General features: G+C 42.0%; 2 protein-coding genes and 1 long non-coding RNA gene across 3 annotated transcripts in view; 1 reads left to right on the top strand and 2 right to left on the bottom strand.

The window, feature by feature from the left end:
- Positions 1 to 2025: 2025 nt before the first annotated feature.
- Positions 2026 to 33374, bottom strand: LOC109621926 (WD repeat domain phosphoinositide-interacting protein 2). The gene is made up of 5 exons (XM_020076119.3): positions 32881 to 33374; positions 20158 to 20326; positions 19176 to 20090; positions 18962 to 19089; positions 2026 to 18639 (listed from the first exon to the last, which is right to left on the bottom strand). Exons 2-5 carry the CDS (start codon positions 20223 to 20225, stop codon positions 18461 to 18463), a joined length of 1290 nt encoding a protein of 429 aa, XP_019931678.2. The 5' UTR covers positions 20226 to 20326; positions 32881 to 33374; the 3' UTR covers positions 2026 to 18460.
- Positions 33375 to 37829: 4455 nt separating this feature from the next.
- LOC109406031 (protein Asterix) lies at positions 37830 to 45094 on the bottom strand. Its single transcript, XM_019679096.3, has 4 exons — positions 44949 to 45094; positions 44606 to 44732; positions 44283 to 44502; positions 37830 to 44150 (listed from the first exon to the last, which is right to left on the bottom strand). Exons 2-3 carry the CDS (start codon positions 44724 to 44726, stop codon positions 44294 to 44296), a joined length of 330 nt encoding a protein of 109 aa, XP_019534641.1. The 5' UTR covers positions 44727 to 44732; positions 44949 to 45094; the 3' UTR covers positions 37830 to 44150; positions 44283 to 44293.
- A 10345-nt stretch (positions 45095 to 55439) lies between these two features.
- Positions 55440 to 60948, top strand: part of LOC134287322 (uncharacterized) — a 9497-nt gene continuing 3988 nt past the window's right edge. Inside the window, exon 1 of the long non-coding RNA XR_009997217.1 lies at positions 55440 to 55750. This is a non-coding gene — a long non-coding RNA (uncharacterized LOC134287322). The remainder of the gene's footprint in view (positions 55751 to 60948) is intronic.

The raw sequence follows: 60948 nt of genomic DNA, 5'->3' as shown, positions 1-60948 counted from the left end.
TTTGGAAAAGCTGCCTCTTCTTGCAAGTGAGCAAAGCCAGGATAAACAAGCGCGACTTGGTTCGATGCTTATTACAAGTTTTATTTTTGTGCTAAATGTGCTATTTTAACTTGTAAACATGTTCCTAAGTTTAATGTACATTTATAGTGCTCTGGAGTAAAAGAGCACCATGGGATCTGAGCAATCTCATTTTGATGGTCTACATTTAGGTCATTTCGGGCAAAATCAACTATCAAATAAGTGAAATGTTTCCTAACAGGGACATCAAAATGTTAACATCTCGTATTAAAATCCAAATCAAGATGCCCCGTTAGGATTAGAAATTCCTAGACAAAATTCAAGCTATGAAACTAATGCTGCGAACGAAAGGCAACCTGCCAGAGAAAATACGATTACAGGATTGCCTGATGGACCAAGAACAATAATGAAAGCTCGTCATCCTGTCATCGGAAATTGTTATCCATTAGGGTAACAGGGCAAAATGTATGTTCTGTGTTGTATATGTCCATATGTGATGTTCTATTTTATTACGCATTTGTAGTGTTCCACTATAATATGTTATATTTTAATATGCATTTGTAGTGCTCCATTATTTTTTCGTAATATGCTTCGGTCTTCAGATTTGTGCCTCTAAAGTTTGTATGCAAATTTGCAATGGGATTTCTTGATGTTTCACCTTAAGGCGAAACTGGATCCATTTCCTCACTTTTTGGTTTTTGATTTTTTATAAAATAACGAAGCAATATTTTCAAAATCGGTTTTCGTGCACATGTAGAGTATGGATCAAGGTATCTCCTGAATTTTTTTCAGATGGAAAATGTTTTTAGTTTTTGCAGAAACCATTTTTAAACAAAATATCACAAAAAATGGTTTCTGCAAAAACGAAAAACTTTTTCGACCTGGGAAAAATTCAGGAGATACCTTGTTCCATACTCTACATGTGCACGAAAACCGATTTTGAAAATATTGCTTCGTTATTTTATGAAAAATCAAAAACCAAAATAATGAGGAAATGCTTCCAGTTTCGCCTTAAGCAAACAAGATTATCTAAACATGTTGATAGACTCGGGTATTATTCGGATGTCAATTAGCTAGAACACTTAACTGATTTTTATACATTTTTAATCATTTAAATAATCATATATGAAGTACAACTTACTTTCGCTACTACTTAAAACATGTTTTCCCTTGCACTCTCATTATTTCCGTTTCAATCTTCTCACTTTACTTGGGCTCACGCTTCGTCCGGGGCTGAACAAGCCGTCACACTCTCTGGCACAAATATGTCGTCTTCTGATCTCTCTTCTATCTACCACCCACCTCTCCTATCATCATCGAGGGGCTTTCACCGCCCACACGTTCTCTCGCCCTATGCCGGAGGGTCCCTACTACAGATAAGCAGTTCTTACACAAAATTAAATAAAACCCTAAGCACAATCAATAATTCTAGGCAATATGTATATATAAGGGAAGGGACTGAACGAATCTCAGTCGTTGCTTCATCATTTCGACCGTTCTTCTTTTTTTTATTTTTTAAGAAAGTGTAGAGAATATAAACGATCTGCACACGAGTCTTGGGTCTAAATATTTTAGATAAAACAACTCCAATATTGGTGTGCCTAAGCGTCACTCTAGATACTCTAGTTATTCTGTTTTTATTGAACTTCAACTTTCAGCTGTGACACGAATGCACGAATGTATTCTCGACAAGTTACTTACATGTTTTGCCCGTTTATCATAAAGTTTTGAATAATTTTCATTCGTCGCCTAGATGCATGTGCCGATGATGAAGGGCCTCTACACAGTATCACAAAGTAAGAATTTGAAATTTTCAATGACGATCATCACCTTTTTCTATTTGTTGCTTTTGTCCAACACTCGCAGATACTGATTTCGCCTACAACTTTTGAATGTCGATAAGAATAAATTTCAATAGTTTCAGTTCAACCAATCAAATTGTAGAAATGTTTTTTTGTTGTCGATCAAAATGCAAAGAATTAAGATAACCATGGAAGAAAACCTAAGAAGTTGGGGAACTAATGTACATATTGTGTTTAGACAATTTATTAGATAACTTTATTGTTTAACTCAAGATATTATATGACCAGCCGAAATATTTTGAGCATCCCTTAAACCTGATATTCCAACTGACATTTGCAGCGCTATAAGCGTTAGTCGTTTGAATAAACGAGAAGCTTGTCAAATATAAACCATAAGCTAATTCACGGCTCCAAACAAACACCATACAGCTACCAAACTCGGTTTTCAGAAATCAATCACTTGTCACTGGGGCTACCTTTACTGCACTCAATTCCAATTCCGGGAGTTTTCCCGAAGGATGTGAAAACTTGAGCAAATCGCTTAAAGAACATTCTTTCAGCTAGAAGCTGTGACGCAGAAGCTGTTGGCGCCCCAGTCAAACAGTGATCGTATAAGAAGTTGAATAAGATGTTAAAGTGGAGGCGATATGCGTACATTTTACATGCGCCTAAATGGAGGCATGCACGCATATGGCCTCCACTTAAGCATCCTATGCAACATCTTATACGATTACTGGTTGTCTGGGGCAACCACACAGCTTGTTCAATGTAAACATTATTGCGTTTGACGTTTTACAAGCTTTTGCAGCAAGATGAAGTTGGTTAAGGTTTCTTGTGGCACTATTATAAAGCCTTGTCTAGAGTAAAACAAAACGGGCTATTTCCTATGCTATTTATATACATATAACAGTGTGGCAGCGAGGACATCATCGGGACCAGTGGATACGGAGATCAGGAGTTCGATTCCAAGTAGCGGCAAGTACTTTGATTATGCAATTTTAAAAACGATAGTATCAGTTCCACATATCTTGCGTGACGGTATGCATAACCTAATTATATTTAATCGATTAATTTGGGAATGCCGTATAACTATTATTTAACAACTGTGAAAATGCTAAAAAAAGCGCCTTCTCAAGATGTTATTCAGTATGTGGTTACATAGGAGCCGAGAAAAGAGCTATGATTTGGTGGAATAGAAGCTGCTCGCACAGCATATACTTGTGGATTAAGTTCGCCAGATTCATTGGTATAATAGGGCTTGCACAAAAGCTTCCGTCCATATGTACAACACAGTAACTCAGCATCAAGCCGTATTGAGGACGCTTTGTTGACGTTTGCATTCACAATAAGTGTTAGTTGGGATATCTAATATCTCATTTTGACACCAGAACGTACAGAACAGAACACGTGTTTGGTGTTCAAATTAAAACCGCAGACAAACAGACGTATCCCAGCATACACAAAGTCTTATATGATGTTGAATAGGATGCTAAAGCGGAGGCCATATGCGTAAATGCTTCCACTTAACCGCGTGTAAAAGGTGCGTATATCGCCTTCACTTTTGCATCCTATTCAAGATCATATGCGATCGTGTGTTACTGGGATTACTTGGAACAAATTTCAATTAAAATGTTCGTCACGCGAACATTATCGCCCAACGCAAAATACCATGTGTTTCCCAAACCGTTAAGGTGACGGTAGTGAGTAAACGTCAAACACGAGCAAAAACGAAGTGAGCGCAGTAATCGTGCGATTTGTGAACTACATATTGTTTGAGTTAACCGTTAAAAGTGAAACAATGAGAAGGGAGTAGAGTGAGACGCCTGTTTATCTGTGATAAAATTTTAATTACGAAATGGAATCTACGTGCTCCGATGGGAATCGAACTAACGACTCCCGGCAAGCTGAACAGATTTTTCTATGAGAATTCCATATTTGTTGTTGTTGTCAACTGAAAATTACAATACTGACATTAACCCTAAAAGGGATACCTGGGGTCCATTGGACCCCAGGCGTCTTTCAGAGCTCGTCTTTGATGGAACACACTCAGCGAGGTGACGAAACTGAGGCCATGAAGGTATCCCTTTTTGGGGTAATGTACACAACAGAAACGCGCGTTTAATGAATAAATTGATGCTTACATTGCAAAAAGAAATCCAGGACCCCGGTGAGAATCGAACCGACGACTTCCATTTCGCTAGAAGGGTGCATCTATTCCTCCAAGCTTCGGAGCCCCTTGACTTCGTCTGATGGCATAGAACTGAACTCCAAGTCCACTATCGTGCATGGTTTGCCTCTCTTCATGATCCTAACCTAATCTCTTTCGTATGGAATTAGAATTAGCTTATGCACATCTCTGTTGTGTACATGAATGTCAAAGTGATTCAATGGATGTTTCTAAATATTAGGTTCCGTAGACTGGAGGAATAGATGAGCCCATCTAGCGAATTGGGCTTCGTGGGTTCGATTCTCAAAAACGACCGTCTGGCAAATAGGGTGCCGTGTGTTCGACACCCGTTAGAGCTATTGATTTTCTTATGAACTTCAAACTTAAAATGGGAAAAGGTTCTATTTAAATTCTACTTTGCTTTTGTTAGAGGAACCTGTACATGAGGTCTGGTGCTATGGGTCGTTCATAAACCACGTAGACTTTTTGGGTGGAGGGGGGGGGTCTGGCCAAAGTCTACGCTTCATACAAATTTCTTAATTTTTGTATGGACAAAAGTCTACGAGGGGGGAGGGGGTGGGGGGTCTGAGATGACCAAATTTTGGTCTACGTGGTTTATGAACAGCCCCTATGCTACTGAAATTAACTGTACCTGCTGACATTCTTTGAAAAAATCCTCGGAGAAGTATCTAGAAGCATAGTTGAAGCTATCATTGGAGAAGCTCTTTCTGAAATTATTCCTAGAGAAAATCTTAGAGGCATTTATGAAAGAATCGCTTTAAAATAACAAAAAACATTAAATAAAACTGGATGAGCCCCTACAGCAACTCTTGGATGCAGTTATGGAAAAATATTGACATAATTGCTGGAACCAATCCTGAAGGAATCACCGGCGAAACATCTATAGTGACTTTTTCCGGATTCTCTGGAGGAATCTCTGGAGAAATCCCTAAAAAAGCACTAGAAGGAAAACTGCAAACATCCCTGCCTGAATCAGGGTGTCACAAGTTGACTTAACTGGAATCTGGATATCCGAGCAAAGTCTAACAACAAAATGATAGCAAATCGAAAACTCGATTTGTATTCAGCAGCAAATTGATATCACATTTTGATGTCAGTTTGTCTTGACTAAATTTGATTTCAAATTTTGATTTTGTTTAGCTGTCACTTCAAACTATTATAAATATTAAGTTTTTATGTTATTTGGCTTGTGTGAGTGTCTATTCTCGGTTGGATCGATGATTATTTCGCTCTCGGTTAATCATCAATTTTCATAGTGTCATCTGTGCTAATTAACTGCTATAGTTAGTGCAAAGTGAAATTCGTGCTGATTTCTACGGAAATTCAGTCCAATTTGAAGCGAATTTGTGATATATCAACCGAAATAACTCGTAAAAAAATAAACGGGTATAAACCTCATGTGATTGCCTTCTCCATTGTTTAATACATGAAGCCTCAGTGATTTCCCGAGGCATGGCAGTGTGAATACGTATTTGCTGTGCCAATTGTATTCCTCGAAAGGCAATTCTAGTGCTCACACAGACTGTTGGAAGAAGAGTGGAAGTAGACTAGAAAAGTGAATTGGATTGGCGAACAAATTTGTTCGAGCTACAAGCTATTTTGTTAAGTGCTAGTTTAGTGAAGAACATTACTAGTGACATGGCATCTAGTGAAGAGAATGCCTTCGATGATGAGCTGCAAAGCGATTCATTAATAAATGTGCGCACTCCAACCCCATCTATTTTGAACTCCCCGAAAGAAGACACCAATGACTCTGATGATGAAGATGATGGTGTTAATGTCACCATCAGGCCACTCCGGCCGCCACCGCTTATGGTGGAGAAAAGTGATGGTACTGCTACTAGCAGTGGGAAAGCAAGTAAGTCTGGGGATGGTGATAAAGCTGATAAAGTGAAACGTCGTACTATGTGCGGGGCAGCGCGTCGTCGGTTGCAAAGGTTGATGAAGGACGGACTGGATTACGCCGCAGCCCGTGAGCAGGCATTATTGCCTCAAGCCAGCACCCCCGAAAGATCGAGGCAATCTGATCTCGATCGTACGAACAGCAGCGAAGGTAAGCCAGTCCCAAAAAAGATATGCGACAATCGAGGTTCTGGAAGCGAAATCGGATCCGCAAGCTCATCTCGCCAGGTAAATATGGATGTAGTCATCGATTCGAATGAATCAAAAGTGCCTAGGAATGTGGAGACGAAAAACAGGGTCCCCAATGGCCCTGAACAGTCACGCTATCCTAAGTTTGTGCATGGGTCGGGACGAGAAGCCCTCCCTGCTCCTACATTCTCCGATATTGCTAACCGGGTAAGGCTAGGAATCATGCCCAGGAATTATCCCGTGATTGAGCTGACAACTAATCAACAGGAAGTGGTTCAAGAAGCCCTCTTATTGAAAGTTGTTCAGCAACGCCGGGAACATTTCAAGCCCAAGTTTGTTTGTTGTAGACTTAGGCCAGGGTATCTAGTGCTCACATGCCAGGGTAAAGAAACTGCTGATTGGGTTAAGAACAAGTTCACGTCGTTGGTGCTTTGGGAAGGTGCTGATTTGGTCGTAGTGGATGAGGATAAAATCCCACGCCCTGAAGTGCTGATCGCTTTCTTCCCATGGAGTGCCAAGTACGGAAACGACATGATTATGTCTCTTTTAGAGAGTCAAAATGACGATTTATTTGCCGATACATGGCGCATTCTCTACCGTCGCGTAAAGGGAGAGCACGTTGAGCTCACCTTCACAGTTGACGATTGCTCTCTGCGGAAGTTTAAGGATCGTAAATTTGTTCTTAATTTCAGATATGGGCAGATTCAAATAACAAAGCAACGCCCTGTTCAATCTGCTAAAAAGGAGGAAGTTCCCACTATACCGAATGCTGTCCCTGACGAAATGGCTATGGATTGTGAAGTAGTTCATGAAGACCCAATCGTTCCAGGGACAAGTGCAGTTGGGAACCGGTCATTTGCCAACTCGAAAAATATCACGCTAAGTTCTGAAAAAGAGGAAGGACTCACTGGAGCTAATAATGATTTAGACGACCAGGGGCAACACAATGCCCATGGTAATCATAAATCAGGTGCTGATGATTCAGGCAGCCAGGGGCAGTATAATACCCATGGTCTAAAAAAATCAAAAGCTAGAAAGCCTTGTGGATCCAATCCAATATCGTCCATTCAAAATCGTCTCCAGCGTAGGGAATAAAGTGCCCCGGGAATGTGTAAGTAAGTTCAATAAATGAATTCCACATAAAACTGTATCAATGAGTGCGTTTAAAATCATTCAAATAAACCTTCATCACGCCAAGGGTGCTTCTTCTGTGCTCAGTAGAAGATTTACTAAAGAAGATCTAGACGTGGGACTAATTCAGGAGCCCTGGGTAAATAACGGTAGGGTAATGGGATGCTCTTTACCGAACTGTAAACTCGTGTATCATGAAAATCAGTGTAAACCTAGAACTGCAATCTTAGTAAATAGGAGAACGAAATTTGTCCCAATTACTGAGTTCATTTCAAGAGATATTGTTGCTATCAAGTTGGAGGTCCCGACAATCCGGGGAAAAACTGAGGTATGCATTGCTTCAGCATATTTCCCAGGAGACGTTGATGATGTGCCTCCATCTAGTGTTGTAAGTTTCATTAATTATTGTAAGAGAATAAACGCTCAATTTTTGATTGGATGCGATGCGAATGCCCATCATACCATTTGGGGCAGTACCGATATTAATAAGAGGGGTGAGGATCTTTTGAACTACATTTCGTCTAATAGCATAGACATTTGCAATAAGGGAGATTCTCCCACTTTTATTAACACAATTCGACAGGAGGTTCTAGATCTTACGATCTGCAGTGACCTGCTGTCGGAAAAAATTGTGAACTGGCATGTTTCTGATGAGGAATCATTGTCAGATCACAAACATATCAGGTTTGATTATAAAGCCGGATTAAATTTAATTGAAAGTTTTAGAAACCCAAGAAAAACAAACTGGGACCTCTATCGCTTTTACTTAACGCATGAAAATGCATATAAATGGGAGCAGATCATATCTGTTTCACAATTGGAAAGTGCCTCTGATGAGGTTATTGATAAAATGATCTCATCATATCATGCTAGCTGCACAAAGCTAGCAAAACTGAGGAAAGAATCTAGAAGATTGTTCAATAGAGCAAAGGCTACTTCTGATTGGGTTCAATACAAAAAAGCCCTAACAGAATATAACAGAGAACTGAGGCTAGCCAAACGAAAGGATTGGAGACGGGTGTGTGAAGACATCAATAACGCTCCTGCAGCTGCAAGGCTCCACAAAGTCCTTTCAAAAGACCATTCTAATGGTCTTGGAAGCCTCAAAAAGGAAGATGGCAGTTTTACTATCGATTCTTCTGAAGCTTTGAAAGAGATGATAAAGACTCATTTTCCGGGGTCGATTCCTTACCCGGCTGAAGATCAGGACTTAGACAAGGTAAACCATGTATGGTCGACAAATGCCTATCAGAAAGCCTGTGAAATCTTCACGCCATCGAGGGTCGAATGGGCACTGAGTTCTTTTCAACCTTTCAAATCTGCTGGGATAGATGGAATCTTTCCAGCTTTACTTCAACAAGGGAAAGGAGCGATTGGTCCGCTCCTAACCGAAATATTTAGAGCCAGTATCACTTTAGCTTACATACCTAAGGCATGGCGTAAGGTTCGTGTTGTTTTTATCCCAAAAGCTGGCAAAAGGGATAAAACAACACCTAAAGCCTTCAGACCTATTAGCCTTTCCTGTGTTCTGTTAAAGGTCATGGAGAAAATAGTGGATGACTTTATCAAGTCTACCAGCTTAGTAGAAATGCCTCTTAGCAAGTATCAATTTGCTTATCAAACAGGTAAATCCACAATAACAGCGCTACAGTCGCTAGTCAGCAAAGTTGAGAAATCGCTTCAAGCCAAGGAAATAGCCGTGGTTGCTTTTCTCGATATTGAAGGAGCATTCGATAACGCATCCTACAGCTCAATGCGTTCAGCAATGGAAGCAAGGGGCTTGGATAAATGCATTATCGAATGGATAATATCGATGCTTAAAGATCGAGAAATCTCTTCCGTTCTTGGAGGTGCGCAACTATCAGTCAGATCTGTGAAGGGCTGTCCTCAAGGAGGAGTACTATCGCCCTTATTGTGGTCTTTGGTAGTGGACGAACTCCTTAAAAAGCTTATTAATCAAGGTTTTGAGGTTATTGGATACGCAGATGATGTAGCTATTCTGGTACGTGGAAAATATGACGACACGATATCCAGCCGGCTACAATCTGCGTTGAATGTTACCCTCAAATGGTGCCGAGAGGAGGGATTGAACGTAAACCCTTCAAAAACTGTAATAGTACCTTTTACTCGAAGGTTGAAACTAAATCTTATTGAGCCTTCTTTAAATGGAGTTCAAATTCAGTTCTCGGATGAAGTTAAACATCTTGGGGTAACTTTGGACAAAAGACTGAATTGGAATTCATATTTAAACAATGTTTTAACTAAGGGTACGAATGCCCTTTGGGTCTGCAGCAAAGCCCTAGGAAAAACCTGGGGTCTTAGACCAAACATCATTCACTGGATTTATGTTGCGATAGTCCGGCCTAAGATTACTTATGCTTCACTTGTTTGGTGGCCCAAAACAAACGAGGTAACCTCTCAAGGGAAGCTAGGTAAGCTACAAAGACTTGCTTGTATATCGATTACAGGAGCAATGAAAAACACTCCATCAGTTGCTTTGGATGCCCTTCTCAATATACTGCCTTTGCATCAATTTGTTAAACTACAAGCGGCAAAAAGTGCCCTGCAGTTTATCCGTTACAATAATGTACTAGATGGGGATCTTGTGGGACATTTGAGGATCATCAAAGACTTCAAATTAAACATGGACATAAAAACAGTAGAAGATTGGATGATAACAAAGACCAACTATGATGTTCCCTTCAAAGTGGTGAAACCATGTCGCTATGTTTGGGATGCTGGTGGGCCAAGTTTACGTCCAGGTTCTATTGTATTTTATACTGATGGGTCCAAGATGGGTGAAAATACAGGAGCCGGTGTTTTCGGCCCTGGTATCAGTAAGGGTATACCAATGGGATGCAGTCCCACTGTATTTCAAGCAGAAGTTCAAGCCATTCTAGAGTGTGCCAACATTTGTCTGAAAAGAAATTATAGGTTTGCTAAGATCTGTATATTTTCGGACAGTCAGGCGGCTCTAAATGCGCTAAAGGCTTTTACTTGTCAATCAAAGCTAGTGTGGGAATGCATTATTTCTCAGAAGCAATTGGCCAGTAGGAACGAGGTAACTTTATACTGGGTGCCCGGTCATTGTGGAATTCTGGGAAATGAAAACGCCGACAATTTAGCCAGACAGGGTGCAGCATCAAGCTTTGTAGGCCCTGAACCTTTCTGTGGAGTTCCTGAGTGTGCTCTTCGGATGAAACTAAAAACTTGGGAAATGTCCACGGTAGAATCTAATTGGAATGCCACGGATACATCCAAGCAAGCGAAAAGGTTTATAAAACCCAGTGCAGAAAAAGCCAGGTCCTTATTAAACCTAAACAAAAAAGATCTCAGGGTAATTACTGGTCTGATGACTGGTCACTGCCCGAGTAAATATCATCTAAGTAAGATTGGAAAAATCCAATCCTCCGAGTGTCGTTTCTGTCAAACGGAAAACGAAACTGCTGAACATTTACTCTGCAACTGTGGAGTACTATCCAATCAGAGATTGGCGGTTTTTGGTAAAGGGTTTTTAGAGCCCTTGGTAATTTGGCGAAGTAATCCCAACAGGGTAATAAACTTCATAAAACGAGTTGTGCCTAGTTGGGATCAGGTGTTACATCAACCATTGTCCATCACAGCTCAATTGTGACAGGATATTTGACTAGCACCAAATTAAATATGGGTCATACCACAATATTCCTAAATAATGGACGCAGTGGTTAAAAGGCTCTACAGATGAGGAAAAAAAAAAAAAAATGTTATTTCAAAACTTCTAGGCAACTTTGTATTGATAGCAAAAACAGTTATCAATTTTCTATCACTGATAGCAGGAATTGTTATCAACTTGCTGTTACGGGAATATTTTTCTGCTCTCATTTTTGATGTTTTAACCGTTAAAACGACCAAAACGGCAACAACCCGAGTTATCATAATTTGCAATATCACAACATCAAAATTTGTTTTCAATTTGCTGTCAGACTTTGCTCGGGTAACCGTGCAAGAGAAACAAGAAATACTTCCTTGAGAATCTTCCAGGATTCCTGAATTCCAAGCCATTTCTTCTGGAGTTGAAAAAAAGACACTACACGGGGATCCTATAGGGTAGAAGTTTCAATTTTGGCCAGCCCGGAGTTTTGGCCATAGTGCGGTATTCGGCCTGTTACAATCTAAATCGAAATGAATTTATTTTTTACTAGTAGATTCTAATATAATATGATGATTACAGCTGTAAAAAACCATACATTTTGATTAAAAACTGGAAGAAAAAAATAATCTTCCTTAAAAAATTAGCTCACATATATCTATTTTGGCCAGGGTGCTTCTAATTTGGCCACTCCCATAAGAAATACAGGTGATTGGCCAAAATTGAAATCAAAGCTGAGAATATGGCCAAAACTGCGGCAATGCTTCTATTTTGAAGAGTGCCACTTTTAATACAAAAATCAAGTATTAGCTTGATTTCTGTATTTTTCTAATAAAGTATAGATCGAAACCTTTCATTTGACACATTGGTAGTTTACATTGGATTATTGGTTATTTTTATAAAAATTATTTCCCTTAGACGGCCAAAACCGGTGCCCGCACCCGAGAACTTTTTTCCCAGAATTTCTTCCAAAAGTTTTTCCCCCGGTAGTGTTCTTTCGTGGGATTTTCCCCGTAGTTCCTCCTGCGTTTCGCTCAAAGACTGTATCGTGGGATTTATTTTGGAATTTATCCTAAAACAAGAGTTTCTCTTCTCAGGATATATCTTTGTTTCGGGATTCCTCTTGAAGATTTTTCTCAATTCCTTCCGGTGATCTTTTTGGGAGTTCCACAGGAGATCTTCCCGGGAATTCTACAGGAGTTATCCCTGGGATTTCTACTAGACTACCCTCCAAGAAAACTTTCATGAATTTTCTGCAGACGTTCCTCCCGGGATTTCGTCCGAAGTTTTTTCCAGTAACTTCTTCAAAAAAAAATCTATGAGATTTCTTCTAGAGTTTCTACTCGGAATTCTACAGAACATTCAGCCGGAATATTTTTTAAGGTTCTCGATGGATTTCTGTAGTTTTATCTAAGATTCCACTCGGAGTATCTTCCTTCCAGTGTTGGTCCTGGGATGCCTCTCAGAGTTTTTCTGAACTCATCTTGGACTTTCTTCTAAGATTTTTTTCCGGAGTGACTTTAATTTTGGGGTTTTTTGCAGGGGATATTACTGGAGTTCCTTCCGTGTTTTTTTTTCATAGATTTCCCAGGGTTTTCCTCGTAGTAGTTTGCAGAATTTCTTGCAGTGAATCAGATTATTTCTCTACAGATTTTCTCGGGGTTATTCCCTGAGCTCTTCCTGGAATCCCTACCGGAAATGATTCCGAGATTCTGATTGCTCCTTTTGAGATTTTTAATAGTTGCTCACGAAGATTTTGCATTGTTTTCTCATAAATTTTTCTCGGAATGTCACCTGGGATAACCTACGAAACTCCTTGTAAGAAAATCCAGGAAAAGTGTCGCAAGGAATCCAGGTGAAATCTTGCGAGAAATTACGCAAAGACCTGTTTGAGAAATCTCGAGAGGATCTTCGGAGGAAATCCTGATAAAAATTGGGACATTTCGAAAAATAGTTGTGGGAGTAATCTTGCGATGAAATATTAGGGAAATTTCTAAAGGAGCTACCGGAAAAATCTCGCGAATAAACTTCAAAAAAAAAATATCGAAAAATTGTCTGGCAGAAATCTTTGGCAGAACTACAAGGATCTCGCAAAAATCCCTACAGAAACTTTTGGAAAGCTATCCCGAAAAACCACTAAGACAAATTTCTGGAGGAACTTTGCATCAATTTCGGAAAAATATTCTGGAGGAATCCAGCCAGAAACCTTAGGGTATATGGGGAAAAATATCCTGGGAGGTACTCCTGCAGAGACCCAGTGAAAAACTTCTGCAGCAATCCTGGGAGAAACTCTGGTACAAATCCCAGGAACAATTCTCAGAAATTCCGGAGAACACTGAAAAAAATCTCGGAAGCAACTATGTATGGGATCAAATGCGTGAAAAACCTCTGGATGGAAACAAGGAAGTTGAAGAAACTGGAACTCCAGGAAAAAACCTTCGTGGATAAACTTGCAGGAAGAGTTCTGCGAGATACCGCGAAATTTTTTTTTTTAATTTTTTGTTTAAATTGAAATAAAAGGTATTGCAGTAGAAATCCAATAAGGAATCCTGGAAAGAATTTATGGAAGAATCACTGGATTGAAACAAGAGTGTATTCTTAGAAGAATTGTTGTAAGTCATTTTTAGGCATTTCTGGGACAAATTGAGAAATCCTTTAAGGTGAAACCTCAACGAATCTCATTGCAATTTTGCATTCAAACTTTAATCTGACGAACAAAGCATCAAACCAAGCCACCTGGCTTTGCTCACTTGCAAAAAAGAGGCAGCTTTTCCAAATCGAGAGCATTTGTTTACGAATTTTCAAGATTAGTGCTCTTGAAAGCGTGAGTAGGGGACCAAGTCAGCCATTGTGGCAGCCATGTTTGTATTCTCTGAAGTTTCTCCTTAAGGAATTATTTTTTATATACCGTGACATCAATTCCATTCACTCCATGCAAACCAAAAAGCGATTGAAATTAGTTGATGTTATGGTACTTGGAAAAAAATAATGGTCGAAGAATCCCTGTAGGATTTTATAAAGACATTCTGAAAATTTTCTGTTTTGGAGATATTTCTTACATGGTTGATAGTAGCATTCCTGGAATAATATCTATGTAAATTCTTATACTAAAGGCATTCCTGTCATGATCTCTGGAGGAATTTTTCAAAAAAGCGATTTGAGAACCCCTTGAGAAATCCAATACATAAAAGAATCCATGTAAGCAGTTTTAGAAGTATCATTAAGAAATCCATGAAAGAATATGAAAAAAAAACTCTTGGGTACTCCTCAAATAGCTATAAAAAAACTTGAGAAATCTCTGGAGAAATCCAGGGAATAATCTCCGGAGAAACACCTGAATGAATTATCGGAAGAATCTCTGAAGGAATTGTTGGAGCAATCTCTGGGACAATATCTGAAGACAGGGTTGATGTTCATAAATTTTGTTTCTCAGTTCATCCGGAAATTTTTAGAATTAGTGCCGGGGGTTCTCCGGATTCAAACCGGCATTTTCCTAAGATACAAATCATTCTTTCCGGGATTTGAATTCTACTTTTCTTGAAATTTTCACAAGGATCTTACAGAATCTATTCCCACAATAAAGGCTTTCCTAGTATTGCTGCCAGAGTCCCTTGCGGGATTTTTCCAGGAGTATCTCTCAGAATATTTCTGCGGAACAAATGAGTTCTTCCCTAGGTTTCTTCCAGAGCTTTGTACAGGAGTTATTCCTGGAATTTCTACTATCGCTCCCCAAAAGATTTTTTTCAGGAGTTTTTAAAGAATTTTCTGCAGGATTTATTCCAGAGGTTTTTTTTCACTAATGTCTTATGCGTAATGTATGTATGAGTCCCTCATGGATTTTTTATGTAATGCTTCCTGAAATCTTCTATAGTTTCTCCTAGTATTTCTACAGGAGTTTCTCCCAGGTAGTTCTTTCTAGATTTCTCTTGAAGTTTCACCCGAGATTTCACTCAGAGTTTCTCCCGAGACTTCTCTTAGAAGATTCCTTCTGAAGTTGCTACCGGGATGTCTCTCAGAGTTTTTCAGCATATATCCTGGATTTTCCCCGAAGATTTATTCGGAATTTCTTCTAGAGTTCCTTTTTGGGAGTTCTGCAGGAGATTTTACTGATAGAATACCGAACCACTTGAGCAGTGGTTGGTATTTCGGGCACTTTGCCTCTATAATACAAATCAAACCAACTTGAAGTTTTGTAAACAGCTGGATACTTACGTACGGGAATTTATGTATTTTCGGCCGTTTTGTTCTTTTCGTCATGGTTTTTTGAACCTATTGAACTCAAAATAAGCCTCATATCTTTCCCATTCAAGTTGAATTATACGACCAAGTTTCAGGAAATTTGGCCGACGAAAATAACAAACCTGCCGATAAAACCCTTTTCACCCTATCTAACCGCTTATAAAACATCATGTCAATTGGTTCAAAATTGAAAGTTACAGCGCAAAGTGCGCAAAATAGAAGCCCTGCCGAGATGATTCTACTTCCTTATTTCTCATCGAATTCTTCCCGCCATTTCTCAGAGGGAGTAATCCTGGAACGAAATATTAGAGAAATTTCAGGAGGAAATCTGAAATCCACAAAGAGAACTTCAGCAGAAATCTTGCAAAAATCCCGGGAGAAATTCCTGAAGAAACTTTGGGATACATTTTGGAAGGAACTTTCGAAGGAATCCAGTGAGAAACTGTGAAAGCGGGAAAACCACTTTGGAAGAAACCTCTGCTGGTACTCCTTTAGTGACCCCATGAAAAACTTCTAAAGAAATTCTGGGAGGAACTCCGGTAGGAATCCCAGGAACAACTCTCAGAAATCCCGAAATGAGCACCGAAAAAATCTCAGAACGAAGTCCGGGCGGAAATTCTGAAAAATCTTTGGACGAAATCTTGGAAGAAACTCGTGAAGAAATTCAGAAAAAAAAAAAACTCTGGCAAACCTGCAGGAGCAAAAACCGATAATGAATTCAAGGAAAAACTCCGCGAGAAATCGCGGGAAGAATTCTGTGAGAAACGAAACGAAAGAATTTAGAAAAGGAAGGATTTCAAGAAAGAATCTTGGATAGAATTTTGGAGAGAAATCCCAAGAGCAATTAGAGAATGAATTCTAGATAGATTTTCAAACTCCTAAACAAATATTTAAAGGAATTTCTCCGATAGCCAGGTTTTTATTCGCAGTGTCGATATTCCAACGTAGATTCCAATTTTCCGTAGAATCGCAATCATGGAAATTGAATGCATCGCAATCCTAACATAACAACCCTACCAATAGCAAACTATGGGGATAACTTCTCCAAATTTCATAAGTAGTCTTCTTATTTATGGCTCGACGTTCCTACTGGGACTTGGCCTGCCTGGCTTCAATTTAGTGTTCTTTGAGCACTTCCACAGTTATTGATTGAAGGGCTATCTTTGCCTGCCATTGCATGAATTTGTATATTGTGAGGCAAGTACAATGATACACTATGCCCAGGGAGTCGAGAAAATTTTCCCGACCGGAACGGGAATCGAACCCGCCGTCTCTGAATTAACGATCCATAGCCCTAACCACTTCGCTATCTGGAGACCCCATAAGTAGTGCTACCGGGATTATTCCAGTGATTTTTTCTGAAATTCCTGCAGGAACCCCTCAAAGAAATCCTATTTGGATTCCTCATAGGATTCTTCATGGAATTGATCCTATGATTCTTTCAAAAGTTTTTCCAGACACTCCAGAATTCTTCTAGGGACTACTCGGTATTTCTCCACGGATTCCTCCTGGTCTTCGTCCAGGTAAATCTGTTTGAAATTCCTTCAGAGATTCATACTAGGATTCATTAAGGAATTCCAAATGGGGAATCTTTCATGTAATTTCCGCTGGGATTTCTCATGAGATCCTTTCCGGAAATCCTCTTGGTATTCCTGCTTTGATCCAGGAATTTATGTCGAGATTCCTGCATAAATTTTTGAAGGGATTTTTGCGGTTACTTCAGCAATTCTTCCTGAGATTTCTACAGAAATTCCACTAAGAAATCCTGCTGGGATTCCTCCCTTCAACAATTTCTCTTGTGATTCCTTCAGGAATTCTTCCAGAAATTTCTCTGGGGACTCCTCTAGGGATTCCTCCAGGTCCAGACACTTCTCCAAGGATAATCCCTTCAGGAATTTCTGTATGTAATCTTACTGCAATTCCTGCTAGGTTTACTCCAGAAATTCGTGCTGGGATTTCTAGATAAATTCCAGCTGCGATTCCTCAAGCAATACTCCTGCTGGGTTTGTTCCAGTAATTCCTATTGAGATCTCTCAAGAAACTACTGCAGGAATTTCGCCAGGGAGTTCCTCTTGGGATTCCATATGAGACTTCTCGAGGAATTTCTCTGAAGATTCTTTCAGAGATTGCTTCAGAGATTTCTCCAAGCACACTTCCAGGAATACTTCTATGGATTCCTCTAGGATTTCTTATAAGGATTCTCCAGACATTTCTCTAAAGATTTCTTCACGAATTCTTCCAGGATTTTCTGTTTGCAGGGATTCCACCATGAATTCCTCCTAAGATTTCTTCAGTAATTCTTGCTGTGATTCCTTAGGAATTTCTCATAAAATTCGTTCTATAATTCTTCCGGAAATTTTACGAAAATATTCTGAAAGAAGACTTTGAGATCTCTGCAAAACAAAACTTAGAGAAGGCTCTGGAGAAGTACTAGGAAAAATCTACAATTGCAGCTTTGAAGAAACCTCTGAAAGAATCTCTGGAACACTTCAAAAGGAATTCTTTAAGGAATACCTGGAGGAATTCATAGAGGTATTCTGGAGAAATACCTGGAGATGTCCCTGGAAGAGTTCTCGGTGATATCCTTAGGAAAATCTGTGGAATCATACCTGCTGGATTCCCAGGCTAAAAATCTCGAAGAAGTGCTTTTTCCGAAGTGATTCAAAATCTATTGTTGCATTCTCAAAAGAAAAACATGCAGACATTGAAATAAAATCAACGTTGAGTCTCAGTAAGGGAGAAGCAAAGCTTCTCTCGATGATTTCTACTATTCCTTCACAAAAACATGAATATTAATTAATGTTTCACTGCTGTGATGACACTTTGAATGCCTTTAAGAGAAAATGTTTTGAATGGTAGAAGATGTGAACCTTAATTCGTTAAATGATATGATACATTCTTGGTATTTCAATTTTAAGTATGTTAAACTAAGCCATGTTTATCTAGATTATGAGCATTTTGATCGACTTTTTTTGAATTATTGGTCTTTAAAAAGATAGATTCAAAGATTCAATTACAGGCAGGTCTTGATGCCAAATGTTCCCAAAAATAAGGACCGAAAGTGTTCGAACAGGAAAAGTTACTATTTATTTCCTCATAAATTCATGTTGGGTATAAAATTATGCTCCCAAAGCATAGATTCGCCAAGGGGGGCTACAACATAAAATAAACTTTAAAAATATGTTACACTCTGGGCTACATCCGGGGAATTACTTTGCTAAGCGAAGATCAGTACCATAACAGTATCTGTTGTATAGAATCCTGCATAGAAAAGCCGTCACACACTTACAACCTACTACAGACACGTGTTTGAATTCGCTGCCCATCCGTCCGTCCGTCCGATGTCGTCGTCTTCGTCCTAACTTATTGCTGTTGGTCGTCCTCGCTTGATCCCCCGACGGAAGCCGGCTGGCCACCGCCAGCGACTGACCCACTTTTGACGGCGGCCGCATAGCTGGTACCACTGCTGCCACCGCCGACGCTACCGCCGCCGCTGCCGCCTCCCAGTGCAGAAGCGTTCGGAACTCCGATAGGCAGAGATTCTACCAAGAGAAAAGATACGGGATAACGGGCAAACAACGATATGGAAGGGGGGGGGGGCGCGGTACGAACCGGATGATGAAAGGAGGAGTAACCGAAAGAAATAAAAAGGCGGAAATCAGTAGCAAGGAAGCGAAGAGATAGGAACAGTGGTGCCAATTGTCAGGGGAAGAGATAGGACAGGATGCGCGCTATGTGTGTTTGGTGACTGACTGTTGATAGGTAGTAGTGGTAGTGGTGATGGCGATTTGCGGACCTCGCGGGGTTCGATGGTGTGGTGAATTGTTCAGTAGTTGTTGACTTCGAGAGGAACGCTTTCATTACCTGGCCGGGTGGTGGTGCTGGCGGGTTCGACGGTTCGGAGATCGTGCTTCTTGATGAGCTGACACTCACCGCCCTCCAAGGGAAGCTGGTACACGTACAGGTAGCCGTCTTGCGACGCTACCAAAAGTCTGAAAACGCAAGAGAACAATTAGCCAAAACATTTAGGTTTGGAGAAAGATGTCCTAAAAGTCACCCAAAAAGTTGTAGCCCCTACCTTAACGATTTCTGGATTGTAGCGATAACACAGGAATGTCTAAGTCCGGCCACCGGAAGCACAGCTGAAGCGAACGCCCTGCCCTGCGTAAACACGTCCGTCACCTGCGAGGGCAGCGCCAGCGGCAGATAACTGGTAACCGCCCGGCTAATGTAGCCCATCCAGTGATCCCGGTTGCCCTGGTCGTCGTTGCTCTCCGGGGACGTCCGTTCCAGCTTGAAGATGTGAACCGTTTCCGTGTTGGAGCTACAGCAAAGATACTTCGAGCAGGTGCTAAACGTTAGCGAGGCAATCGAGACGCATCGTTTCACACCCCGGCGGAACTCGAACAGCTTGGAACCGTCGTTCACCGAGAACACCCGGATCACCGTACCCTTCTCACTGGCCGTGGCAATTTCCATGCCCGTCTGGCTGAACGCGATCGCGGCCAGGGGCGAATCGTGAGCGGAGATCATCGTTTTGGCATGCAGGTTGACGGCGTCGAATATCTGGACCTCGCCGACCGTGGCACTTCCCGGATATGCCAGATAGCAGTGGTCGGAATCGGAGGCCAGGGCGCACAGTCCGGACTTGTTCGGTGGGGTGTCCCGGATGGTGTGAACCACCTTCATGTCCCGGATGTTGTGAATGTACAAGCTCTCGTCCAGGCATACCACCAATCGAGATCGGTTCAGCTTCACGGCCAGAATGGTGTTCGAGTAGGAGTAGTTGCAGATTTCCGTGCCCTTCTTGAAGTGGCAAACCTTGAGCTTCCGGGGGGCTGACAGGGAAACGACGGCAACCAGAGAGCTGGTAAAGAGACGTTCAACCAGGCAAATTTCCTCACCATAGCAAGAGTAGATCTGCTCCAGGTTGTCATCCACCGTATTCAACGCGAAAAGACTGTAGCCATTTTTGGATCCGACGGAAAGAGAACTGGAAAAAGAACAATTGCAAATAACCAGGCGAATCGCAATGGTAAATCAGTTAAAAGTAAACTCACGTGCAGTCCTGATTGAAATTGACAAAGAATCCACCTTCGTCAATGTCGGCCCGGGACGACAGGCTCATTCTAGAGGCTTATCGTTAGTCTTGGTGGTGTAGATCTCTATAAACTATATTACAGCCAACTGGAGTAGTATTCTTTAATGTATTCTTTATAACCGTGATATCTGTAAAAACGTAAAAAAGAAAATGTATGCGTTATTATAACATTCAATTTATTTATTTTTAATAGGATCATAGGGCATTCACGTTATTGTATATCACTAAATGTGAGAGCACCTTTTTCCAACATAGCATCCCTTATCATTACATCCTGTGGAGGTGGAGACCACCACAGCACTTCTCCGACATTATCTTTTTTTTTTTTTAGTTTTTTTTTTGTGTATTTTAACTTAGATGCTAATTCTACACTCACCGACATTATCGTCAGTATCTGTCGTGGAGCTAACATTCGCTCCGACAACTTCCGTGGTTTGATCAAAGTGCGCCCGAAACATTCCGTCATCAACAATGTACGATACCGGTGACCAGACCGCCACAATACAACCTAAGAGCGACTAAAGCAACCCCATGTCTCTTTTGCATACGCGCAGAATATCGAGGCAACGTTGCCAGACTAGGGTGAGCTCGATCTGACCCCTCTAGTCTAGAGGACTGCTGGAGGGTAGTATAAGAAACAACCATCAGCGAAGCAGCAGAGAACACCATCCGGAGCACATGGAACGGACTCAACAAAAGGAGTGTAGAGAGATTTTGAAGGAGAACAACGCAGTGCGGGCGGTCATGCTGCAGCATGAGACCTGGCAGACCCACCTCTTTAGGGAGAAGAAACGCCACCTGGAAGAAGCTGAGTGCGAGGAAACGAGATTGCTGTGCCGTTCTCATGAGGAATCACGAAGTCCCAGCAGGTTCTCAATGCATTCCCCAATGACTTCGTGCCACGAGGCAGCGATAAAAATGACTTTGTCAGCCAGTACTGAAAATTGCATTTCGACATATCTAAATTTAATCACCCACAGCACATTCCACAAGCTGAACCTGAAAATATGGCATATGCTATAGATCAGTTCTACAACAAAGTCACGGAAACACTGCTCTTCTTTTAATATTTAAGGTCAATGTCATTGACTATCTTCGAAAAATGCCAATGGTATTCATGGTGAATATCAATTGTCATTTTTCGAAGGTAGTCGATGACATTTACTCTAAATTTTGAAGATAGAGTGGGTTTTCCGTGACTATCTTGTAGAACTGGTCTAGCCGCACATTTTTTCATATACCATATTTTCAGGTTCAGCGTTTCAAATGAGCTGCAGGTGATTGAAGCTAGATATGGTGAAATGGCATTATCAGCACTGATGTCGCTTTTTAGATCTTTCTCGAAAAAAATGTAAGTTTTTTACATCATTGTCATTAAATCTTTTTTTTTTCCTACCCCGGTGTTGGGGCAATTTAGCCACTGTGTCCAATTACTGAACTTTTGTGGCAATTTCCTTTTTGTTATTCGCATCCTGCAAGCCAATCACCATTTATGAGGTGATCAGCTACTGTCATGACGCGAATTTTCCCAAAACCTTTCCAGGATCTGCAGACCAGATTTCACTGGGTTGCAAGCAACCACTATTTAGAAATCTTTGCCTGCGCGTGTATAAAGCACCACAACTGCAAAACAGATGTTCCCAGGTTTCGCGTTCCATGTTACAGAAACGACAGGTATCACTCTGAATCTGATCAATATTTTTCAAGTGATACCGACTCTGGTAGTGTCCAGTTACTAGGCCAGTGTATGCACAAAGGGCTCTCTTATTGAGCCCTAAAAGCTTTTTGGTTTTGAAAGCATTTGGTTTAATAAATCGTTTTGACTGATTATAGTTTTTGACGTCCATCCAATTGGACATCACCCTTTGTTCAGCCCAGCATTTCAGTTCCATTTTGATTGTACAGTTAGATATACCACAGAAAGATTCTGGGCCTATAAACTGCGATCTAGAACCCTGTTTAGCTAGTTCACCTGTCATTTCATTCTCTTCAATGCCACAGTGACCTGGAACCCAGTATAAGCTCACTGAGTTTCCTTGGCACAACGTTCGCAATGAAAGAATGCATTCCCAGACAAGCTTTGAAGTTGAAGTTTGAATTTATAAGCACACAATGCTTTGAGTGCCGCTTGACTGTCTGAGATAATACAGATATTGGCATACCTGTATTTTCTGGCAAGGCAAATATTTACGCATTTTAAAATAGCAAGAATCTCCGCTTGAAACACCGTAGGATAGTGTCCCATCGCCACTTACGTTTTAATTCCAGGACCGTAGATTCCTGCTCCCGATTGAATTCCAGTTTTTGAGCCATCTGTGAAGAATATAATGGACCCTGGACGAACAGTGGGACCTCAGATTTCTCAATCCGTGCGAGTAGTTTCACACAATTTGAAGGGAATTTCATAGTTCTCCACAGGTTTCATCCCGTCCTGAATCATATTCATAACTGGGCGATTTTCAAAGTACTGAGAAATGCTCAAGTGTCCAACAAGGTCACCTGGCATAAACTTCTCAACTCGTTCTGCTTCTAATTGCACGTATTCATGCAACGGCAGCAAATCAAGAATTGCGTCTAACGCTTTGGATGGAGTGCTGCGCATCGCTCCCGTTATAGCAATAGACGCGAGCCGTTGAATCTTTGTAAGCTTTGCTTGTGTGGTTGCCTCTTTTATTTTTGGCCACCATACAAATGAAGCATACGTCACTTTTGGGCGGATTATAGCAGTATAAATCCACATTATCACTTTAGGTTTCAATCTCCATTTTCTTCCAATCGTATGGAGCATAACCAAAATGCACTTGTTGCCTTTCCGATCATGGACTCAATATGAGCATTCCAAATAAATTTAGCATCCAAATTTACTCCCAGGTATTTAACCTGTTCACTAGGGTGGATTTGGACTGCAAAACGGTGAGTCGATAAGGAGAGCGTCCAACATAGCTCTGGTCCTCACAAGTTCCTACCTCATGCTTCCACGGGTCAAGCGATGACAAAGACCGCCAGCTAAGAGTTGTGTGCTTAGCTGGTAGTGCAGCCTGGGCACTGTTGTCCTTCTGACTTCAGCTAGATTGAGGAGGTACAACCCGAGCGTCTGTTCTGGCATCCAGCGACTGAGTAAGAAACGCTGCACCACGCCCAGCTAGATCCAAGGTGGTAGCCCCATCAGCGTAGTCGTCCCAGTGTTGGTTGGGACGTTGAACAAAACTTCTACGCGCAGTTAGAGCAAACATACGATGCTTGCTCGCCGCGTGACGTAGAAATCGTTATCGGCAACATGAACGCGCAGGTAGGAAGGGAGGAAATGTACAGACCGGTAATCGGGCGAAACAGCCTGCACGCCGTATCGAATGATAACGGCCAGCGATGCGTAAACGACGGGTTCGATTCCCGGTCGGTCCAGGATCTTTTCGTAACGGAAATTTCCTTGACTTCCTTGGGCATAGAGTTTCTTCGTGCCTGACACACGATATACACATGCAAAATGGTCATTGGCAGAGGAAGCTCTCAGTTAAAAACTGTGGAAGTGCTCATTGAACACTAAGCTGAGAAGCAGGCTTTGTCCCAGTGAGGACGTTACGCCAAGAAGAGGAGAGGACGATGCGTAAACTTTGCAGCCTCCCGTGGTATGGTAGTCCGAAGCACCTTCTTCCCCCGCAAAGATATCCACAAAGCCACCTGGAGATCACCCGACCATCAAACAGAAAACCAAATTGACCACGTTCTAATCGACGGTAAATTCTTCTCGGATATAACTATTGGGCAGAGAATAAGAAACACGTCTTGTCTCGTGTGTGGACGGTACTAAAGTAATGATTTATTTCTTATGTCTAATTCTAGTTACAGGTCATAGGTTGCTTCGATACGTTCTTCAACACTCCTCCTCAACCTAGTGACTCTGGATTCCCATAGCGGCTCGCTGTAGCTCGATCTTCGGTTTTGCGAGCGGCTTCGTCAAACAATCCGCCAGTTGTTTCTCGGTACTGACGTAGACAACATCGACGTCGCCGCGTTGAATAGCCTCCCTGATGAAGCAATGACGGATGTCAATATGCTTAGTCCTTGGATAGTATCCACCGTTTTTGGCGACTGCGATAGTGCTTTGGTTGTCGCAATTGATCTGGACCGCTTCATCGACATCAAACGTTGCACGCAGGCGCTTCTACCAAAGCGCTTCTTGCACGGCTGCCGAGAGCGCCATGTACTCGGCTTCACAAGTCGAAAGCGCTACAGTCTGTTGACGTTTGCAGCACCAGGAAATCGCACCACCCTGGGCGATGAAAACGAATCCTGTAATGGACTTCCGGTCCTCACTGCTCGTAGCCCAATCCGCGTCAGCGTACCCTGTAATCATCGAGTCGGCGTCCTTCCTGTACGTTAGTCGAAACTTCGAGGTGCCTCTCAGGTATCTCAGCAGATGTTTGACGGCGTTCCAATGCTTTTCTCCGGGGTTTTCATTGAACCGGCACAAAACGTTGACAGCGTGGCATATGTCCGGACGTGTGCACTGCGCCAGGTACATCAGACATCCTACGGCCTCCTTGTACGGAACACGCTTCATTCGTTCGGCCTCTTCATCGTCGGTTGGTTGCATATCCTTCGTAAGCTTGTCGTTTGGGTTTAACGGTGTCGCAACCGGGTTGCTCTTGGCCATTTGGAACCGCTCCAGGATGGTCTCCACATACGCTTCTTGGTCGATGGAAATCTTACCTTGGCTTCTCGTGATACGCATCCCCAAAACGTGCTTGGCTGGACCGATGTCTTTCATCAGGAACTCCCGTGCCAGATCATCCTTCAGCTGCTTCCGCCATCGACGACAGTTCGTAAAGATGAGCACATCATCGACGTAGATCGCCACAAACATAATTTTGCTGCCGGCGATCTTGTAGTATACGCAGGGGTCGTAGTCCGTTGAAACCAGTCCAAACTTCTTCAGTGCGGTATCCAGCTTTTGGTTCCACACGCGGCTCGATTGCTTCAATCCGTAGAGAGCCTTGTTCAGCTTGCAGACCTTGGTCCTGTTCTGAGTGTCTTCGAAGTAAGGCGGTTGTTCCATATATATCTCCTCCGAGAGTTCTCCTTGGAGGAAGGCTGTAACCGCATCCATTTGATCGATGTCGAGATTCAAACGGGCTGCCGTCGCAAAGAGGTATCGCAGGGAACTATGACGTACAACAGGGGAGTATGTTTCTTCATAGTCTACCCCCTTTCGCTGCGAGTATCCTTTGATTACCAGCCTAGCCTTGTGACGAGCTGGTCTTCCTTCCGCGTCGAGTTTGGTTTTGTAAACCCATTTGCAACGAATGGCCTTCCTTCCTGCCGGGAGATCCGTGAGAGTCCAGGTTCCATTTCGCATCTGCGCCTCATACTCCTCCTGCATCGCGGACTTCCATAGCTGGGCGTCGTCTCGCGATAATGCGTCTTCGGGAGTAGCGGGATCATCGGAAATGTGCTGCGGGGAATCATAACCGGTGGAACTGCCTTCAGGGATGGTATTACAATACTTGCCTTGGGGAAAGCGTCCCCTATCGCTGAGCATCAACCCTTGTTGAACATCATCAACTGGCCTTTGATTGGAGTACGACGGGGACGCAGAGTGCTGAGCAGATTCCGAACTGTTGGCCAAACTACCGGTGACCTCACCAGTCGCGTCGTCGCTCGTTCGGCATGGACCATCTGAAAACGTCGAAGCGGGTAGACCTTTGCATCGAATACTATATTGTTTATACTTGCCGGGGATGAAGCGCTCCCTACCGCTTCGCCTCGACGCCTCGTGTGACACGGGCGGATTTGAAACTGTTCGCGATGGGAGCGCAGTGGGGTTCGTCACAATGTTGTCAGCAGGGATCGTCACAGAGTCGTCTGCGCTATCGTAGTTGTCCTCGGAGCTGCTATCGTCATCTTGTTCGGGTGGATTCGTACGGTTCACTTCCAGCACTTCACGGGTTTCATCTGGCACATCGCAATCCTCGAAATCCAACCGGACCATCGTTGGTTGTCGTCGCTTCGCTCTCAGGTTCACTTCATCATCACGCTTCTGGACCGCTAACTCTTGACACGCCGCTGACCTTCCTTCGTCAATGAACGTCACATCTCTTGATTTGAACACGGTTCTGGTTTTCTTGTTGTAGAGCCGGTATGCCTTGCTTTCCTCATCGAAGCCGATCAGGATACATTCTTCTGCCTTCGCATCCCATTTGCGCCGCCGTTGCTTCGGAATATGCGACATCGTTGTTGTCCCGAAAATCCTCAGGTTGGACAGATCCGGTTTGTGTCCCGACCAGGCTTCTTCGGGAGTCGTGCGAATTCCTTTCGACGGTGAACGGTTGATGATGTACACAGCGGTAGCAGTCGCTTCCGCCCAAAATCTCTTCGGCAGGTTGGCTTCATGCAACATGCAACGGGCTCTCTCCACTATCGTCCGGTTGGCCCGTTCTGCCATCCCATTCTGCTCGGGTGTATACTCCACAGTTGTCTGATGGCAGATTCCTAGACGTTCCAGGAGCTTCTCGAATCCACGGTTCTTGAATTCCTTTCCGTTGTCGGTCCTCAAGATCTTCAACTTCTTGCCAGTCTGTCGCTCGGCCATGGTGTAGAAATTCTTGAACGCTTCGGTTACCTCTTCTTCCGATTTTGTGCGCAAGAAGTACACGAAAATCCTGCGGGTTTTGTCGTCGATGAATGTAATGTAATAGCGACTGCCTCCGATGGAAACCTCCTCCATGGGGCCGCATATATCGGAGTGGACCAGTTCGAGAATCTCCGTGGCCCTTCTTCCTTCCTTGCTGAACGGCAACCGAGTCTGCCGTCCCAACGCGCAAACCTTGCAGTCACCAGTTTCCGATTCGACGAAATCCACGCCTGATGCTAATCCGTTCTTCAATTGTTTCAGGCCCTTGATGGACAGATGTCCCGTTCGCTTGTGCCACAAATCGATCGACTTCGTTGGTTGACACGCCAGTGCCTTCGAGGGTTGCTGATCCAGCTTGAAAAGCCCATTCGATCGATGTTCGGTGGCGATTCTCCGTCCCTCTGGGTTGATCACCTCACAACCTTGCTGCCTGAAAATGACCGTGTGACCTCTATCGACGATTTTACTCACCTTCATCACACCCTTGTTCGCAGCGAAAATTTGTCCATCGGCGTTGTGTACGTCGCTTAGCAACGACTCGTTCCTCGTGAGATGACGACAGGACCCCGAATCGAAATACCAGTCTTCGGCTTCATCCATCGCAGCAACCGATAAAATGGTGCAAAAAGCGTCGTCCTTTTTGACACTTTTCTTCGCAGGTTCCTTGGAGGGACAAAATCGAGCGATATGTCCAAATCTTCCACAGCTACGGCATTTCGGACCCTTCGTCGAAAACTTTTCCACACCGCTTGGCTTGCTTCTTCCCGGACCTCTGGACACGAACGCCGGATCGACACTCGTTGTCGACTGCTGAACCTCCTGGAGTAGCTTCGTTTTCACTACGTCTCCGGTTATCGCAGCTCCAGAGTTCTCCAATGCCATGACCATGGGCTTGTAGGACTCGGGCAGTCCAGCGAGAAGCAGCATTCCCAGCCACTCTTCGTCTATCTTCAAGCCGACGCCATTCAGTTGGTGAGCCGTACCAACCATCCTCGTCACATACGCTTCCATCGACCCACAGCTGTCCAGGTTGGTCGTTATCAGCTTATGGAGAAGTCCCCATTTCCGCGTGAGGCCGCTGTCTTCGAATACCTTCTCCAGCTTCTTCCAAGCTTCCCTGGCAGTCTTGGTGTCTTGAACGTGGACATACAGCGTCGGATCCAGCCCAAGAATGATTTTTCCACGGGCTTTCCGGTCCTTGGCGGCGTTCACTTCAGGCAAATTCCCAACTTCGTCCGGAGTAGGTTCCACGGCTTCCCACAGCTCTTCGACTTCCAAAAACGTACGAAGCGCAAACTTCCAGGTGTGCCAGTTTTCACGACCGACGAGCCGCTCGATCGCTGGCAGTCCGGGGGAAGCGAGTCCGTTACCACCTCCGTTCATCTTTTTTTGCTTCTTTTGGAAAAATCTTGAGATCCGGAACTTTCTTATTTTCTTCTGCGTACCACTGCTGGCCCATAACCTATTGGGCAGAGAATAAGAAACACGTCTTGTCTCGTGTGTGGACGGTACTAAAGTAATGATTTATTTCTTATGTCTAATTCTACACTGAAATAAATTTTGTTGTGGAAACTACCGATTCCATAGTAAAATTACTAACCGAACCTATGATTCTCAACCGACAACAAAATCTGTTAAGGTAACTGAAATATGCTTGACATTACAATGCATTGTAGTAAATTCAACTAAAAGCATGGTCGTCTCAACAACAAAACATTGTTAATTTTTCCAGGACACGCATTTTACAACACAGTATGGCTAAAAATACAATGCTCATTTGTTAAATTAAGATTATTTTTGGTAATGTTAACTGCACTGCTAGTTAAGTTGACAGTGTTTTAGTGGAATTAACTGGAAATTGTTGTCGGTTGAGAATCATAGGTACGGTTAGTAATTTTACTATGGAATCGGTAGTTTCTACAACAAAATTTATTTCAGTGTAGTTACAGGTCATAGGTTGCTTCGATACGTTCTTCAACAATAACCAATGTCCGCACATACCGCAGTACGAATATAGATTCGGATCACTACTTAGTCGCTGTATGCATGCGCTTAAAACTTTCGACAGTTATCACCACGCGTCGAAGTCGAACGCCGCGGCTCAACATCGAGCAACTTCGTAACGTAGAAGTGGCTCAAGACTACGCGCAGCAGTTAGCAGTGGCCCTACCAACGGAAGAGCAGCTTGGCGCAGCTACACTTGAAGATGGCTGGAGGCAGTGGCGTCTCGTAACCTCACTTTTTACCTGTTCAACGACCCTAAAAGTTGCATTTGCGGAGAATTCAGGATCCGAATCAAATTGAAAATGGGCGGAAACGATTATTCTCGTCGTTTTCTACAAATTACACGTCAATTTATTGCGAAAAATCAAGAATTTTCATTCGTTGAGCAGGTAGAGTTGAGGTTAAGGAATCGCCACTGGCTGGAGGGACATCCGATCCGCCATAGGTAGTACCTCGGCTACAGCACTAGGCTTCGCGAATCCGAATCACAGAAACGACTGGTACGACGGCGAATGTGAACAGTTGAAAAACGAGAAGAATGCAGCATGGGCGAGAATGCTGCAACACCGTACGAGAGCGAATGAGGCACGTTACAAACAGGCGCGGAACAGGCAGAACTCAGTCTTCCGGATGAAGAAGCGCCAGCAGGAAGAACGAGATCGCGAAGCGATGGAAGAGCTGTACCGCGCTAAGGACACACGAAAGTTCTACGAGAAGCTGAACCGCTCGCACAGAGGCTTTGTGCCACAAGCCGACATGTGCCGAGATAATCACGGGAATATTCTCACGAGCGAGCGTGAGGTGGTCGAGAGGTGGCGGCAGCATTACGATGAGCACCTCAATGGTGACGTTGCATGTACCGAAAGTGGCGTGGTAACAGATCTAGGTGTATGTGTACAGGACGAAAAACTTCCGGCCCCTGACCTCCAAGAGATCGAGGAGGAGGTTGGCCGGTTGAAAAACAACAAAGCCGCTGGAGCAGATCAACTACCAAGCGAGCTTCTAAAATACGTTGGAGAAGCACTGATGAGAGCACTACACTGGGTCATTACCAAGATTTGGGAGGAGGAAATACAGTGATAGACATTCGTTTAGCCAAGACCAAAAAAAGTGTCAGGAAACTCATACAAAAGATTTTGTGATAAAACTTTTTTATCGTAGTGATAGTATATCTAGTACTGTCTAATAAAAATGTGATACATTAAACTTACATATACACTGAAACAAAACCGAGTGTAAAAACCCTTCAAATGTCATTTTTTGCCTAGACATTCGTTTAGCCGAGGTAAATGAAAAATTGGTTTTTAATAGATTTTTTTGCAATTTCTTGAGTATATTTCGAGGATGTACTCCAAGGCATTTAGTTTATGACGTGTTAGCTAGATAATTGACCTTAAAAGTATATTTATTTATGGAAATTCAGAGAAATATTGTAAAAGAATGGATGACCAGCATGAATATACAAAAGTTTGGGGCATTGATTGAAAAATTATTCACTCTCATTGGAAATACAAAATAAAATGGTTTTTAGCCATTTTTCTTATGCGATACATTCCATATAATCTCCATATAAACGGCCGCGGGGCAAGATGGGTCACCTTCAATTTTGAACGTATTTTTGGAGCATTCAAAAGTTATTTATTTTTTATTACAAAACTATCTCATAAATGACTTCAATCAAGCGGAATAAACGCTCAAAATCATAACATAAATTTATGATATTTTTTTAGTAAAAACATCGATTTTCAAGTCGCCTCAGGACCACTCAAATCGTAAAGTTTTTTATATTCCAAATAAATTTATAAAATGTTTACTAGTAGCTCTTGTTTACTCAGTATGGATATGGAGCATATTTGAATGCGGAACAAATCTTATATTTTGACGTTTTTCTTTGAGAAAATGTTAATTACTTAAAAGGTGACCCATCTTGCCCCGCACTTTTTTCACGGCACAAAATCGATCACTTCTTAAAACTGCTTGTTTAACATCATATTTTGTATTTAATGAACTTTTTATCGACTTTTAGCATAGCTAACTAGTGTATTAAAGAGTAGCGGACGAATGCAAACCAATCCGATTTGTATTTACGAAGTTATGGTGATCCATCCTTATGCGACCCATCTTGCCCCACCCCACCCTATATAAAAAATCTAGACCAAAAACGAGCGAGATTGCATCAATATCGAGACAAGAAGACATCGACATGTAGAGATAGATGTAGAACAACGAGACATGAAGAGTCTTCTGTATATTCTCTATAAAGTCTTTATTTAATATATATTTAAACATGTAAAGCATTCCACTAGGTATGTAGAAAACTTCATTTTGCTTTTCAGTTAAATATGCTGTTTGGCATCAATAGATTTCTTTTTTAATTTCCCATGAAAAGCACCAAAATCAAGAGAGACGACAAATTTGCAGTTTCAAAGAGGTAAATCTCTTAACGAGTGGCCACTAAATAACGGGAATGCTTTTAGCAGCTAATTAAAAACAATAGAAGCGTCCATAGAGTAAACATTTTTTAGACAAAACCATCGTCTATCTATCCACAAAGTCAGCGTATTTTTTATTTTGTGTCAACTTATTCTGTTCTGCAGAAAACGACATTGAAACAGGAAGCACTACCAAAACGCCTTGGACGGCTCTACTGATTGCTCAAAACAACCGTAAAATAAGTTAATAGTAAACCATTATAAAACTAGAACCCGCCCGGTTTTGAATGAATTCCACATTTCGGCATCCCAAGAAACAGATCCTGAAGGAAATAGAGGAAAACTAGCAAAACCAATAAGCATGATATCATTTCACATAATAAAATCTTCTTTTGTGACATGGGCTGGATAAATCAATAGAATGCCTTGTTAAATAACAAATATTTACATCAAATCACATTTACACATTGAACAACATGTAAATGGTTCGTTATAAAAAAAATAGCACAAAAAAAGTTCAACAATGAACCGCAGTGCACAAATTACATCGACACGTTTTGGTGATACAGAAAAATAACATTTTTTGGAAATTTCTATAAATGTCATTTACGGGAAAAGGCTACAACCAAAGCAAAAAAAAAACAAGTCAGTATCCCCATTTTTTCTTATTACTGTTTGAGTGTGTAGATGCTAAAGGTAGCTGAGAAACCATTTATTTTGACCAACGATTTCACAGACGCAGAAAATGCGTGAAAGTAAACTCTGAAAAGTCGTACAAAGCAGTTGCTCCAACATCACTGCAAAAAAATACTGTACAAATTACTACGTTCAACTTTCTTAAATTTTATATTTTCCATGGACGTTCATTGTTAAACCTTTGATAGTTAAATTCAGATTGCCATTTTTAAAGATCATATATTTTTAAGAGCACATTCAAAGCATTCCCGTTATTTAGTGACCACCCGTTACAATAGAGATAATAAACTTAACTCTTACTTTTGACTCTATTTTTCTTACAAACGACTATGCAAATGAAGTTGAAGCCTTGTTAGAACTCAAAATAAACTGTTCTCAAGTTTGGTGAAGCGATAAGTGTTGTTACATATGTAACTCGTAGTTTATTACATTGGCATGAAGACCGAGGACCCGATTTGCAATGCAAATATTAATACAAATTAGTGTTTGTTGCAATTCTTTTTTGTTTGTACCTAATTCGTTAAAATTTCCTCTTCCTTAACTTCAACTTTGAAGGCCACCCGAGCCGTGAGAGATTAACATCGAACCGCGTACGTGCGCGGATCTATGTTATGATCGCTGGATAGATAGATGAAACAAACAAGAATCGCTGCAGGATAAGGAAGAGAGGTGACACTCCTCTCAGGTTTTGGAACTGGTCCGTAATACAACTGAGGTGATGTTTATTCAGCGCTCTTCTTTTGTTCTCACCACACTGGCCAATCTCTTGCATTTTTACAAAGCGTAGATAGGTCTTCAAGAGGTAAATGATTGTTTTGAATGTTTTCGCTTTTGATTACGCATAAAAATGCACCGCAGCCCCAACCAGATCCCCTCATAGGAACGGGACGATGAGAAAGACACTTTTTGCCCCTTGTACCTTCAGTTGCAGCAGCTGCGGGGGTTGTGCTTCCTCCTTCTTCTTCGGGTTCCACTCCGTTTATCGGTAGCGACGTCGTCAATTTTAATTTTTGCACAAAAAACACTGATAGCAGCAGCACAATCGAAACAATGTTCACTACCCAAACAGCTGATGAAATGAAACGTTCTTTTCTGCGTACGGCTCAAAATGGTTTCTTCCGGAGGACGACGACGACGAAGAACGAGAACGTAAACTTACTGGTCTTCCCCGAGGGATCTACACTTGCCTACCGGACCGTTTCGTGCACTATCTCGAGCGAATCAACTTCACGCGGCAGAATCGAGTCTAGTTTGTTCAGTTTTTTCACTTTTAAGCACTGATTTAGTGACTAATTCAGCCAATACTTCCTTTTTTGCGACGGTAGGAAAAACAACGACGGCTAAGCTGAGGCTGCGAGCTGCCTTCTTTATTTTTTGCGATGAGAAGTTTGTGTGTTTGTCTTCTTCTCGCGATCGCACCACCAGAATCTTCTTCCTCTCCCTTTCGCTTTGTTTTCCTTTTTTTGACACTGATCGGACTTGATTGTGACATTTTTTGTAGGGGGTTTCGTGTACTAGTCCGATTCGTCATTTGGTCTACTGTGGTAATTAGGCTCCGATTTGTTTTGGACAATGAGACCTACCTACAAAAATCTGACCAACTTTTTAGATTTTTTAAAATACAGTAGACGTTCGCTCGGTGCAAACGCTTTAACTGCAATGCTTTTAAAGTGCAAGTCCGCTAAGTGCAACAATTTTGCAGTTATCGCACCGCTATCCGTCAAAATGAAAATTTCATTTAATGTCAACAGCGATGCGATGTTTTTCTCATGCACTTTTGCTGCAATGCGATGTTTTCCGTATGCACATTTACTGCATTCTGCAGCAACTGACAGTTCTTTGACGTCTGTCAGTTGTTGCAGTTATCGAATTTCATTCGGTAAGTGAAACGAAAACATGTTGCAGTTATCGAACGTCTACTGTAATAATTATTTATGCAACGAGTAGCAAAATGAAGATTTTTACAGCACGAGCCGTACATTTATCAAACTGGGCTTTATCAGTTGGATAATTATGACAAGTGCTGTAAAAATCGAGTTTTGCAACGAGTTGCATAAGTAGACGTTCGCTCGGTGCAATGCTTTTTAACTGCAAGTCCGCTCAGTGCAACAATTTTGCAGTTATCGCACCGCTATCTTTGCCGCTATCCGTCAAAATGAAATGTCAACAGCCATGCTGTTTTTCGCATGCACTTTTGTTGCAATGTAATGCTTTTTGTATGTACATTGGTTGCATTCTGCAGTAACTGAGAGTTATATGACGTCTGTCAGTTGTTGCAGTTATCGAATTTCATTCGGTAAGTGAAACGTAAACATGTTGCACTTATCGAACGTCTACCACCGACGAACCGACGTGACAGTGGCGATTCAAAACTGTCCCCCCCAAATTTAACGGTCGACCAGCGAAACGAGCGATCGCTTCTGTCAAATCAGCGCAGACGCGAACCGTTTCCTATATGAACACACGGGAGTTTGGTGTCGAGCTATGCAATCATCGCGAGCCGTTAAAAAGGTGGCGATAGTGTTCGGCTATTTTTCATCATGGCGTCGCGGACAATAAATTTGAATATATTTGTTCTAGCTGTCACGTCGGTTCGTCGGTGCGTCTACTGTATAAGAATAAAGTTCTGAAAGAAAATCTAAAAAAAATATAATATTTAGTAACTCAAAAAATAGTGCTCGTGTTCTCTATCATACATACATACATATTGCTTCTTTCACTGAAAATTGACATGACAACATGACGTTTCTTCCAGCGAAGGCTTGCGCGTTACAGGAAATCGCTGAATTTCACACTAACATAGCAGAAAATCTGTCAACAATAGCTCAATACACATGCGTTTTCAGCGAAAAGCTCTATTTGCGTGACAACAATCCATTCCCATGACTAACGGGCGACCGCCGTCAAATATCAGGATTGCCAACTGCCCGGCGACTGCTGTCAGCTCTCTTTGTCGCCGAATCTGGCGCTGGGTCTTCGGCGCGGAAACCCAAAGGTAGGAATAAAATTTTGGGGTTTGCGCGCAATACATACATTTATTTGTTCAACATCACATTTAAAAGACAAGACATAATCAACAATAGTAAGCCACAATACTCGGTTAGTAGCTGCCGCTCTCCATCCTCCATCGCGCCCAATGCTCGCCAGGTCACGCTTCACCTAGTCCGCCCATCGTGCTCTCTGCGCTCCACGCCTTCTTGTGCCAACCAGATCAGCGGCAAACACCAGCTTTGCAGGGTTGTTGTCCGGCATTCTTGCAACATGCCCTGCCCACCGAATCTATCCGGCTTTGGCCACCTTCTGGATGCTGGGTTCGCCGTAAAGTGCAGTGAGTCGGTGGTACATCCTTCTACGCCACACACCGTTCTCCTGCACCCCGCCGAAGATCGTCCTAAGCACGCGTCGCTCGAAGACTCCGAGTGCTTGCAGGTACTCCTCGAGCATGGTCCATGTCTCGTGTTCGTACTGGACCACCGGTCTTATTAGCGTTTTGTACATGGTGCATTTGGTGCGTGGGTGAATCTTCTGCGACCGTAGTTTCTTCTGGAGCCCTTAATAGGCCAGACTTCCGCTGATGATGCCCCTCCTAATTTCACAGCTCACGTTATTGTCAGCCGTCAGTAAGGATCCGAGGTAGACGAATTCCTCCACCACCTCGAAAGTATCCTCGTCTATCGTAACATTATTACCCAGACGGATTCGGTCGTGTTCGATTCCGCCTACCAGCATGTACTTTATTTTTAAGGCATTCACCACTAGTTCGACATTTGCTGCTTCGCGTTTCAGGCGTCCACAAAGCACACAAATTGACCGGATTTTGTGAAACTCGTTCCCCGGTTGTTGAGCCCGGCTCGTCGCATCACACCTTCCAGAGCGATGTTGAAGGGTAGGCATGAGAGTCCACCACCTTGTCGCAGTCCCCTGCGAGATTCGTATGAACTGGATAGTTCACCTGAAACCCTTACGCAGTTTTGCACACCGTCCATCGTTGCTTTAATCAGTCTAGTCAGCTTCCCAGGAAAGCCGTTTTCATCCATGATTCTCCATGGCTCTACGCGATCGATACTGTCGTAACGATGCTGCCTTGAAGTCGATGAACAAGTGATGCGTTGGGACCTGGTATTCACTGCATTACTGGAGGATTTGCCGTACGGTGAAGATCTGGTCCGTTGTCGACCGGCCGTCGATGAAGTCGGCTTAATAACTTCCCACGAACTCATTCTTTTAAGGTGCCAGACGACGGAAGATGATCTGGGATAGCACTTTCTAGGCAGCATTCAAAATAGTGATCGCCCTGCAGTTGTCACATTCCAAATGGTCGCCTTTCTTGTGAATGGGGCAGATTATCCCATTCTTTCCACTCATCCGGTAGCTGTCCGGTTTTCCAGATCCTGACTATCCGCCGGTGCAGACAGGTGGCCAACTTTTCTGGACCCATCTTGATGAGTTGAGCTGCGATTCCATTTTTATCAGCTGCTTTGTTGGTTTCGAGATGGTGAATGGCATCCTTAACTTCCCTCAGCATGGGAGTTGGCTCATTTCCGTCCTCCGCTGCACTAGCGTCGTCGTTTCCTCCGTTGCCGTGGTCTCCCGTGCCTATGTTCTCCACGCCATTCAGGTGCTGACCGAAGTGCTGCTTCCACCTTTCAATCACCTCACGTCCGTCCGTCAAGAGGCCTCCGTCTTTATCCCTGCATATTTCGGCTCGCTTCACGAAGCCGTTGCGGGATGCGTTGAGCTTCTGATGGAACTTCCGTATATCTTGGGAACGGCACAGCAGATCTATTTCTTCGCACTCAGCTTCTTCCATGCGACGCTTCTCTCCCGAAAGAGACGGGTCTGCTGTTTTCGCTTCTGTTTGTAACGTTCCACGTGCTGTCGGGTCCCCTGCTGCAGCATTACCGCCCTCGCTGCGTTCTTCTCCTCCAAAACCGTTCTGCACTCTTCCTTCGATTCCGTTCCACGTACCCGATGGTGCTCTCGGCTGCGTCGTTGATGGCTGCTTTCACTGTACTCCAGCAGTCCTCTAGAGGGGCATTATCGAGCTCGCCCACGTCTGGCAACGCGACCTCGAGATTCTGCGCGTATGCTGAGGTGACATCCGGTTGTTTCAGTCGCTCTAGGTTGCATCGTGGCGGCCGCCGGTACCGTACATTGTTGACGACGGAGAGCTTTGGGCGCAGTTTGACCATCACCAGATAGTGGTCGGAGTCGATGTTGGCGCCACGACAGGTCCTGACGTCGATAATGTCAAAATCTATCTAAATCTCTAACATATGCATTTTTTTTTTTGCTAGGTTTCTAGCTGCACTCTGAATAGAGTTGAAACCTCTACACTAGACCCGAAGATAGAAAAGAGTACGTAATCTTTCAGAAGCAGTTTGCCAGCCGTACGCGGAAAATGATATCCATTAAGACACTGTTGCAACTGACTCAGAAAGTTACGGTAGAAGATTGGAAAGTTTTCAATTGGTCAATCAGTCAGGATTTGCCTATGTAGTGCTATGGTCACACGGTTTGTGTTTGTCTCCTTGTTTAATTTTGTGGTTGTACCGATGCGTTCCCGTTCCTGTCTAAAGCCTGAAACACATAGCGTCCGTTCCGTCGAGGTTTGCGTTTTTTTGACAGTTTTACCATGGGAAATGTGTTAAACTACTGTCACGCACACGCAAACGTATGCATTGTGTGGGGCACTTAACCGTAAACTGCCGCTCTTTGAATGCCCTTATTCGCACGCACGCATAAACCGCCCGCGATGTATAGATCTGTCAGATAACCAAAGTGACTCTTGATTCAGGTATAGTTGTTCCCATCGGTACATCCCTCCTCCAATTTGGATATAACATCTACAATAGCCAAGACAATAGCTTTCATTTAATTCTTATTTATTAGTGAATATCTTGTCTTTAAAATGTTCAGCGATTACTGATACACGTGAAAATCTCTGTATCTTCCTGGAGCGTTTCTTTTCCTTCGGGGGCGACTATCCTCTTCTTGCTGTACCACTTCGAAGCTCGTCTGCTCTTGTTCGCAATGAGACCCGTTACTGATAGGTTCCCGGCAGTCGTCGACAACGTCCAATGGAAGTGGTTGTAGACCTGATTGTATATCAACGTCGCTGGAGTCGTGAGAGGATAGTTTCTTCAAATGAGTTCGGTTTCTCTTGTACTCCTTTCCGGTTTCTCTAGACCTGACCTCAAGTTCACTACCGTTCGCATCGATTACTTCAAACTCTTCTGGTCGGAAGTTTGGTTGGGTTGATCCTAGTTTCAAATTACGCATTAACACGGTGTCACCAGCCACAAGATCGTTTTCTTTGGCATGTCTGTTTGTATTGGCATATTGCTTTTTACGTTCCTTGGTCAACGCATCACGTTCTTCTGCTCCTTCAAAGAATACTCTCTTCGGATCCTGAATCGTCGGTAGATAGCTAATCAGCTCTCGGTTAAACATCATTTTTGCTGGAGACAGGCCGGTAGTTTCCTGAGGGGTCGAATGATAGAACAAGAGATATTCGTAGAGATCCCGCTTCCAATCGGTCTCCTGTGCCACACTGATTTTAATCCTCTTTTTCAAATTACGGTTTTGTCTTTCGACAGCACCGTTGCGTTCCGGCCAGTACGGAGTTGTTAGGTTCAGATGTATATTGTAGGAGTTGCAAAACTTTGCGAGTTCTGCGGCACGGAACTGAGGGCCATTATCAGTTGTTATCGATTGAGGGATGCCAAATTTGCTGAACATTTTCAGCAGTGCCATCACCACCATCGACGAAGTTGGATGCTTCATTGGTTCTACCATTGTGTATCGAGTTGTGTAGCAAACTACTACGAGCAATGAGTAATCCTGGGGCAGTCCTTCGATGAAATCCATTGCAACATCCTGCCACGGGAGAGTCGGTAGTCTTCTTGCCATTGGGCACGGTGGATCAGGTTTCGCCATCATCGTGCATTCCTTACACGCTTTCAAGGTCTTTTCTACGAGGTCATCTAGCCCTGAAACGTAATCAACATTTATAGAGGTAATTATTGGCAAACACATCCTTTTAACTCTTACCTGGAAACCACAATCTCGATCTTAAATGTGCTTTCATCGCTGTCGATCCTTGATGACCAAGATGCGCTATCTCTGTGACTCTTCGTTGAAGAGCCGCAGGAATGACGATTCGGTCTCCACGTAGAATCAACTCACCGTACTGGGACAGTTCCTCTTTGATTCCAAGTGTTTTGAACTGAGCTGGAACGTCCGTCCAATCCCCTGTTGTCAAAGCTTCACGGATTTTGTTCAAAATCGTATCCTCTGCACTGGCTCGTTCCAGTTCAGTTTTGCTGATTCTACATGGCTGCATGTAAGGTGTTATCCAGCTCACAACATCTGTTTCGTGAGCACCATGGGGCTGGGGTGAACAAAGCCTTGAGAAAGCATCGGCAACGTTTTTGTCGCCCGGTTCATAACGTGTATCGAAATCAAAATTCTGGAGACGTAATATCCATCTCTCCATTCGAGCAGATGGTCTCGAACGGACGCGGTCAAGCAAATACACAAGCGGCTTACAATCCGTAATGAGGGTGAAACGTGTTCCGTAGAGATAGATATACAATTTTACAATAGCCCAGATAATTCCGAGACACTCTTTCTCGGTTTGACAGTATTTGGTTTCACAAGGTGTGAGGCTTCGAGAAATACACACAACCGGACGAATTTCATCATTTTCTGCTTGTGCTAAAACTGCGCCCAGGCCGCTCGGACCGGCATCGGTTATCAAATACGTTTTATCACGAGGATCGTAATACTTGAGCGTCCTTTGATCTGCTATCGACCTGTAAGAAACGAAACGAGTTATTCTATGTGTGTTAAGGAGTGTATCGGAAAGTAGTTGAAAATGTTCAGGATGCTCTATCTCGAAGCTGGGTTGGTCTTATCATTTCGGTTCTTCTATGAAATCTTCACAATATAGTTAAGTTTAGAACAGCTTGGAAAAATTTGGAAAATGTTTAGTATAATTGAAAATATGGTTAAATGAATAAACCTCACAAAATAAAAATCTGCACAAAATGCAATTTTGCTAGGATTTTTCAACATTTCAATAATCTGTAGCGAACAAAATTTGTACGATAAAAAATCTGGAAAATATTGATGCTTGTTAACAGTTATGTACACATAACATATCATTCAACACCGACTTCCAAAATTCATATTTTCGATAGAAAAATCTCCTATATCTACAAAATGGTCCACTCCAAAAAACGCCTATTTTTTGGTCAAACTTTGAAGTTCTGCTTTTAATATCTTAAAAGGTTATAAAATTATATTTTTTGCTCTAACTTACTCGTCCATAAATTTAAAAACATACCCTATTTAAAAACATGCGAATTTTTCATTTTATGTATTTTTTATTTGCGTAAACATGGTTTGGAGGAGCATGGAAAAAAGGGGTTCCTCAAAAATGGCCTTTTTTCATTTTTAAGAATTGCGCTTAAATGCAGTGGAGATTTTTCTTGAATAAAATAATTTGCCTATATCATGAGGATTCTGGAGCTTATTATATTTGCACAAAAAAGTTAACAATTTTCGAACATTATCGAACTTTTTTCGCAATTTCAATTTTTTAGAAGGTGTGCAAAAATTTAAAAACATACGTTCAGTAATCTAGGTTAAAAACCCAGTTAAAAGAACATTTTTAGAAAATCATAAAAGCCATTTCTTTTTTCAAGGATTTGTTCAGTATCTCCAAAAATAAAATTACTTAAAAGTTATATTAAACTATTTTTGAAAGTATTGTAAACATTTTCAACTACTTTACGATACACTCCTTAGTCTAATGTTTCCCTACTAACGTTTTCAGATCGTCAAGTTCCTTTTGATGGCATGGCTTCCAACAAAACGCGGTTCCCTTATGCAGTAGTTGCCTCATGTGATGGGTACGCATTGAAAGGTTCTCAATGAACTTTCCAAAGAACTGTGCAGTACCCAGAAGTGAACGCAGCTCACTAGTTGTTTGTGGAGCGCGCATGTCCAGAAATGCCTTAATCTTCGTTTCAGTGAGACTTACTCCCTTCTTCGAAACCTTGAACCCAAGAAATTCAACGCTTGATGCTCTCAATACGGACTTCTTTTCGTTTACCTTTAGGTTGAAGGTTTTCAGCCGTTCCATTACCAATGCAAGAATGCGATCGTGTTCTTCGACTGAATCAGCAAAGATCAATATATCATCGAGGTATATTATGACCCCTTTGATCCCGCCAATAAGGTTTGCTATTGTCTTTTGGAATAGCTCCGGAGCGCTTTTTATTCCAAAAACGAGTCGTGTGAAACGATACAGTCCACTTCTCGAAACAAATGTAGTTATATCACGGCTTTCTGTTTCAAGCTCAAGATGGTAAAATGCGGACTCCAAATCAAGCGTTGACAGCATTTCAGCTTTGTGGATAGACGATAAAGCTTCTTCTATGTTGGGCATCGGATATTTCTCGGTTAGTACTGCCTTATTCGCTGCTCGAAGGTCGACGCACAGGCGGAGTTTCGCATCGCTTTTCCGGACAGGAACTAGTGGAGATACCCAGCTTGTGGGATGTTCAACCTTCTCTATGATCTTTTGTGCCAGTAACTCTTGTATCTGTTGTTCAACTTCTGCTTCCATAGCGATAGGTAAACGTCGTATTGGCTGACATACAGGAGTGACGGATGGATCAATGTGTATTTTCAACTGAATTCCTGGCACTTTTGGGAAAGGCGATTTAGGGTTTTGTTCAGCGCCAGTAATGGTATTGACTTCGCTTCCAACGTCATAGCCGATTCTCAGTACTCCGAGAGCAAAAGCCGTCGATTTGGATAGTAAATTGGTTTGCCCATTAGGAGAAACCAGAACGTAACTCCAGACTCCATTTTCTTCACCTGGTATTTTTATTTCGGTTTCGAAAGCCTTACTGAAGTGGATGGTGTCTGATGATCCGTATCCTTGGTATTGCTTGCTCTCTTCCAATGCTTCGCGCTCGTTGATGATATCTGCTCCTGCTCGTTTCAGCTCTCCGTAAGTCTTCTGTGTGATGATATTAGGCGGTGAACCGGAATCAACTAACATCTGTATTTTTATGCCACCAACTTCGAAAGCCAAGGTATCGCTTTTATCTCCAGCGTTGACGCAGTATAATCCTCTCCTGAACGCCACCTTTTGTTTCTTAGCAGGTCCCGAGTTGTCACTTCCATCCCATTTGCGTTTTTTCGGACAGCAAATTTTGAAGTGGTCAAGCTCGCCACATGTATGGCATTTCACACCAGATGCTGAGCATTTGTTCTTGTCGCGCGCAATGTGACCCAAACGGTTGCATCTAAAACATCTCACTGCTGACTTGTTTGATGGCTGCGAGGACGGCTGTACTCGTTGTACGAATTCTGATGGACGAACATCTTTCACATACGCCTTACACTGAGTTTGCAGGTCTTCCATTGCTTTTCCCAGCTGCAGTATTTCCTCGAAAGATTTGTCCTCCGACAGCAATTTCTTGCGGAAGTCTTGGGAGAGACAGCCTTCGATTATTTGATCGATCGTAGCATCGCTGACGTCAGCGAATTCACATCTGTTGGCTTGTTCTCGTATGCGGTTAACGAAATTGTCGAATCCATTTTTTTTTTCGCTTAAAAATGGTTTTCAATCGCCCAGAAGAATGGGAACGTTGATCTAATTGTTCTCATGTTTTCACTTTTCTCCAGTTCGTATCACAGTTCCACATTATTTCGAGGTTTTCGGCCGTTTTCACTTTACTCACCAATTTTCAGCGTCGTCGCCATTGTACCGATGCGTTCCCGTTCCTGTCTAACCGTAAACTGCCGCTCTTTGAATGCCCTTATTCGCACGCACGCATAAACCGCCCGCGATGTATAGATCTGTCAGATAACCAAAGTGACTCTTGATTCAGGTATAGTTGTTCCCATCGGTACAGTGGTATGGTTAAATATGTTTTTCTCCTCGTTAAGTCAGTTGTCGTATGTTGTTTTTTTTTTCATCGAATCAATCAAACCCTGTATGTTAAAATATAGTCGATCCTGTGTCAAATTGTTTTCTTGATTTGGCTAATCGTTTTCTACTTGTGTTCATCTCTTGTGTCCTTAAATTGTCATCGGTCCAAAATCCACAGAAACATGTAACTGAACTTCTGAACATCTAAAAGATAATCAAAAATACGCCAAGTTGGTCAGTTGATTGCAATAAAATTTTAAAATAATAAAGATTTCATGTCAACTTTCATCCTGCTACAAATACTATTAAAAATATTCAAATTCGTTCAATTGTCCTATCGGTCCTACCTAGATGAACCATGTCATTTTCTCAAGCGTAGCCTAGAAATGTCAACCTAGTCATACACAAGTAACGTTGTTCAGTTAATATAAAGCAGTCAGTTTTTGCCCAAAATGTCACGTCGAACGCATTGACGTCAACAATGCGTTTAAGTGTTCGCACGTTAGCTTTGAATCTATCAGCACAATTAAGTGCTGCAAATCTCCTTCCCACTATTGATTCTTCGGTCGATTTTTATTGCTTTATTTAAAGAAAATATGACCAACTAACATTGTAAAAATTCGAAAAAGCGACTATGACATTAATAAATTACTATGTAATAAAAATCAACCGAGAAACGTGGGAAATAGAGCCCAAACAACATTTTGAAGTCAGGTGGCTGTAAATGGTTCCAAAACCTGTCACAAATCCTATAATACTTTTATTAGGATTTGTAACGATCATCAAAACCTTCTCAAATCCAACTGACTTGGAACTATTGCTTGGGAATAGACTCTACTGAGCCCCGGCGGTTCCTCCTGTTTATCGAGCATGTCTGATGCATATGATCAGCCATAAATACTCCATCTGCAGCAGCCGGTTCGTGATGAACCGTTGGAGGCGCATTAAAGTGTTAAAAAGGTGATATGTTTCACTAAAGAACACTACATTACAATAATCAAAATGAAACTCCTTCACTTTAATACCGTCAACCCCTGCGAACATGGCCAGGGTAAATCTCTAACATATGCAATTTAAAAATCAATTTTACAAAAAAAACAGCCTTTTTTATTGGTCACGACACCAGCAAAAAACTTTTTCTTAGAAGAAATTGTGCGTCGGAATGCGCCCAGGGCTGCAACATCATGGGAATGGTTCTCTGAATTGATGCAACACGTTGACATATTTAGTGGTACCTAGTTAACATAAAATAACTGATTTTGTGTTCTGTAAATTTTTATCGTTTCAAATTAACTAAAAAGTGCGCGTCCCTTCATTGTAATAAATAACATGTGCTTATGCGACTTCAGATAACCGGGGAAACCTACCGGAATCGAAATCAAACCGACTGCCAGGGCGGCGTCATCGGTGTGGGGTTCTGCAGGTAGGACATGACCACGGCGCTCACGCTCAGCATGAACGAGGACAGGACCTGTTTGGCGTCGTCGCTGACCCGGGAATTGGCAAAGCTAATGCAGGAACAGTACAGGGCCAGCCAGGCGCACCACTTGAGCTTCATCATCAGACCGCACATGGAGAATATCATACCTGGATGGATGAAGAGAGAAACAAAATTTAATGGGTGAGTAAGGTGAGTTCTTTCATCGAGATTCTCTGAAACTTCAAGAAGTTTAGCTCATCGCATTCCTACCGAGGATATTCATGTAGTCGGGCATGAGATCATCGCCAACACCGGCTCCCTGGCTGGCACTGTCGATTGGTTTGTAGCGATTGATTTTGTCCGGTCGACGTGGATCCACGGTGGCGGTCATTTTGTGCTGGAAAATTAATAAAATAAATTTGAAGCTAGGAATGTTATCCTCCAGAGAAAGGTCTGGTAGACAGGAGAGGGTTAACTGTAGTCACTTCAATTCATCTAGGGATCTTAAACCAGTGTTTCGGTATTTCCTTTAAGATTATCACAGAACTTTATGAGCCCAGCAATTCTGAACACTTCTGTACACAAATAGACACCAAATTATTACAGATTTTACCTTATTTCTAGCTTAATTTGTTAAATTACTTCTACCAAGATTGGAGCTGACTCCGATTTTATTATTAGTGCGCGAACTGACAGAAATCATGTGAGTTGTTCTGTCAAATGCAAGGGTTCGGTTTCTAGTTCGAATGTTCGAATAAGAAAAATAAACATCGCAACTACACGCTGAGTATAAAAAATAACACGAATCAGCAAAAACTAACCCATTAAGGTAATACGGGATGCCATGTTATTTTTCATACCTTCCCTCCCTCTCCAACAATTTTCCTCGCGATTTTGAAGATGGTAATTTGGATTTCTATCGCACAGAAGAGGCGGAAAAACAACACTAGTTTACAGCATTTTTGAACTCGGCAAGCTGATGATCATTTTTGGTGTAGAATCATGCCCTGAGTTCGAAAACGCGAAGGAAAAAAAATACAGTAGAGCGGAATTTTTTTCGACTTTCCATACAAGGTTGAAGATTTGAAATCGATTTTTGTTCTATTTTTAAGCAAAGTCGTTCACTTCAAATATCTCATTCTCCGTAATCAATGCTCCGATTGAGCTGAAATTATTACTGTAACTCGCCTACATATGATATGTCAAATAAACGTTGAGAAAGAATTTTTATATTGTTTTTTTCTTACTGAAAAAATACATTTCTTCAAAATTTTTTGGGAATTTTACTAAAATTTAAGGAAATCGTCCCTAAAACACGCCAATATCTTGAATTTCATCAATCTGACGCGAAACCTGTATTCAGATGATCGAATGGTATTGTATTCAGCTTTTAATTTATGGAAAAATATTTAAAATTGGTTGAACAAAACGCAATATATTTGAGTTTTAGTAAATTACATATTTTGAAAAGTTGTAAAACTCGATATTGAGCTAAAACTCAAAAACTGTTCTATTTAAAAATTTTTGGTTTCAAAATTAGCGCTAAATTTTGCTTCAAAAATTTTGGTCGTTGACAGAAGTTCACGACTTTCGTTTTGTTTTGTAAACTAGTGTAATCATAAGATTTTCTTACGCATTTTTTTTCGCAAGGATAAAAATTCTCTTACGACGATCTTATGATATTCATTCTGAGCATGAGGCTAACCTGAGTGTCGCGGACTGACTCAATATGCTCTCTCAGCGGGAGCCAAACATCGGGAGCCAAACATTGAAGATGGAGGTTATGTTAAACCTTGTTGAACCTGTGTGGTTGATTGAAGAGTATTGTTATCTACACACTCAGATTTGATTACCGAAGTCGGTAAAATTTTACTGGGTTTTTGAACAGCAGAGTTAAGTCAGTAATGGATTGTAAGTACCGAATAGTCGGTAGAACAAAAATTTTCGAGCTGTCAAACGAAAACTGATTTAGTCAGTAAAAGCTAATATAACCGTTACTGACTTTTTCAGTTTTCTACTATGTTTAATCGACCTTGTTGATTTTTTCAGTTCTGAAAAATAATTTATTCCTTACCGGTAGATCCCACTTTTGATGCAAAACCTCCCACATTCTTTATATAGGGGAACTTACGTATTTTCGGCAGTTTTGTTCTCTTCGTCATGGGGGGTTTTTTGAAACCTGTTGGTCTCAAAGTTGGCCTCAAATCCTTCCCAACCAAGCTGAGTTATATGCCCAAATTTCAGGCAATTCGACCCACAAAAACCCCCCATGACGAAGTGAACAAACCTGCCAATAATACTCTTCGTCACCCTACTACCAATTCCCGTGCACCTACCGACTTCTTTTGGAATGATTGAAAATCATTCTGATGGTTCAGTTCTAGCAGAACCAGATCGGTCTCCTCACACTGGAGAATTCGGTCGATGATTAAAATGTGTTCCAACTGAAGCAGTAACGAAATGTAACCAATCTCCCTTAACTCAGAAGAATTGTCCTCTACTTACTGAACAAGCGGCAAGGGCACAGAAGATAGCATTGAAAATGGATTTTTTTCCTTCGGCAGAGAATTTCAGTCCATTTCTGAATTTTGACAGCAATCCTGGCGCGGTTTAATGTTTACCTTCCATATTACCGGAAACTCAGTAAAATCGAGCCGATGCTGAAAAGTCGGTACTTGTTATTTACTGACATTTAACTGAACTCAGTAAATATTCAACTTTACGGAAATCTCGGTACAAACAATTACCGTGTTCAGCAAAAAGTGAAAAAAACATTGCTGAACCTCAGTAACGTTATACTAAATTGCTGAAATCTCAGTATCTTTTATATTTTACGGATCAAAAAACGTAAAATAAATTACCGAACAGGGAAACCGAAATTGAGTGTGTAGGTGCTGCGGATATAATCAAAACTTTTGTCACGATCAGGCTTGTTATTTGCTCCCACAATGTGCCTCAAATGCACGTTTTTGCTCTCTTTATCTTTGTGTGTTCCTACCGAATTCGTTTGCGCGGGAGCGATGCACAAAGAGAAAACGGGAGCGTGACAAAGAGATACGTCGAGCCACTAGAAACAACACAAAGTGTATATTTTTTGTGCCTCATTTTTGAGGAACCCGGTAAGTTGGTAGGCCATTTCTATGACGTTGTTCACAGTATGAGCTCGCCGATCGGGTGGTATGACATAATTGCACACATAAATACCTGTGAACTTCTTAATAAATGATTTATTATCATAAACATATTTATGTTTACTCACGGCGTGCACAAAGTGCCTCAATTTTTAGGAAACGCACTTTTTTGTGCAACTAATCCGCACGTTTTCCGGAGTCACAAGCTACCAGCAGGAAGGTGAAACAGAACGAGAGAAAACGCTCTAGCTTTGGGTACGAGAGCTCGGTGCAGATTTTTTGTTTTCTCGTTTCACTCTGAGGAGGATTCCATGCCTGGTCACGATATCTCCATTTGCCGCTGTCAAAGCCGTTGGAAAGCGAGGAGAAGGATAAACATTGGTTTGAGCCTATTTTGGCTAATTTTGCAACAACTATCCATCAAAATTTCCATCGCGAATGGAAAAAAATAAACTTGGAACACGAGAACAAAATTGGAATAATGGTGGATTGATCATGTTTACCATTTCCGAACAGTGTCGCGATGGCGTGTTTGGCAACCACGCTGAGAGAGGTGGTTGCAAGAAAATTGAACGCTTGTACTTGTTTACAAGCTGTGTACCGGAAGTGTGTAGGTGTGTGTTAGCTAGCTTGAAAAATAAAACCGTTGCTATTCACACCACCCAGAAGTTAACATTGAAAATTTATAGAGATACCTCGAGAGATACCTTATCCACATCCGAGAGCGGTAAAGGCGGCGGATATTCAGATTAGATGTGGTCAAACCGAGGGGGGCGACACATCCAGATTATCTCATTTCTATCAAAAATCCGATACATCTTATACACTGTGCAGTATCTGTTTACATCTTGCTATCTGCTTCCATCCAAAATCCATCTCAAAATCTTTTTTTTAAACTACTCACATCTCACACATGTGATGTGATCGACGAAAGCAAAGAAAAGAATGTTGTTGTCAAACTAAGATCAAAACGACCAAAACAAAACAAGCTGGTCATCGGATCAGCAAGAAGTATAGCATCCGGAACAGGAACAACCGGAGCCGGAGCAACCCAGGGGCTGCGTCGGAGCTCGTGTGGCTTGGTTGGTCGTCGGATCAGCAAGGAGCACACCCTGTCACAATTAGAAGAGGACCGAGCGGAACAACCCAGTGGACGTGTAGGAGCTCGTATGGCTCGGCTCGAGATTACCACGTCGGAACACAATCACAGGTCCCGCTAGGGTGCTACCTATGCTGCTGGAGCTATGGATGAAATGAAACCTGCAGCCGGATGTGCACTGGATTAGCTGAAATCATATAATTGATTGCCATCGGAAGCCGGGATTCCGTTGTTTTGTCTTTTTTTATTTGATTACTGTTTGCGTTCTTTCGGGAAATCCTTCGAGAATTCCATCAAAAATTTGAAAGGAATTTCTACACTGATAAAAATCCAAACTTTAAGTATATAAGGCTATTTTCTTTACAATTTATAAGACATTATTATCGTTACTTTTAATTGTGTGCATATAATGCTCATAGAAGCTGTTTTAGCTTTGATAAGGTACCTTATAAGGCCTATACACCCTATACATCAGTTTTATGTTTGGTCAAACATAAAAGGTATAATTGTTTTGCTATAGTAAAAAATTATATATGTTCACACATACTTTTTAAGTTTGGCCGACTCAGTCTCCAACGGCCATCATGACGGCAAGCAGGACGTTTATCATGCCGGATATCAAAACGGCCAAAAATATCAGCCTCTACCTTGGATCAGCCGAGGGATCAACAGCTGAATTTTCAAGGTAAGCTTGCATTTAAAAAAAAATTCATTGTGATTTGTTTTGTTTTCTTGTTACCGCTCAAAATTTATCCACAGTTTTCATCCGCACACTCCGGCGAAATAAGTATGGTGTACATGGCCAACACAGTGGACTTCGGTGACCAGGATACGATAGGCGGAATCTCACTACGGATACATTCGATTATTGGCAACCCGAAAGAATGTTTCTTCATCTCGCTGCAAGGATCGTAAGCGCTACTTCCAGGCCCCGACGCACCAGCAGGGAGCCGAGCACGACGGAAATGAAAATACACAGTCCGGTGTATACCATCCGGAACGATGAGGTGCCTCGTAGCTGACGGAGATAAAGTGTCCTCGATGATAAGGATCATAATAGCATCCTGGATCGACGAACCGCTGGACTTTTGGTGAATTTGCCGAAGGAGAAGAGAAAAACGCGTAAGATGAGAGTGAACCGAGGAGAGCGCCGCTGCTTTCATCCTGCCTGGTAATCAGCGTAACATCCGACGGGTGTCCTGATATTCTTTCGGCAGACCACCAGCAATATTCCACAAAGAACCTTTTGTATTTTTTTAGAGTAATAAAATATGTTTATTTTAAAAACAAATGGGAAGTACTTTTGATTAATTGAATTATAACTATTATTCAAATTGGTTACATAATTCTTATAAGAAACCGTAATATAGAAGTTATAAGTTGCAAACATAAATTTTATGTATCGGGGAAATTAAAAATTATAACATTTCAGCCATAAACTTTATAACTGCTGAACGTAATAAAAAGTATGTTTGTCCCTCTTATTAATTATAAGTAGGCACAAATTGCAAAAAATTATGTAGTTTCACACATAAAAAGTATACGGAAAATCTTCTCAGTGTAGTGGATTGCCGGAGGGTTTCTCGCAGATTATTGATGGCAGAATTCCTAAGAGATTCCATAATGGGTTTGCTGAAGGAGTGGCGGAAAAGGATATCCATTTATTCCAGGAAAACTTCCAGGCTAGAGGGTGATCGGGAAGTATTGGTTGGCTGATTTCCCGGAAAGAATATTGATGGAGGATTCTTGAAAGCGAAAGTTGTTGCATTGACCGGCAGGAATTGCAGAAATATGTTCCGAAAAGAGTTGCATAAGGATTGACCGATTGTTATAGGGATTGCTGGAAGAAATAACTGCACAACGAATTGCTCCAGAGTTTTTGGCTGTGATGAGCTCAGGAACTATTACCGGAGTTTCTTTCAGGAATTTTGTGCAAGGAGGGGCAAGCCTATATATATTTCTCCCGGGAGACAATATAAATTTCTTCTCAGGGGTACATTAAATTACTCATCTTCGGAGTAAGAATCTTTTTATCAGTTCCTTCAGGGATCGCTTCAGGAGTTGCATCGGGATTTTTTTTGGGATTCCTTAAGTCGAGCCTTAACCCAACTAACAATTGCAAGTCACAAACAAGCAAGCTTGCTGAATTGTTGCTTAATAATGGTAATGATAGCTGAACTAAAATTATGCTCTACACATTACTGTTTAAATGATTTTTCAATTGAGAAAGTAGTCAATGTTCGACTTTCCTCATTGGTATCAACAACGATAAATTGAAACACTTTTCAAATGTTTAACAAGAAATTTATTCGACAAGCATTGATTCCTTAACAAAAGAGTTTAACAAAACATTTGTCTGCATCTTATTAAGCTGATGCATCGATAAGCATATGCTCCTGAACTATGTGCTTTTCACTTGTCAAATAAACGCCTTCAGCCCGTCATAGTTTTACTCCGAACTTTGTTCGGATTATGGGATAAATCATGGCTAAAACTGTTTAGACAACCAAGTTATTAAAGAACCAATATTTTAAACGAATCACATAAAATAAAACAGAATAGAATTAACATTGAGTGACGTGAGAGAGACGTAATCAACGAAAACATGAGGCATTTATTTATTATGATTGGTCTGTAACAAGATATCTTGTACCTTGATTATTATACTTTTTTTATCTTCCGTAGTAGTTCGATTGTACGAGACGCTTGGATCGATGCATATGACATTTCAGTGCTGTCGTGCTTACTGAATATTGCTCCCACAGTCACCTAGATAACCAAACAGCATTCAGAAATCGACACATTTCAAGTATCCCTAAACATCATTATGCACTATTTATTGAGCATAATATCAAGATTCTGACAAAAGCATAAATAAAAAAATTGCTTAACGGATCTTCGACTGAGCATGAGTAGAAAACCTGAACAGATGCTGTGAATGCACCATATCCAAGACCATACCGCATCACATATTGCCATGCATTTTTAAAGATCGATATTTAATAATAAAAATAAAATGTATTCATATCGCAATTAGTACGTCTGGAAACAATATTTTTAATAAGGACCAACACTTTTGGCCGCATTCGATACAAATTTGCTCACCATGCGATAAAAATACTGACAGCGAAAACAGAATGGAAAACACGTGTTTTGGGCTGAACAGCTGTTGACGTTGAGGCGTTGTTCAGTTGATTACCACGTGCTGTGGTAATTCACCACTGCTGAACACAAGTTCAGGAGTGATCATTATTGAGTCATGGGAAGATTATGTTTTGCTTTGGGTGCTGCATCTCACCATCTCTAGGGTGGCGCAGATAGGAACCCGAATAAACCGGTATCATACAGTGCTGATTTAGGTTATCATTTTTTAATTATACCTCTTATCGTCAGGGATAGGGTGCGACTCAAAACTCTTTGCGTGCCGCACACTCTGCTACGAGACAGCACAACAAACTAGAAGGAGACGAGTACGCGCAATCGGTTGTGTGTTGCTCGCTTACTTTGCCGCGCGCTGGAGCTCTCACGCTCTGTCGTATGCACTCTCTCGGTGCTTGTCTCCGTACTTAGCACTTGGCTTGATACTACGCATGATTGGAAAAATTTCGAATCAAACGACCCATCACTTGTCAGCCCTTGATAAGCTCAACAACTTTGCCGAAAACACAAACTCTTCAATTAATTTATTAATTGATTTTTTCTGTTTGGAGACGAGCACAGTCCCAAGCACCGCGCATTACTCCCTGCGCCGTAGAGCTAGTGCTGCGATTGTCTCTCGCACAATTACGAAAGCTCTCACTCATACGTCTCTTGTCTCTCTGCAAAACGGGAGACGAGCACTTGCGATTGTGTGAAACACACGCTTTTTTCGCACCGCACGGTGCATGCCGCCAATCCCTGCTTATCGTACAACGGATTGTAAACCTATGATAGCATAAATCATATGGATTATAGCAGATATAATTTTCGGACTTTTTATGATAGACCGAATGGGTTGTTAAGTATCGTTACCATTCAAAAACGCATTTTTTTCACGAACAAAAATTTTGTGATATCGTTCATGCTATAATCACTCTATAATTTAATATATGATACAGGGAATATTGCGGATTTTTAGAAAAATTTCCACTCTGCGGTAGCCGCCGAGTTCTACCGCAGCTGTCAAAGTCCTACCGCAGGCTTGAAAATCATCCTATCATTGAAATTAAAGGCCAAATCAAAGCATGCTTGCAAGGTGAATTGAACTGAAAACCAACAACAAACAATGATCATCGTCGTCGTATCCAAGGCATCGCTAGGGCTCGCTGGGGTAGATCGATGATACCTCAGTGAAAATCAGTAGTCTGACAGCTGCGGTTGCTTTTCGCTCTACCGTAGAACGGAAAGTTTTCTCTAAATTAGCAATAATTAAAGCAAAACTGAAATATTCCACCAAATCTGCATTATCGACAAAAAAATCCACCCCTGCGCATTTGACGCTGGCGGCCGCTTCTGTCACATTTGACTACCACCGAATCGTTTGTGTTTACCAAAGTGTTTTTTTCGGTGGTTGGTTGGTGTTCGAACTGTGAATCCCGGGGTTTCTCCGTCGATCTTCGCGCGGTGTTTACTGATTACGCCAAATACAATTAGTGCTCGCGAGTTATTCAAAGACGATAACGTTCTGAAGTTTTTCCGGGGAAGCATTTTCAAAAAGAAATGCCAGGAGGAGGACTACCGGACGACCATCAGGACATGGCCACACTATGTGGCAAGCGAGGAAGTCCGGTGTTGAAACTGTTGTTGGAAGGAAACACGGCAGCTAATCTGCACCTAAAAATCCATTCTTTCCGGCAAAGCAATCATCCCTGAACCTAGTGATAGTCGATACCCAATAATGGTGCGACGACGTTACCGCAATATACCCACGCTAATGCACCGCCTGCAACCTGCGATGCCAACAAATTCCCGGCAAGAACGCACCAGCGATAAAGTGTTGAAGTTTGGGAGTCGATTTTCAGAGGTAATTTCTGCTCAGCGGTGCCAAATCGGGCAACTAATGCAAGGTTGGTATACACATGATACCATAATTACGTTATGCAGGCCCGGATTAAGGATTGTGGGGGCCCGGGGCCCGAGCGGATGTGGAGGCCCTTCTGAGAGATGACCAAAAATATTTTTCCTTATTTTCGAACAGTACTTGAGCAATATGAAAAATAAAGCTAATGTTAGCAAGCAAAAAAGGTTTTTGTGGGGGCCCCAAAAATGTGGGGGCCCGGGGCCCGGGCCCCCCCGGCCCCCCCTTAGATCCGGCCCTGACGTTATGATTACCTACGATATTACATGCTAACTATAATAAATTAATTATAGTCAGGGAATTAGCCAAAACTAAATTATTGAAAATTATTCATAAATCATAAAGTGAATCGTAATCATTCATACTATGGCATTTGAAAAATATTGTATGATCACATTTTAATAACTTTCATCATTCAATCATTAAATTATTATAACGTCTATCGTTATTATTCCACGAATAAAAATCTTATGATATGAATGATACCCTAAACCATTATTTTCTATGCGGGAAGGCATGCGGCTGGCAATCGACAGGTCTCGAGTTCAAATCCGGATTTAGGTAATTTTATATGTAATTCTTATTTCATAATAGGTGTTCTCAATAGGAGAACAAATAATTACTCTCGTGAGGGTTCAACATTTTTGCATTTTATTTATTTTCAGTCATTTTTGCCAAAGCTGAATAACAACTTTCCTGTACATTTATAAAACGTTTTAAAGAACAAAAAATTAAGTTGGTGCACAACATGATGCTTTATAACTTCTCCAAATTTGTGTGAACAAAACCCGAACATAGGTTGTACGTGAAAATAATTCAAATGTTATTCAACATTATGCTGAATTAATCCGTCATAATGGTGCCTATTAAATGAGTGATTGTTAGTTGGGAAGTGAATTCTTCCAGGAGTTCTTTCGGGAAGTCCTCCGGGAGTTCCTTCAAGAATTTCTCCGGATAATGATTATCTGGAAGGAATTGCTGGTAGGTTGCCTGGAGGTAATGACAGTTGTAATCTCTGGAGGATTTGCCGGATGGATTTTTTGGAAGGAATTGCGAAAAAAAAATCAGGAAGAAGTTACTGAAGGTTTATCGACAAGATTTGCTCGTTGGCCTAAACATTCTCGAAAGTTAAGAACTGAAGAATTCCCCGGCCAGAAAGAACTGCTGGAAAATTCACTGGAAGGAGTAGCTGGAGCATTCCCTTATACGAGTTACCGCTGAATTCCTCAGAATAAATTGTTGATTTTTTTCGTCTACGCAATTTTCTATAAGAAATTGCTGGAGATTTTGCTGGCCGGAGATAATGAGGAGTTTACTGGTAGAGGTGGCTGGAAGATTCCGCTACTGAACTGCAGGCCTTGTCTATTTTGAAAACGTAAACCGGCAAAAACTATGAAAATGATTAAGCATTATCAAGGGCATTATTTACATTTGTTCTGCTATCACACACTTTTAAAAAGAGCCTGTTTTTTTGTACCAGCTCACATATACGTTTAATTTGTGGCGCTTTTGATATAATTATGCAACTTAGCCTAAATAAAATATAAGTAAATACTTTGATAAATATTTTATGTATGTGTTAAGCCTGGAACACATAGCGTCCGTTCCGTCGAGGTTTGCGTTTTTTTGACAGTTTTCCCATGGGAAATGTGTCAAACTACTGTCACGCACACGCAAACGTATGCATTGTGTGGGGCACTTTACTGAACATAGTTTGCGTGGATAAAGTTGAAAAGGTTGAGAAAACCTCTGAACGTAATTATTTGTAAAAACCAAATAAACCCTTTTCACATTCTGTACTTAACTGGCCTTCACGCTAAGATCAGTTTACCCATAAATGAGTAGTTTATTCACCCATATTTGGGTTTTATATGCATTACTTATATTATGAGTAAAATATACTAATAAAAAGCGGTAAAAAATACTCATATTGTTGGTAGAGTGAGTTTACTCAAATATGGGTAAACATGATTTACCCATATTTGGATGAAAATTGTCAGTCGCGATCACTTTGGTGGAAGTAGCAGCAGCGGAACAGCGGCGACGCCCAGTTTGCTGAAACGCACGTAAAAGCTGCCGCCGATCGGCAATGATTTTGAAAAAGCGTTCCGGCGGGGATCATCCGAGAGGTAAGTGTTTCTCAGCTCAGAATCTTACCGTGACCGTTGTAGTAGCGGGTAGTCGATAGTTAAATTAATATTGAGCATTGGAAATTATATATATACATCATGTTGGCTAATTGATTGCATTAAAATACAAACAAGAAGAGCAGACACAAAATTATTCACACAATATGAATATTTGGCAACACGGCAGATTCATAACGCAAAATGTTGCGTTAGCCAAGAAACGCAAAGGGCTTGTCGAAGCGTCGGTCGATCCCCTGCTTCCGAAAAGGACGCGAGAGGCTTTGAGCGTCATTCTGTGTACTACTTTTGGACGAACAGCACGTAGACAATTTTGCAAGCAGCTAGCAGCGTTGGCCGTGGCGTATTTTCGATTATTGCGAACACTACATGGCGGAGCCGGTAGGTAAGTAATATGTGAATACGAAAGTGAAAATAAAAGTTTAAGGTGAGAATATCAACCGCTTTGGACATTTTGAGTTATCATGGAGTTTACGCGATGGAAAAAAATGTGAGTGATGAGGGTATACCGAAACATAAGAGAAACAAAATGGCGCCTTGATTTTACGGGATTACTGATAGATTGGAGGTGGGTTTTGGTAGAGTACGGCTAAAATAGTGAATTGTACGGAAAAGAGCGACGTTCATTTTGAACGGCAGTGATTGAAAACATAAATAGTGTAATTAATTGAGAAAAATAATATACCAAAATTGATGTGCTAAGAGAATGTGATAATGTTAACCGCTTATTGTTTTTTTTAGTGTTTGTATGAAAGAGAGAGCACTGGTAGACCACCAAACATCACACAAACATAACCATACACATGCTAGAGAGAGTTTCATATAAAATACACAGAAAGTAGTGATAATTATGGAATAGAACAACGTTACATGATACATACAAATGTGCGTGAGCGGTCTCGGCCTCAGCACACCATCCGAAATTTTGCAGTCGGTAAAGTGGAAAAAAAAACTTTGTGTTCGAGCGGTCTCGGTCTCGACACGCCCTTGGCAAAAAAAAAAAAAAAAAAGAAAACGGAAATTAATGTGTTCGAGCGGTATCGGTCTCGACACACCACCGACACATATTCAAAGGAAAAAAAAAGTGTTTGAGCGGTCTCGGTCTCAAAACACAACTGAGCAGTACGTCAGCAGTAAGTTGTAAACCAATGTGTCCGAGCGGTTTCGGTCTCGACATACCATCTATACCTAAAAAAAATGTGTTCGAGCGGTCTCGGTCTCAACACACGAACTGATAACAGTCAATAAATAAATTAAAGAATTACTTAAGTATTATGTTTGCAACGGAGAATATAATATTGTTTTTCGTTTGTTTGTAACTTTCAGATAAAGCAATGAGTACGAAAGCGAAAAAGAAAGTTTACAGTAAGAAAGACTTAACACAGCGACTGCCAATTGAAAATGTGTCGGCACAAGAACAAGCGGTAGTAGAGAAGAAGCAGAAAAAACGATATAGGATGAAAGACCTCACTCAAGAATTAGCAACCGAAAGGGCAAGAAACGCTCGCCTTATGGCAGAACTCGAACAAAGCCAACGCTTGAACGATGAACTCATGGCACTCCATGCCGAGGGAAACGCGACTGTGGACGGAATGGAAGATAACAGACCCCCCGATAACGCAGACGAAGCAGCACTATCTAATCGTTGGGATGATGCACGCGAAAGGAGAGAATCCGATTACGAGAGGGAAAATCGATTTGGCGATGCTCATAGCACGATAACCGATGCGCTCGTGGGAGGACACCGATCCCAAGCTGCCTGGAATACTTCGGAAGACGGTACAAGATCGGAATTCACGCGTGAAAATCGAGTGGGCGGGGCTCGCAGACAGGTACCAGCCCAGAATCTGGAAGATAACGATCCCCAAGATGATAACGGTATCGCAGAAACAGCAGAAGCATCTAATCCATGGAACGCTACAGGCGAGGCTGTAGGCGAAAGAAGAGAATCCGACTACGAGAGAGAGAGACGACTTGGTGACGCTCGTGGTACGATATCCGCGGCGCTTGTGGAAGGACGAATGCACCAAGCTGCCTGGAATACTTCAGGACAAGGAACAAGATCTGAATTTACGCGGGAAAATCGATTGAGCGACGCTCGCAGACAGGTACAAGTACAGAATGCGAAGGATATCAGTCGCCCCGATGGCTATGGTATCGCAGGAGAAGCAGAAATATCTAATTCATGGGACGCTGCAGGCGAAGGAAGAAGATCCGACGTCGAGAGTGGAAGTCCATTTGGCGATACTCGCAGGATGACACCCGGTGGGATCGTGGAAACACGCAGAAATCAAAATGACGGAAATACTTCAGGAAACGGAACAGGATCTGAGTTTGGACGTGAGAATCGCCTTTGCAGCACGCGTAGAATAGGCCCAAACGTGGAAGAATCCAGGCTGTATACATCTATTAATCAACTCTCGATTGCTTCACTGAGCGTTCCGGAGTGTAAGCCTGCAGAAGATGGTGAAATACATCGCCATTCGTTCGAAGCGTGGAAGGACTTATTGTCTGACTCAATGATACTAGCAGGAATCGAAGACGAGTTCACAAAATACACCGTTTTCAAAGTCAAAGCCGGAGCACGCCTCCTTGAAATATTCAAAAATACGAAATCTTCCAGTAATGATCCAGACGTCGTTCGTTCTCCATTCGCCAACGCGATGGCACGGCTGAAATCCTATTTTGGGTCGGGGTCGGATGTAATGCTAATGAGGCGAAAGTTGGCATTGTTGACCCAAAAGCCAGGTGAGTCGGATCTGTCATACATAACTAGAGTTGGATCGATGGCACACCTCTGCGATTTCGATGACACGAAGGAATTTGAGCAGATCGTAGCTACCGTCGCCGAACATGCTACAAATCGTGAGGTTCGTACTGTTGCACTGAAGATGCTAAGTCGCAACCAGTCTTTTACGGATCTAATAGACAAAGTCCGCGAAATTGAAGCAATCAAACTCAATGAGGAGTTTGTGCGTAAGAAGTACCAGAAGGCCGAGTCAAACATGGTTGCATCAGTAAGCGCATCAACTACAAGGTCGTTCAGAAATCCAGCAGGACAACTCCAGCAAAGAAGCTTCCAAAATTATGGCAACCGTCCTTTGAGGGGTGCTTTTCGCGCTCCAAGAGGAAGACAATCTAACGTCGGAAGTGGTCCGTATCTTCATCCTTCACGTGAACCAAAATGCTGGAGGTGCAACAGCGTATATCACGACGCCAGCGTCTGCAGTCACCAAGACAAAACGTGCATCTTCTGTGGCCGCCGAGGTCATATTCGACGAGCCTGCCGCTCTCGTGCAAGGGAGATGGGGACAATGCAATCCACTAGAGAACCAGTTGGCAGTACTCCACCGACGATAGCTGCCATTGATGAAGCGAACGACGACTCGAAGCCGGTTGAGCCAGTAAGTGTACCGACTGAATTTTAATTATTTCCATAAAGCATCTTTGAATACCTAAAAAAAAAAAAAGAAAAAAAAAAAAGATTAACATAATTTCATAGCACAGTTGAAATGGAATACTATTCATTAATGTTTATATGAAAACAGAGTCACTAAAAGAGAAGAATCAAATAAATCACTAGAGTAAATCTACAATTTTACAGATGAAGCCAGCACGCTCGCATGCGGTGGCGAACGTCACAAAGATGGTATCCGAACACCCTAGTATATCAACACAGAACGCACAACTCGTGAATGATGCCAAGGTAATCATAATTGTGTTAATTTATATATATATATATATATATATGTTAAAAAAAAAAAAAAAAAAAAAAATCACACAAATAGGTGAACACGACGTTGAATACGGTAAGAATTGCATCCGAGCGTTCTCAATGCAAGGCCCGAACCGTTTCCGTCCACCTTGAAAAGAAACCGCAGGAGGCACAACTTTTTGTAAACGAGATGAAGGTATGGAAACTGTCTTGCCTAAGTTGACCTATTTGTAACAAGATTTTATATGAACAGATCAGCACACCAGAAGTTTCGGACGTGATGGCGATTGTACCCGAGTGTTCCAGAAATACAGTGCAGACAAATAAGAGTCAGAAAGAGCCAGCTGGTACGAGCGTGCTAAAGGTCGCTTTTACCAGCGCTGAATTCCAGCTCACAACAAAAGATGATGCCATCATTGCAGCACAAGTGTCTGGAATGCCTTGCACTTTCATGATAGACTCCGGTGCGCAGGTAAATACTTTTACAGAAAGTATGTTCTTGGCACTAACGGCAAATGCAGGCTACAGTAGTGGTGTTCTCAACGTCCAGCATAAGTCAGACAAGTCCCTCAAAGCCTATGCAACGAAAGACAGCATTGAAGTCTTGGCAACTTTTCATGCTCCTCTTTATATTTCCGACGATAGACCAACTTGCGTAGAGAAATTCTATGTAGTGAAAGAAAATCGAGCATTGATTGGAAGAACTACAGCATCACGATATAGCATTCTGTTACTGGGTCTGCAAGTTCCAGTGAAACTGCAAGCAGAGTCCGCGTTTCAAGGATCGCCGTACGCTGGAGAAATTGCAACAGTTTTGGAAGGAATATTCCCGAAATTCAACGTACCGCCGGTCAAGATCTATTACGACACGTCAAGGCCACCATGCAGGAACGTATTCACTAACATACCACTGGCAGTTAAACCCTTGGTTGAAGAAAGACTCCGTAATCTGGTGGCTGCGGACATAATCGAAAGAGTGGTCGATGGTATGGACACATCATTTTGTTCATCCATGCTAGTAGTCCCTAAAGGTAAGGACGATATACGTCTTGTTATAGATTTACGAGGACCAAACCGTTATATCCATCGTACCCCGTTCCCGATGCCAACGCTGGAAAAGATACTTGCCGAGCTACATGGAGCTAAGTGGTTTTCCACGATAGACCTATCGAATGCATTCTTTCATATTGAATTGCACAAAGACTCGCGCCATCTGACTAATTTTTACACAGAGTTGGGAATGTACCGCTGTGTAAGACTCCCATTCGGTCTTTGCAATGCACCTGATCTATTTCAGGAAACATTGCAACGAACAGTGTTGGCTGGATGTGATGGTTGCAAAAATTTTTTGGACGATGTACTGGTGTTCGGTAGAACTAAGGCGGAACATGACGCCAATCTTGCAAAGGTACTAGCTTGTCTTTCTAACCATAACGTGAGACTAAACCAGGATAAATGTGTCTTC

Source organism: Aedes albopictus, chromosome 2, assembly GCF_035046485.1.
Source record: "Aedes albopictus strain Foshan chromosome 2, AalbF5, whole genome shotgun sequence".
NCBI classification, from domain to species: Eukaryota; Metazoa; Arthropoda; class Insecta; order Diptera; family Culicidae; genus Aedes; species Aedes albopictus.
This window is presented reverse-complemented; position numbering and strand designations above follow the sequence as displayed.

Bases quoted from the DNA above. Each gene is read 5' to 3' on its own strand.
- LOC109621926 (XM_020076119.3), bottom strand. From the start codon at position 20,225: ATGAGCCTGTCGTCCCGGGCCGACATTGACGAAGGTGGATTCTTTGTC. The intron at 19,090-19,175 runs GTAGGGGCTACA...TTGCGTTTTCAG, and splicing joins ACAATCCAGAAATCGTTAAG to ACTTTTGGTAGCGTCGCAAG. The intron at 18,640-18,961 runs GTAATGAAAGCG...TTCTCTTGGTAG, and splicing joins CAGCACCACCACCCGGCCAG to AATCTCTGCCTATCGGAGTT.
- LOC109406031 (XM_019679096.3), bottom strand. From the start codon at position 44,726: ATGACCGCCACCGTGGATCCACGTCGACCGGACAAAATCAATCGCTAC. The intron at 44,503-44,605 runs GTAGGAATGCGA...TCATCCATCCAG, and splicing joins CGACTACATGAATATCCTCG to GTATGATATTCTCCATGTGC.